This window comes from Eimeria maxima, genomic scaffold (genome assembly GCF_000499605.1).
Source record: "Eimeria maxima Weybridge genomic scaffold, Emw_scaff124, whole genome shotgun sequence".
Lineage (NCBI taxonomy): Eukaryota > Apicomplexa > Conoidasida > Eucoccidiorida > Eimeriidae > Eimeria > Eimeria maxima.
In genome coordinates, this window is record NW_013564243.1 from 1 (window position 1) to 56878 (window position 56878).

The window sequence follows — 56878 nt, forward strand, 5'->3', positions numbered from 1 at the left end:
ATATATATAATATATATATATATATATAAGCCTATTATCTCCTACCTTGAAGTTGCTGCTCTTTCTGCTCATCTCCCTCGCAACATAACTGACACCGGACAGGAGGAGGCTAACAGGGACCGAGGCAGGCAGCTGTTGCAGCAGCTGCAGCAGCTGTAGCTGACTGTCTAGAGGCAGCAAGCCTGTGCGGGGCCCCAGCAAAGCATCCACCTACAGGGTGCAGCGCAAACAAAATGCAAACACACAAGAAAACTTCTGCTAAAAAACAAAACAGATACAAAGGCAGACAAAGAACTCAGTAACATACTACTGACGGGCAGCAGACACAGACGGGCCGAGGCCGCCCAGTGGGTACTCCATGTTACACAGCTGCAGGAACTCATCCCTCTAGTGCATGAGCTGCCTCCATCAAGACTGGAAGGGGAACAAACGCAGCAAAATCAGCAGCAGTTTCCGCAACAGCAACAGCTCAAATGGAGCAGCAGCAACTGAACTGGAAGGGGAACAAACGCAGCAAAATCAGCAGCAGTTTCCGCAACAGCAACAGCTCAAATGGAGCAGCAGCAACTGAACCCAGGACAGCACATACACTGCTCTGCACGATGGCAGAGCAGCAGCTCTGCTCAAATGAGTTAATGCCGACAGGAGCAGCAGAAAATAAGTGGCAATGTCTGTTTTTGCCATTTTACCTGCACAGCCAATGACCGGAAGGCGAGTATGTAGACCCCGTTAACTGCTAGCAGCACCAGCTGCAGGGAGGCAAAGTGAGAAGGCCCCTTCTGGAGGAGCGAATAGCTGTTCCACAAGTGCATCAGCAATACCGAGTACGACACACTCAAGCACAACCACGAGGGGAGCCAATATCCGCTGCTGTTGCCCCGCCTGCTGCTGCCGCTGCTGTCGTCTGATGCTCTGTTGCTGCTGCTGGCGGGAACACCTTCAGGCGCACTCCCCCGTTGGGAAGCAGCACCAGTTCGGCGCAGCATTTTCTTCTGCCGCTGCTGCTTCTACCTGCTGCTCGTGCTGTCGGCTATTGCGGCTTCTATAGAATTCGTTCAAATGCAGCAGCAGCCGAGGTCCTTCAGGGGTCTCTGCGCAGCCAAAGCCTTTCGTCCTCGCCCGTGTACTAAACCCCTGCCCCCTGAAGGCGGCATTTCCCAGAGGGTGGCTGAGCTGCTGCTTTCTCGTGTCCTCCAGCAGCAGCAACAACACGAAAGAGGGGGGAAGTCTCTGGTCTCCTGTGTCTACGAACGCAACAACTGTTGATGTTGTCACTAAACAATTCCAAATGTAATAAACGTTTTCCCTGTCTTGCCAAAATGAAGGAGAAGAGGTCGCGAAAGAAATAGGACTGCATGCACAAGCAGCAGCGGCAGCGGAAGCAGCAGTGCTGTAGCCGCTGCCACTGCAGCACAGCGCGGTAGTGGGGCCAGTGCCTGCCATCCCCATATCCTTTAACGGAGTTTGTCTGTTTTATTGTTTTTCACTTATAGAGATTTGATTCCTTTATGTTAACATGCTGGATACAGCTGAGAGTGGCACCAGCTGCAGCAGTTGCAGCAACGGCAGCATTAGCAGCAGGACCCACCCCTCGAGGTCACTTTAGGGACTGACTGCTGCAAGGAATAGAACCCACTGTAAACGGAGAGAGTGTGACTTTTCCAACAAGCATATCGATTAGTATGTTATGACAACACAATTCTATTAGTAAACATCGCTATAAACAGCACATTGGGTCTACGAATGAACACATGTGACAGGCCCATTCACTCTGGCCTCGACGCCTCATCCCACTCCCCTAGTCCAGTGGGAGGTTGAGTTCCAGTGGAGCTCCGCTTTTACAAAGTACCAACAGCGCTGTTCTGCATTCTGCTGCTGAATATGTCCGTCTTCTGCTGCAGCAAGCGCAGCAGCCACCACACATTTCTAGAGCGGCAAATGCTTTATGCAATCCTCAAGGTGCGCATGGTTGAGCTGGAATTGAACAGCACTATATGATTGGCTTGGTAGCTCAGTTGGCAGTCGGCATGCAGCAGCACTGCAGCAGTGTTGCCCTTGCCCTTTAGGTGAGCACAGCTATATCCGGCGCAACACCGTCGGCTTGCTGCCCCGTGCTGCAGTGGCTTGCAGCAGCAGCAGCAGCAGCAGATTTTTGTTCAGCATCAGCTCGCTCCGGTGTAGCTACTGAATGCAACCTGCTGTCACAGGGACTGCCGCCCTACCACAACTTCGGCATGCAGGCTGTTTAGTAAACGCTATCCCTTGCCTCACTTCTCTCGAACTCAGCAGCAACCGTCTTCTGCGTGCAGTTCCCGCGTCACTCCAGCACCAGCTGGAGGCGTTTGTGTCCACCTTAACACACGTTCGAATTCTTCACCTGTTCCATCTCCCCCCACTTGCCATCAATAGTGTAGTTTAGATTGTTTATCAACAAAAACTGTTGTTGCCGCCTGTGTACGGTACGTTTGCGTGCATCCCAGATAGCATCTATTAGCATCCCAGATAGCGTCCATTAGAACGGCCTGAGCAGGCATGGGAAGCGGGACCTCTGCCAGCTCCGTCTTTGGTACGCTAATCTGTATCCACATACCACTATATAGGTGCTGCTGCATTTCTCTAGTCGTTTTTACGCCTGCCATGAAAGCCTGGGTTTGACCAACAATAATGCACCGCCTCTGTGTCATCACGCCGCTACCTCCCCTGGGAATCTGTCTAGCTGATCACATACATCTACGCTAAATACCAGTCTCTGCCTCAACATGACGCTTAATGTGTTCGTGTATATTTTTTCGTCTCCCTCTCTCCTCCTGTAAGACATTATGCAGCTTAGCAAGAACAGCAGCAGCACCTGCACCAGACGCCGCCGCTGCTGCTGTTGCTGCTGCCGTCGGAGGCACACTTGGCTACGGCTCCCGCAGCCACAAAACTTCCGTGTTAGGGAGACACCCTCCTCTCCTCAAGCGAAGAAGGCAGGGCCATAAAATGTATTGTGCACCAGCAGCATACTCTTGCTGTTGCGTTCTGCTGCTTTCTGCCAGTGGTGCTACAGCACCACTGGCACACGAGACTCACAAGAGGCCTCCTGGGGCCTTCTATGTACAGCCACCTTCTGGAACAGCTGCACCAGCACTGCTCTGCTGCGGTGCAGTCTCTGCTGGTACGGCTGCTGCTGCTGTTGGTGCTGTAGATATCCACCACAAATGGCAGCAGCAGCAGCCGCTGCAGCGGCTGCTGCTGCTGCTGCTGCTCGCATTGCTCCATCTTCGACGAATCCAGTACAATGGAGTGACCAAACGGACCAGTCGACCTGCTTCTCAACAGCAGCAAACTCCTGCGCTTGCTGCTGAAAAAGCCGCAAAAAACATATCGGTGCGCGGCCGCTAGTCGCGGTGTATGTACACCTGAAACTTGCTGTTGCTGCTGCTGCAACTGCTGCTGCTGCGGGGTGTTGCAGTCTACGCAACAACACGAGAACAAACTGTCTACAGCTGATGCATGACGACGAAAGACACATTTGTGACCAACCAATTCAAACCGGGTTGCTGGCGCTGCTGCTGCTGCTGCTGCTGCGGGGGATGAGGAGGAAGCTCAGACCCGCGCTGCAGCGGGAACGCGGTGTCTGTACACCTGCACGGCTACCACTGCTGCAACACCGCAGCGAACACATTTGTTGCTCTTCAGTGGAGAGCATGCGACGCGAAGTGGAGCTTTGTCTCAGCTGCTGCTGCTGCTGCTGCGGCTGCTCCAGTTTCAGATGAAGCCAATGCGTCTTCCCCTGTGGCTGCTGTTTCTGCTGCCTGGGGGGATCCTGAAGCTGCCTGAATGCCTGCATTGTTGCTGCAGGTACTCGCATTTAAGGGGCTGTTTTCGCTTGCACCCAGGGAGAGGGAGTGGCAGGGGCTGCTGCTGCTGCTGCTGCTGCTGCGGCCGTTCCTGCTGCTGTTGCTACCCGTAAGGCCACACACTGTCGACGCCAGCGATGCTGGCAGCACCGGAGCCCTGAGCTGTCTAGCCTGGTGGGTGGGACTGTCGTTTGTGCTGCTGCTGCGTGATAAGGAAGCAAGCCCAAGCACTGCAGCAGCTACAGCTCTTTGCTGTTGCTGTTGCTGCTGCTGCTGTTGCTGCTGCTGCTGCTGCTGCTTCTTCTTGCCTCGGAGTCTCTTAAGCGGAGTGTCTCCGCCTCGACTCTCTGCTAGCAGCCTGAACGTGTTCAGGTGGTGTCTGTACACCTGCTTTGCGTACTCGGCAACTACGGCGTCGCCATCAGGCCCTCTGGGGGCACCACATTTGTTGCAGCGGAAGCGCCTGGGAAAGTTCACATTGCTGCAGCTCCTGCAGAGCCAGTTGCCGTTGCGGCCTCGAATGGGGTTTGCTGCTGCAGCGCTGTCGCCTGAAGAACCCCACGGGCCGCCACCCGCGCGGTGCGCTTGCTGCTCCAAGCAGCACATGGGGTCCCCGTAGATCTTGAGAAAGGAAGAGGGATTCCTAAACTCGTCTGGGTGTGCTAGCATCGTAGGAGCAGCAAAGTTGGGGCCGCCAACACCTGCAGAAGAACCAAATGTAGGAATGTCAATACACTGCAACAGCAGAATATAATCTCCACAGCCACAAAAATCGGGAGAAACAACAGCAACATCGCCGCGCCGGAAGCGGCAGCCAACGCACACGAAGGCAGGCGCCTTAGGCAGCTACCTCTACTGTGCATGCGGGGAGGCTCTTGCAGTACATGCCACCAGCTGCAGCACCGCTGCTGGTGCTGCAGCCCTTACCCTGTAACCAAGAAAGAAAGTTCTTTCCTGCCTCTGGCTTTGTCGTTGAGCACCGCGTGAGCGCGAGAGCAGCACTGAAAATGTCTGCTGCTCGGCTCGCTGCAGCCTCCGCCGACAGCCCATGCTGCTGCAGTTCCCCCAGCAGAGCGTCACGCAGCTCCCTCGCCTTCAGCGCCAGCTGCAGCGCAACAGCAGTAACAGCACAGTGGGCAGCTAATGCAGCACAGTGGGCAGCCAATGCAGGAGCAACAACTGCACAGAGGGTTGCTCCAGGGTCTGCTGCTGAGCAAGACTCACAGCAACGGCAGTGGTCCCCTGTAGGGATCCTGTTGTCGACTGCCCCATATCGTCTAGCTGCTGCTGCTGTTGCTGCTGTTGCTGCTGTTGCTGTTGCTGCAACGTAGCAGCAACCCCTGGGGACTCTATGGAAAAGGCTGTGCCCTGGGGGGTGCGACATTCGCTGCTGCTGGCGGGTGTAACATCTCCTGAAGTGTAGTGGCCGAATCTACTGCTGCTGATGCCGCCTACTAGCTGCTGTTGCGGCTGCTGCTGCTGCTGCTGCTGCCATTCCTGCTGTTGAGGTGAACTATCGCCTGAAGTCGGTCCCAAGCCTCCAAGGGCGTTACGCACAAGAGCGTCAAGCTGTTTTTGCAAGGTGAGCGCATCTCCGAAATCAATCCACTGCTGCTGTTGCTGCTGCTCCACGGGGCCCCGTCCGAGGCCCGACATGCGACGGCCTGTTGCGGTGACTTGCTGCTGGCCGCTACTCTGCTGCTGCAGCTGCTGCTTTTCGGGCACCTGCTGCTGTTGCCTGTGTTGTCTCTTATGTAGGGTCCTGCCTGCAGCAGCTTGCTGCTGCTGCTGCCTGCTACCGCTGCACCGGCTGCAACCTCGGCCCCCCCCTACGCCCTGTGTTTGGCAGAGACAAGAGAGAGGATAGTCAGGTGCATTTTTTCCTGAACCTCCACCTCCAGCGACGTCCGCCTCCTGCAACAGCAGCAGCTGCTGCTGCTGTGCTTCCTCTGGCTGCTGCTGCTGCTGCGGAGCAATTAGAACAGGAGACTCAGCAAGCTGCTTGAGAACCCGCAGCAGATCAGCCTCCGTAACCAGCCCCACCTGTCGCTGCATGCTGTCGAGGTCCTGCTGCTTCTGTTGTTGCTGCTGCTGCTGCGGCTGTTCATTGCCGGTTGTCAAGCATGGTTGCTGTTGCCGCTGCTGCTGCTGCTGTGGGGGAAGCAACAGAGCCCGATGTATGTCCTTGAGAGGAAGATGGGGTAAGGCTGGCTTCGGCATCCTTCCCCGCTCTGACTGCCGCAGTTGCTCGTGCTGCTGGTGGAGCTCCTGCTGGTGCGTCGGTTGCTGCTCTTTCAGCGCAAAGACAAGGCCAAATGACCCGCAAAAGGCATGTGTCTCTACACCTGCAGGGAATAAACAACACCAAAAACGTCGATATTGCGGCAGCTGCTGCAGCCGCTGCTGCAGCCGCTGCAGCTGCTGCGCCCGTCGCCGCCTCTGCTAATTCTGGAAGAGGAAACACCGACAACCAAAGGAAAAAACTACAAAATACAGCAAAAAACGAGCAGAGGAGACGCAGACAGCGCCAGAGGCAGCAGGAGCTGCGGCAGCACGGAAGCTGGGGGGCGGGGCAAGGCACGCCCACGGAACTGCGAGACTATTTGAGAAGTTTTGATCGTTGCAGCAACAACTTTTTAATACTGTGTTAGTGCTGAAAAGTGTATCGGCAGAAGAATCCAAGTGCTGATGCTCCAGCTGCTCTTGCTGCTGCCGTTGCCGGGAGCTTGTCTTTGCGCTGCTGCTGATGCCGCTGCTGCTGGCGGTGCTCCTGCTGGTGTGATGGCTGGCGTCCCTCGCCCGTCCCCCAAGAAAAAGACACATGCACAGACAGAAGACAACTCGTGCTTGCCCGCAGTGCACTCTGTTTTCATTTACAGGTACACAGCCTACCTACCGAAGGGCCTGCAGGAGCCGCTGCTGCGGCTGCTGCTGGGGGCGCGAGCTGGGGGGAGGCGACTCCTTAGCCTGTAGAAGTTGTTGCTACCGCCGAGTCTGAGGCCGAAATAAAGAGACAGAAGGAGACAGAAAGGTGACTGATAGCTACTGTATCTGCTTGCCAGGCAAAGGGACAGTCGAGGTACATTCGCAGCAGCAGCAGCACGCAATCTGACACACGCTGCTGCTGCTGCTGCTGTCGATGGCTGCTGTTGCCACGGTGTTGGCCTAGAGAAGCAGCCTTACGGGGACACACACAAAGAATTAAAAACCTAGGAAAAACAAACTAAAAATAGGATAAATGTGAGTGTTTAAGTGGCGGACGAGGGTTCCTGCTGCGCCAAAAGAGGGGTGTGCCGTGCTGCTGCTGCGGAGGGAGACAGAGGGGCTGCTGCAGGTGGTGCTGCTGCTGCTGTTGCTGCTCACCCTTGTTTCCTATCTTTTCTAGAAAGACATGTGTTAATGTACAATATCCTTTGTCTTCCGCGGTTGCTTATGATCACCAAGTCCGCGGCCCCACAAACCCTAAACGGTAAACCTAATACCCCGTCGGTTTCGCAGAGGTGCTCGCCGAGTTGCTGCTCCGGCGCCGGTCAGCGAACTAGTGGCGCCGTCTCCCTGTGATCTTCGATTGTGTTGACTTCCTTTCGTTTGCACACTTCTCAAAATCTGTTTGTTGCCTTGTACGGACAGCTTGTTCTCAATAGAGATTCCAGAACGCAGCACCGTGTCCGGCCTTCCGCTGCATCCGTCTCGATAGGCAAGACTATAGAAGAATATAACCAATGCAGCGCACTGTCCAGCTTTGAGGTAACTGCAACACACAAATGTATATTCAAGACGAAGGTATGTCGAGCTTTGTTGCATTCTCTATATGACTTTGAAACAGGTACATGCGGTAATCCGGCCCTGGGTATTAGGTACTACATTGGGAACTACCTACATCTTGAAACATGCCAGGTGGACTGAAGCTGGCACGCCAACCATTAGCCGGCCCTATTAAAGAAACGGTACGCAAGCAACTGTTCTCTCACCAACCATCTACCTTGTTTGTATAGCCAGTCACGAAGGCTTGTGTGTGCTTTTGTGCTGTCCCAGTTTGAACCGGAAATTGCTGCAGTGTGTGTTGCAACTGACGATACGGTGCCTTCTTTCCCGAACCTACAAGCGTTTGATTGGCTGAGCTCAGGACTCCCGGAGACTGGGAAGGAAGGTCAGCTCACAGTAGTCTTCAAATGAGTTCTTGGACCCGCTTTACAGTTTTCTGTGCCGCCTGGTAGGGACAGAATACGGGTGTGGAGAACAATCCTTGCCCTCGCCGGGGAGGAGGCCCGTTTCATAGACGTTAGCAGTGCAGATGCTCTGCATATTTTGTACCCTTTTGAAGTCCGTAACCAATTTCATCGGCCTATAACTCCTGCAGAAAGGCGATTGCCAAACTGCCCGCCATCCCAATGGCAGACGCAAGAGTGCGTTCAACACTAGTACTCGCAAGTTTGTTCATTGCTAAAACAGAAAGCCAGTCCCAGGCATGCCTGACGAAAAATTTTTCAAGACTGCAACAGTGAAAGCCTTCCTTGATGGCTGAAGGCGTTTGTGCAGTACGCGTTTTACGTTGAGGTACGTCCACTGCTCCTTTAATCTCCACTGAGACGCTCCCCCAATGCCCTACCGGCCGCGCACTCTGTCCACATGTGTGTGCTGGCCCACTCTTCGATTCAAATTTGAATTTTTTCTACTCCTTAGATAATTACCCGGCTGCAGGTATGGCTAACCTCGAAAATGGGGGCTGGTAACGCATTACAACGCCATGGAAGAATTCCTATGGTACAAAACTGGACGTGGACTTAGCCATCCTCTTCGCAAACGGATCATGCTGCAGCTCTCAATGAATAACGCTGTGGGATTATCATCGCTCAGAAGTTACGAAGCATCTACGCTGCAGTGGATGCTGCAGTGGATAGGATAAGCAAGCAGACTCCCTTCTTCCCCTATTTCAGTTCGGTTTCAACAGAAACAGTGGCACAACAATTCATTATGATGTCTGGGAGCCTCGTATCTTCCCGAAAATTGTCATCAGTGAGAGGGTTTCATGGTTCCTCCTCCATTGGCTCACCGCCTCCTGCCAAGACATCATGAATTCGCTTAACAGACACAGTAACATGACCACGGCAAACCATCATCGACCAGACGGCCAGACAGATCGCACCATCCGCACGCTGGGTCGGCTGGTTGAGTGCTTGGAACTCTACAGCCAGAATCATTCGACGGAGTGGCCTCATTCTCCCCTTTTGCGGAATGCGTGTCTGATACAATAGTGCTGATGTCCACGAGCTGCTCTCCTGCATCGTGTATCTACATCCAGAGACCCTTTTGCAGACCTGGCCATAGACATGGCAGGCGGTAGCCAGCACCGTTTATCGCCAGCCTCAGAATTCCCCACACCGCTTGCAGCACTACAACAAATCATGAAAGAAGAACAGGAAGTCCAGGCAAGAAATTGCAAGAAACGACATTCAGCAGTTGCACTCACCAGTTGCCGCTGAGTTTCAATTGATTTGCACCCCCTCCGGAGAGCACAGGAGGGCTACAAGCCAAAAGAATTACATCACAGAGGACCTATTGCTGTTCGCTCTCGGGTTAGTGAATTAAGGTACCCAGTCGACATATCGTAAGCTTGAAGGCATCATCCTAAAAGTAACTTTGATTTTTTAAAACGGTTCAGCGATTCACCGAACTCCTTTCGGCCTTCACCTGTAGAGGGTTAACAGCAGCGTGGTGGCATCTCACAAGCAGACGGATCTGAGATCTCCACAACACTTCCACATGCCGAAAAGAGGACCGATGGCCAGGTTAACGACATTCTGGAAGGGATTATGACGAGCGTTGCACGAAAAAGTTGTTAATGAACGCCTACGTGCACTCCTTGACACATCAGCAACTACAGGAGTCATGAGACTGCACAGAACAGCTTAGGGTCTAGGAAGTATTTAAGTATCTGTTAATAGTTCCTGTTTTACAACTAAGTGGGCCCCAAAATATCGCACACTATCTGCACAGGTGCGCCAACTATTCTTTTGCTATGCTATAGGCGCCCTACTATGCCACCAGCGAGCTCTTCCACCATACAAAGGCAACAGAATAAACGACCAAATCTCGGCAGGACCCAACGACTTTTTCATATTCGTAAGCGGTATTCTTCTCGGCCCCCTCAACACCAAGTCTTCGGAAGCCTAGGGGAGCACCTCGTTTCCCAGATGCTGTAGGCAATGCTCGACGGACACGCGGTGAGTGGAGCAACACAAGCAGTCTAACTTCGCCTAAGCTTCACAGCTACATCAGAAATTTGCATGTCAATGCAGTCCTGCAGGTTTAGAGTGGCTCAAGAGGAAGTACGCTGCTTCTCCGGCTGTGCGGCACACGTACAATGGACTGTTAGGTGGAGACAAGGCTGTCTGCAGTGGGCAGATGAACCCTTACCCGGCCCTACTAGAGAAGGTGTACACACGCAATAACTCTCAACAATCCTCTACAGTGCCTATACATCAATTCACGAGAGTTGGTGCGTGCGTTTATGCTGGCCCATCTTGCGCCCCAAATTGCAGTAAAAGGCGTTGCAACTCATGTCACTCTGCTTCCTCTCCCGCAGCTCAACGAGTTTGGCCTCCTGGGCTCAGGACTCCTGGAAACAGGAAATGGAAGTCAGCCGCCTTCCACCCGCGCTCACAAGCATTTTGGCCTCCATGTGTCTCAAAATAGTCCTCGGATAGGATCCAAGACGCGCGGTAGAAAATGAATTACAACGTACCTCACTGCAACTAGCGGTGCATGACGGCCCCACATTTGAACACAAACAAACCTCAGCTGCGTATACAAAGACTATAGGCCGATGAAATGCCATTCAGCTTTCGGACCGTTAATAGGGAGCGTTAAGCGCCCACTTCAGAGATACTTGCGAACGCCACACAGACTGCCAGAGAACAGGGGACAAGGGGAAAAATTAGCATCAGAATGGAACCATGCAGTTATTGACCGGCTATGTGCCAAAAAACAGTGCCGCGCTGCGGGGAAGAGCACATCTAGGCTCTGGTGGCACCAGGAGAATGCGGTGGCGTCCACCGTTTGCTGGAATCTTTCATCTTTGGTGAGCGAGGACCAATTGATTTTTCAGAAACGTGCGAGAAACTTAACTCACATACCGCTAAACTGTCGAACGTTTTTGCGGTCCGTGCATCAGCAAATGCCGGGAGCAGCCTGCCAGGCTGCCTGAGTCGAACCACCGTAGGGACCAGAAAAATGGCCACCTGAAGCACTGATAACACTAGAAGATATAGTTGATCTAAATGTTTAAAGTGTAGGGAAAGCAAGGCATTTTCCCTGCAGACATGGCCGGAAATACTTGTGATGGGAGCTGGTGGGCTCGTGCTCTGCTGTAGTGCACGCGCACTACAATAGAGCGCATGTGGTAACCTTAAATGTCCAGCTAATTTCACCAAAGGGAACAATGAGAAATATAAATACTTATATATTGGAACTCTTTAGATAGAAAAGCGGTCAAATTAGTTGAGAGTGCACATCCGAGTACACGAGACGCAGGGCTGACCGTGAGGTTAACGCAGGAGTTGCCTTGGCTCAGGCCCTCTCCGCTGGGGCAGCCGGTCAGTTCTATTATTCTGGGGCTTTCCTGGATAATATGGACTCGAATAAGAGTGATAATTTCCTTATTCAAGTGGTATTAGCAGGGAATAGCTGAGTCTAGCTTATAGGTGCTGAGTGTGCACCATGCTGAAGTACTAGAGAGTTATACGTTGTAACAGGTGGGCACGCTGTTCATTACATTTGGGGGCTGTTGCGGGAAGTATAACCCTAGATCCCTTGCATTGGATGTTGGATCCTAACCTACAGACGTTATTGAGTAGATTTGGTACAATACCTACACGATCAGAGATAGGTTCACCTGTGCAACAGCACGCTCGTAGGTGCAAAACTGAGACAGAACATCGAGAAGAGAGCGTCAGGACATGCGCCGGAAAGTGAAATAGGCCCAGCCAAAGAAGGTACATATGTCATATCCGTCGAGCATGGACCTCACCACAGTCCAGCAAACCTTTGCCCGACGCACACGATGAGTCACTCCATCCAAATTACGATGTCTGATAACGCCATCGGATCCGAGAAAGGGCTTCGTGGTACATGCTCAGCAGGTAGTCCTACTAGACGTGAAATCAAGCTACCTCATTAAAATGGGGATACCATGAGAGCGTTCTTTCAGTGGATATTGAGCACGACGATGCAGGCATATCACGTGAAAGGTGGAGGAAACGAGATACCCCGACACTTAGTGGGGAAGGCAATAAATTATTGGTTCTACCTAATGGCCTTCGGACTAGGTCTCAGTAATTGGGAAGAGGTTAAAGGGGAGATGCTGGGAAGATTCTTCGGTGAATCGGGGGAAATGATGATGATCTGACTAGCAAATATACGGTGGAAGGATAATCTGGTACGATATGCAGTGGAACTTGTGCTTGTAGCGATCCAGGGAGAAGGTCTAACATCAGCAGACTCGCTAAAGGTATTCAAAGGCAATATACCTGACGGTCTCCTACTAGCGTTAACAGATAGTGCAACCCAAACCTTCCAGAACTGGCGGAAGGCCGCCAGGGCGTTGAAGGAATTCGTGGGAACTAGAGAGGGCGTATTGGATGAAGCCAGGCAATCCAGAATAATGATGCAACAAATACGAGGGCGAAACAGAACATACCGCGATGAGAAACGAGGCTAAATATGGGCAACACCCTCATTACGGCGTGACCTGCGTGACAATGCTTGCTGCGAATTCAAGGGTAGGAAACACTCGCTACGACAGTCCCCGTCGCTTAACGAGGCCCTAAATCGCAAAAGAAAATTATGCAAGAAGTGTGGGAGCGTAGGACACTACGCTACAGACTGCCCAACATCGGCACGAAGAGTTGTAGATAATAGGGATAGCCAGCCGATCACACGTGCTAGTAATGAGATAGCTAGCCGTTTAAACGAGGAGCCACCGAACAGGTTTAACACAAGGATAATATCTGCAGATGAGAGGCTGAACAGAAGGCAGCAGAGGCGGCGTGGGCTGCCACACGCGAAACGGAGAGTGGAGAAGGTATCGGAGGGGAATTCCGTAGTAGGCAGTACGACAGTTAAGAGACCCGATGTACGTTATGTATATGATCGTACACGGGCCTTGTGCGAGGTAGCAACAAAACCTAATGCCATTCCAGTCACCGTGGGATGCGGAACGAGACACAACAAGTAGAGAAGATAATACGTGAGACCAGATCCTTAATGGAAGAGGTTTCAGACTCTGAGGAGGCCCCACAGAAGACAGGGGTGCACCCTGATGTAGAGTCCACTAGGGACGAAGTCAAAGAGACGCAGCAAGCAGAACACGAGCTCTTGGAAAGAGGCACAGAAGGGGCGGGAGCGCCCGCTAACCCGTTTGGCGAGGGTGTAAAGCGGCTATGGTGGCGAGAGGCTGGTGAGGCCGCAGAGTTTGATAGGTTCGGAGCATGCCGCATTGTGGGAACCACCGCACTTCTGAGCGTGTAAGTGGCTAGGGGCTAATGCGAGGCGTCCTTGGACACGCAGGCCTCTAAGAGCTTCATTATTCAGGAGAAAGTTGATCGTTTACAACTGAAGGAGCCCCGACCTTCAGAAGCATGTATGTTTATGGAGGTCACTAGCGAGCAGATGCGCAAGGATCGGGTCGTCATGAGATCGACGACGTGGGGTGGACGAGAGCGTTCCACGGGAGAATTCTTGAAAGGGCCTGCACTTTGTGAAGTTGCGTTCAGACTTGTTTCGTCGATCGCTCAAAGAATGGAGTGGTATCTTCAGTAAGATCAGTTACCGACCCACGTGAAGTAGAGGTGGGGTAAGCTCACGGTAGGTCTGTTATATGCAGAAACGAAAAAGGGGGGCCACACTAAGGGACTGCGCCAGAACACCCCAGCAGTGCCCCTACGAGTCATACAGTTCTTGTGCCCGTTTAGATTCGTGCTTACGCACTGTCTGGCGTGTTGTAAGTATTTCGTGTTGTGAAGGGTGGAGGAGTGCTAGAGCACCAGTTCTGCGCTAGTGTGTCATCCAAATATTTATTAGTTTAGCGTAGGACCACAGAGACACTCGCGCAGTGATACCACACTATAGGCATGCGTACTAGGTAGCTGGGCACAAATAAATACAGCCACCGCGTTAGGGAAGCTAGTCATTAGGTCTACTAATACAAGCTACTAGAAGGGAGACACTTATACAGGGAGGCGGTTTCAGTTCGGACAAGGGGGGAAGTTGTAGTGCGCGCGCACTACAATAGAGCGCATGTGGTAACCTTAAATGTCCAGCTAATTTCACCAAGGGGAACAATGAGAAATATAAATACTTATATATTGGAACTCTTTAGATAGAAAAGTGGTCAAATTAGTTAAGAGTGCACATCCGCGTACCCGAGACCCAAGGCTGACCGTGAGGCTAACGCTGTTGTCTTGGCTCAGACCCTCTCAGGGGGGCCAGCCGGTCAGTTCTATTATTCTAGGTTTTTCCTGGATAATATGGACTCGAATATGTTTTATGAGTGATTATTTCCTTATTCAAGTGGTATTAGCAGAGATTAGCTGAGTCTAGCTTATAGGTGCTGAGTGTGCACCATGTTGAACTACTTAAGAGTTATACGTAGTAACAGCTGGGCACGCTGTTCACTGCATGCTCAGTCCAACCGCCTGGGTGTAGGTTGCGCCCGTGCGTGAATAGAGGGTGTCAGGTTTCTTGGATTATGTTAAGACTTTTCTGCTTAATTCTGAAAAGCAACAAGAATTAAGCAGATAGTTGCCTTTCCGTTTCCTTTACTTGGTTTAGGCCTCTTCCCCGCGTGCCATGAGCCTGACTGAGCAAGACCCACGGGGTTGCTAGGGTGTCTTCGTGTCATTTTGCGGGTTTTCCCCCGTACAGCACTTGACAAACTTCTCCTGTTTTTGAATACCCACCTTGACGTTGGCATCGAGTTCGGGGGGTTCGCACTCCCTCAGCTAAGTCCGCGGACCGTAGGCGGTTCGCCGTTGCTGCGCCCAGGCCTTCTCTCTCTAACTTACTCTTTCTGCCTCGTGTCCCGTGCCGCGTAGCCTTTTGAGATGGAACATCTCAATGGGCCCCAAATGACGTCAGAGACCGCCAGCACTGCCAGCGGCGATGGTGGCAAACTGGAGTCTCAGATGTACCACCAACTTCGGAAGCTGATTAATGTTGTGGTGAGGAATGAGTACACGCGCCCTTCAGCCGTCCACAATAATTTGTCTTTAAGTATTCGAATACTCGTGCGGCGGCACGTGATGCTACGCACTGATCCGGCAATATCTCAACAGTTGCTTTTTAACGCCGCCAATATCATTTTTTGACCGTTTGGCGCCTTCTTTGGCATTTCCCTAGTGTATATTTTTGTTCTACTTGTCTGAGGGGAGCGCGCAAATGTGCACGTTAAGTGGTTGTGGCGTGTGGACTACTGGGCATTCACTCTGGATACGTTGCTGAGGCTTGCTGAGGCGGTGCATCTGCTGCTTCTGGAGGCGCACCAAGCTGTGTATGCTAGATACCAAACCAGTGTATGCCCCTGGTTGTATCCATGAGACGGTTGCCCGAAAATTAGTTGGTGTTAGTGGATTAAGCTGTGCGTCTTTGTGCTTACATGTTTCAGGACGAACTCCGGGACTGTGGCGTGCAGCAGTGGATTCAGTTGCCTCGCATTTGCGTTTTAGGAACGCAGTCAGCAGGTGTGTGGACGAGGCATATGCCTGTACCTCACTCTTATATTCTTGTCTGTGGTTACTGCCCAGCTCTGGGTGGAGAGACACAGGGTACGCATGCTTGGGCAAAGGGACGAAGCACCTTCTTTGAATGCCTCCTTTGCATTTTTCAGGAAAAAGTTCAGTTCTTGAAGCTATTGTCGGCGTCGATTTTCTTCCTAGGGGAGATGGAGTTGTTACGAGAAGGCCGCTGGAGCTGCGGCTTGTTCATTTACCGGAGTGTACGCACACAGCCTGATAGTCTAGGCCGTGACCGGTCTAATGTGTGTCTCTACGCCTTTGAGCTCTTGTTATATCTGAGCATGTTCGAGCTGTGTATATCGAGCGCAGGCTTTTTGTGTTGTTGCCATGGGCAGAAGGGGCAGGAAGAATATGTTGAAACTTGTGTCTGTGTTCATGGCGTGTGTCAGCTGAACACGGGCCTGAAGAGGCCTTCGCTGTCTTCGACAACTGCAAGGACAGGAAATTCAAGAATTTTGACGAAGTCCGCTCGGAGATTGAGCGGCTAACTGATGAAGTCGCTGGTGGGGCTTGACTTTATTCTAGTGCATGATCATCCTCGTATGCTAGGGTACTGCATGCAACCACTTGTCGTCAAGTCGGTGCAGATTCCGTCTCTATGGAGGCCAACGCATCTGTTGTTCTTCTCAGCCCGGAAGTTTGAGTTTGTTCAATGCACGCGGACAGGGTAGCGTATTTCTTTAGGGGTAGATGATGCAAGCAGGGCTATGCTGCAAACAGAGGGGATGACGTAGTACACTACCACTAGAGGCGGGGAAAAATAATGACGAAGCTAAAAGCGTACTTGTATATTGGGCCTGCATCTCTTTGAAAGGTGTTGTCCCTCCTGTTGCCCGTCAGCTTCTCGTCTTTGTTCGTTTGAGTGTTATTGTCAGGCAAGAATAAAGGGATCGTCGATTCCCCAATAGTATTGACTGTATACGCCACACGCTGTCCTGACCTGTCTTTAATTGACCTTCCCGGCATTACCCGCGTGCCACTGAAGGGCAGTGACCAGTCAGACGACATCGAAGCACTGACTCGGCAGATGGCTCTCAGGCAAGCAATTCTATTTGGGTTCCACATGATGATGCAGGCCCCCGCCTGGACATGCAGTTGCGAGCATGCATATCTTACTAGTGCAATGCATTGAAGCTTGCACGCATGCATGCACACTGTATTGTGCGGCACTCATTTTGTGATGATGCGACTGGTGCTCTTCGTGTCTTTGCTGACAAGTGAACGGCGGAACTAATGTTGTGTGTATGCGTGTATCGGTTCACTTTGGGATGTCACGAGAATTTAGGCTTGCAAAGGCTACTTGATGCTTGATCATGCTCATCTACTCTCCCCTGCCGCTCTGGGTACAAGCGTCGTTCATGTGTCAGCACGAGCGTGTACGTGCTCGTGTAATGTTGGTCTCTTGCCACGTATATTCGACTAATTGATAAAATTTTGCTTGCATCTGTTGTTTAAGTTGTGGCCGTTCCAATGTGGTGGCCATTTCGTGTATGCGTGTCTGTTATTGCTTTTGTGTCAATCATTGTCTGCCGATTATTCCTGCAGATACGCAGCAGACCCTCGCACTATAATTTTGGCGGTTTTACCAGCCAATGCGGGTGGGTCAATGGCATACACTTGACGTATTTGGACAGCTGTGTCATAGTACTTGGTCTCGTGCACACCTCCTCGTCGCCCGCACATTTTTCCTCTCTTTTGCTCAGACATGTCGACTTCCGACGCACTGCAGTTGGCCCGGCGAGTTGACCCACGCGGTGTGCGTACAATTGGTGTCATCACAAAGGTTGATCTTATGGACAATGGAACGGACGCATGCAAGATGCTTTTGGGCGAGGAAATTCCTCTTCGACTCGGTTACACAGGCATGCCAGTTCCCAGTACTTTTACGCGAAGTTGCCTTTAATTGAGCTATGTAGCTATGATACTGTTGATGGATAGGCGAGTGGGTTGCTCCATGTTCAGCCAAATATTAGAGTGTGCGGGTATGCCCTGAGTGTGGGGCGCACGACGGAAACGGCTATTAGAGCCTACTTTCCTGCTGCAACAGTAATAAATGCCTTCTTAAACTCTCTTTACGCAGATGATGCATATGCGCTCAGGAGTCAAGAACCGATCTCAAGCAGACATCAAGGCAGGGAAGAGTGTGCAGAGTTGCCTGGAAGATGAGCGACAGTACTTTAAGACTCATCCAGTGTATGGGCACATGGGTTCCCAGTACTGGGGCATCCCTTCTTTGGTGGAGAAGCTGACCCGTGTACTGTTTTTGCACATAAAGCACGTGCTGCCTGAAATAAGAAAGGAAATACAACTCAAGGCTCGGGGAGTGCAATCGCGGATCCAAGAACTGGGAGAGGTATAGCTCGCATTATTGCCCTGCAGGACCGTGCGCTGGATTCGCGTGTTTCTATTCTTATAGTCTATGGAGGCTTTATTCTGTTGTGCCTTTCTGTTTCGCGTCTGCATCCAAAGAAAATGGCTTTGGTTCCGCTGAGTCGCTTCTGCAGGTTACATCCGTTTTGGTCCGGTGGTTTGCGCTCATGCGCTGATCGTTATGCGCCTTCGTTGTGCATAAATATGTTAAAGCGTATCTGTACTCTGCCCGTGTGCATGCGTTTCTTACAAGTGTGTCACACATGTAATTGCATAGACGCGTTTCCATTTCGTGTTGCTCATGTGTGTGCGACTACTAACACGCACTTGGTGCTACACATGCTGTCCCTTGTTGAAGTTTACATCTGAGCTTACGCATCTCTTTGCAATTCGGGCTTGTTCGTGCATCGTGATCCAAGCCTCGAAGTTCGTTGTGTTTCATGTTTGTGTTGCGTAGGGTGTCCCCTCTGAGTCGAGGGACAGGGCCCAGCTGCTCTGGACAGCCATCACCGACTACGTCGAGGTGATAAAGAGCGCTATAAGGGGGAAGTATGACAAGCGCCTGCAGAAGTACTTTGACCAGGTAATCTAAAAAGCGCTCCACATGGATTCTGGAGGAAGCCCACTTCCCGAGAGTCTCGTTCTATCACAACAGTGTCTTTCCTAGGTGGTCCCTTGCTATCGTGCTCCGTTTTTTGTTCTACCAGGGCTAAGGCCCGTTTAAGACGTGCTCATAATTCGCCTCCCTTCCACCGTTATGTAGGAATTCCGTTGTCCCCTTATGCTGTGGTTGCTGACCGGAATCTTCTCTGGTGTGCATATAGGGCTGACACCCAGACAGAGATTTACTCTGCCTGTATGCGCTTGCCCGTATGCCCGGGTGATACTGTACTGAATGCTTGTGTTCGTAAGGGACTCTTCAAGTCTTAAGTGCTCGTGGATTTGTGTTTGTTTCAGGATCAGTGCCTGACCATTGGATCGTGCATTCGACACGAGTACACAAGTCTCCTTGATGAATACTGCGACAGGAACATCTCGGACGACATAACGGATAGCCAGGTGGAAACGGCGATACGACTTCACGAAGGAGAGTCTCTCCCGGGGTTTCCATCTCCGGATACTTTTGAGCACCTCATTCTTCCTTACCTGAAGAAGCTCTCTCCCCCGGTCATGGATTGCCTAGGTGAGTCAGCTCTGCCACCTGGTGTTTCTGCTTCCCTGCTGCTACTGCAACACTTGTTGTAGCTGTCTGTTCTTTCGTTAAGGAGCAGCGAGATGGGTACATCGGGCGCAGCCTGTGCACTTAATGTTTGTGTGACTCCGGGTGTTCGTGCATCACAGATCGCGTGGCGCAGACGTTGGAGAGTCTGGCGCAGCGTGTGGCGGAGAGGGTCTTTTGTCGCTTCCCAGCCCTAGCAGAGCGCGTCCTAGAAATATCTCAGGAGATATTGATAAGAGAGAAAGAAGCAACGCGGGAAATCCTGCAGCACGATGTTGACGCAGAAATGGGCTACTTGTTTACGAACGATGAACGGTCAGTATCCCGCATGCGCATATGTTATTGTTGTTGGTTTGCTACTGCCGATACGTCTTATCGCTGCACGCTTTTTTCGCTTCTCTGGAGTCGTTATACAGCTGCATTAGCGTCCTCTTTCCGCTACCGATTTTCCCCCTATTGATTGTGACATGCTGCTGTTGCTCGTGATTCCCGTCTTCCTCAGATACCTTCAAGACCACGGCACGATGATTACGCAGCAGCAGCTGACTCTGGAGCAGCTGCAGCAGCAGCAGCAGCTGCTGCAGCAGCACCAGCAGATGGGCATAGGGCCGGACGGGCGTCCTTTGCAACAGCCTTCTCATGCTGAGCGGGCACAGCAGATGCTGCAGCAAGTGCAGAACCAGATGTCGACCCTATGGGCATCGAAGGACAAGAAAAAACCCGTCTACAGTGGTTCGCCATGACGTTGCTGCTGTTTCGCTCTTCAGCTGTTGCAACCGCTAGCAGGGCTAATATTTTGGGGTTCCTTTGCAGGTTTCCGTTGTTTTCTGGTAGGGGAGGGTTCGATGATATTGGGGTGGCTGTCAGTGCTGCTGATGCTGTGATTTAGAGCAGTTTATTCAAGAAATCCGGCGTCGGCTGGATGCCTACTTCGGTTTGGTGCTGCACAATGTTCGAGACACAGTAAGGCTTACCAACAAAGTTTTTTCACTAACTCCGACTGTGGCGATGACAGACGATGATCTGGATACAGATGAAACATTCAAACCCTCCCAACTCGAGCAGAATTCTGCAGTATGAGAAAGAAACTCACAGGGGTTGTCTCTGTCCTTTTCCGCCCAAGTGCAAGTGTTGCTGCAACTGCTGCAGTTGAGGATCCTTCGTGTTTTTGCGGTTGCCGCGACTGCAGGTCCCGAAGAAAATCGGTTTCTTCTTGGTTCGGCAGCTGCAGGACAAGTTGCAGTTTGAGTTGTACAATAAACTCAATGACGAGCAGTTGTTTTCTTCTCTTTTGGGAGAGGTGCGACACCCGAATGCCACCAAAAACTTCGACTGGCCTCTACGGTTCCTTGTATTCACCGAGTTGCTTTTGTTGTGTTTGATGGATTGTGCTTCGTTTCTCTGCGGTCGGGCACCTTTTTTGACGGCCATTGCCCTGCCCTCTGTCCGCCTGTGTCTCCGCAAACATGCCAGACCGTGTTTCCGCCTTTTGCATGCATTCGCTGGTTCGGGCTCTAGTGTTCATTGTAAGAAGGGCGGTGCCTTCAGTGTAACGATACTTCATCTGCGGCTGCCGGTGCTGCTGCAGCCTTCACACATCGTGGAAGAGCGGCGGTCTCTTATGGCCCAATTGAGCACTCTGAAGAAGGCTGCGGCTGTGCTACAGCGTGATCCCCAAATTGCAGGCAAGCAAAACACCGATATCTGCTTTGATGTTTTGCTGCTGCTTTACTTCCCCCTACTCCGTGGTGCTCATGCGTGTTTGTCGCTATCAGTGGCCCCGTCACCTTGGTGCGGTAAGCCATTCAGTGTGTAAAACAAGAGGAACAGAACGGCGTGACAGACTAAGTTGACGGCTCTGTTGCTGTTTCCCTTTCTGCTGCTCTTGTGGCTGCTGCTGCCTGCAGCCTTGAACTTCGACACGATCGACGCCATGTTCGACTCGGACCTTCGTGAGCTGCAGCGCGGAGCTACAGCGCAGCAGCAGCTTGGAAGCTCGCCACCCTCGTCTGGGCCGCAGCAAAGAGCTTCCCTCCAGCAGCCACAGCAGCAGCAAATGAGACAGCAACAGCAACCGTTGAGGCAGCAACAGGGAACGGGTCGCGTCTCAAACGGGCCACCACCTCCCTGTAAGCTATACTGCAGGCATTAGCATCACGGCTCTAAAGTTAAGGGGTGTGGGTGTCCGTGAAGCAGTTGTGCCGTTTGAGGCGAGTCTTCACTGCTGCCGCTGCTGCTTTTTCTGTTGCTGCTGCAGCGACGCAAACCGGAGGTCCGACTGGGATGCCGGCAACAGGAAACAATCTGCTGCTTCCCTCACAGCAGCCTCCCGCCCCTGCAGCTGCCACTCAAGGTATGTAATTGGGTAAACGCCAACGTCAAGGGCTGAAACCCAACCAGCCGTAGACCTACCGTGAGTGTACAGGCTTTGTATACTCCATCGGTTGGTTTATGCTGTTGCACGGAAAGCTATACGCAGAGGCTTGACAGATCACCTCTAGTGGTCGAACTGTGCGTGCAGATGGCAGGGCCGCACCCAACGCTCGCCACCTCTTTGAACGTCCAGTGATGTTTCAGGTACGTTAGCATGTATTTTTTAGTGGCTCTGCTAGAACGCACTTTGTTTCCTGGACTACATTGCTCCTCTCCAGCCGTTCATGCTTACTCCGGCTAGCTAACGGCCCCTTCGCAACCATCCATAAGGTGTAGGATTTTGAGTCAATTCTTTCTCACGATAACTTTATAGGGCTCGCCGTGTGTGTACGCTCAGACCGCTTCAAATCCTCTGTTTAATGACTGATTGCTTTACACAGCACCTGCTCTTCAAGAGGAAATGTGTGCTTGTGGTTTGCAATTTGGGCTTTGCTCTAGCGCGCGTCGTTGCTTGTGCAACGCAACAACAGCAGGTGGAAGTAAAGCTCATGCGGTTTCGTGTGATGTACAGTTGTGGTGTTTTCTTGTAGAGATAGTCGGTGCTATGGGAACGCTTGAGCTACTTCTTATTAATGACTGTTTGGTGCTTCGACACCTGCAGGACTTCCATGTGCCCCGATGGTGAAACCCGACAAAGGTAGGCAACAAGAGACGTAGAGCGGCAGACGGTAGGAGACAGACATCCACACACGAACTCAGTGGCAGGCGCAGGCTAGTAGGCACAGACATCCACGCACGCGTGGGTACACATGCCAGTGACGGAGGCAGACCAAAGTGCTTCGGAACAGCACGGCAGCAGGCCTTCTGCGTTCTGAGGGAACAGCCAAACAGATATTAAGAGGGCGCACGCATTTGCTTGCGCCGCTGTAGCTGTAGTCGACTCAGGCGCAGATGAACGAGCCGCATTATTGTCAGGTTACGGGGAGGCCCAGGGCAGCGTCAACCGGGTACACAGCACAGCTAGAGAAGTAGTTGGACACAGAAGTTGTTCATACACGCACGAATTTCCCAGCTGTAGGTGGACGAGGCGCAATACAGATGTGATGACAGTCGGGAGCAAAGTAGGTAGAGGACAACATGAATAGCCAAGGAGTTCATAAACAATTTCGTATGTAGTTTACGGACCATGCGCATCGCATTGGATATGCGATGGGACGCGAGCGGTTATAGACGATTGGGAGCAGCCTAGCGGGTGAACGAGCCGGAGGGACAAGTAGAACAGATATGCTAAGTGTAGCTGGACGATGTACATTAGGGATATGAGGGAGGGAACGATGTGGCATAATCTGCATGGGTCGCTGCGTCTCCCCATGCCGCTCGTCCTATTTATTGCTGCAGTTGCTGCTGACCAACATAGGTAGTGATTACACTCAGAATTTTATCACAACTTCCCGACGTTCCCAGCTGAGCCCCCAGCGATGGGATTCATACTGCAGAGGTGAGAAAAGTTGAATGGATTTCGGCATCGGTGCATGCTGAGCTGTCGGTCGAGGAGGGGACGTGGCCTACAGCAGAAAGTCGATTCGCGCTAGAGACCACTTAGAGAGGAGGGATCTTCCTCTACACAAGTAACAATGCAGTTATAAAAGGGACGTCTCGTTCGCCATAGGGTTGCCCAACTTTTGGCGATAAGACGGCACGCAATGTGGGCAGTAGTGGTCGCTCTCAACGGCTCCAATGAACAATGCGGTGCTACCGAGTGCAAGAAGGTTACTGGATTGTAGCTTGGAAGCGTCGTGAGCTGCAGTAGAGTCACACATGATAGGAGTTCCCTAAGGAAGCCAATATACACTCAATGTACAGGCAACCTGCGCACAGCGGTCTAGAGGTCTGTGGCTGACGCTAGAGGGGCGGTTTGACAGCGCAGTGCTGCAACTACTACTACGAAAAGGCACCGAGTACACGCATAACCAAGTCGTCTGTGGTGCATGGACTAACAGTGCAGGTAACTGTGTACTGCCTTGACCCTTATTAACCAGCCTACACGCCAGTAGTGATACATGTACTACATCTATACACACGCGTGCTTCGCTATGCAGATCTTTGACCTCCAGAAAGGTAGAAAATCTGAAAGGATCTTCTCAAGTTGTCTCATCAGTGCCCAACCCTAAACTACGACTTAGCTTACTGAAGCTGCACGGGAGCGGAACCCGCGGTGGCGGTGCCTGTGGCGCACCTGTGCCCAATCGTTTACTGCAGAAGCAGGGAAACGCGATTGAGAGCCGGTGCAACGCCATTGCGTATTAAGGTCTACCGGAGAGTCAACCATTTGGGGTTGGCACGAAATAGAGATTAGTTAGTAGTGGGATCCCTACGCGAGGCATTGATACGCTGCTGCAATGCGTCCGACTTACGTATGTATTCTCATCTCAGGGCCCGTAATTGAATGCATGCGGGCAGGCAGTAGGCTACAACATAGGCTTTATTTCAGCATATTTCAATGAAAATATGCTAAGCGCGTCGCATCACTGTTTCTGCGTGCTGCAGCGAAAGCAAAATTGCTGGGTTGTGGTGAATTTATGGGAAAGCCCACGTGCACTTTCTTAGGCATGTCAAGCCATTAGTCTCTTCCTGCCTCCACCTGCAAATGTTTAGAGCAGCAGCAACTGCTGCTGCTCTATTTGCCACAAGTAAGCTGGCTTGCCGCCATCACTGCGCTAATACAAAAGAGACAGAAAGGAGATAGCTGCTGCATTTGGCGCAGCAGCGACACCAGCAGCAGCAGCAGCAGCAGTGCGCCACTCTCAGGTAGTTCACTGAACAACTCCCAACGCATCCACGAAACCTATAATGCAGGAAGAGAGCAGCCTCCTGCGACTGCTGCATTCACTGCGTCTGCTCTCGCTGATCTAAAAAACCCGCCTGCTGCTGCAACAAATCGCCGCCTCCCACGAGGTCAGCTGCAGGAGCCAAATCAACGGCTGTACATTCTGTATTGTGTGGAAGGTTGACATACACCTCATTGCCCCGTCTCCGGAGCTGCTCGCGTTCTTGCAGCTGCTCCTTATCCTCTGTTGCGATGTGCTGCAGCTCAACCTCCTCATTGCGATCTCTTGTCTGCCTGCGAGACCGGCAGGGACTCGCGAAGAAGGGCGTCAAGTACCTGCGGATACAGCGGCACGGCACCAAGAACGCAAACAGAGGCGAAGAGGTGAAATGAACAATGATAAATGACGCTGATGAATGGACGAACGAACAATGAAGAATAGGATACTGCAGTGTACTACAGTAACAAACTGCAGTGGGACCTGTGGGAAACGGGAAACGCGCTAAGGGCATACTTCGAATCAAGCAACCGCAGTGACCACCGGAGAAGCGAGCAGCAGTTGTTTCTGCACCAAGCTCTGCTCGTAATATCATTCTGCTGCTGTTGCTGCGTCATCACATCAGTTCCAGCGTTGCCTATCAGGTTGGTGTTGTTCAACGGAAGCTCCCTAGCTGGCGACTCCTCGATCGACCCATCCGATTCGTCCAAAAATATCCCCAAAGGCCGCAAGGCGAACAACAGCGCCGGCGCTGCACTCAGAAGCACAAAGCCTAAACCATAAACCCTAAAATCCTAAACTATGACACTACAACTTACTTCTGCTGCAACAGCCTCAACAGACTGAACACTGACAACCTCGGGCCAAAAGTCCTATACCCTACACTCTAAGTTTTTGAGTATTAAGCGGGAGGCACTGGTAAAGGTGGTAGCCCCTGTACCCTTAACTACAACCCCCAAGTGTATTATCACAGGTGGGGCGCACTGATTAGTAGCACAGACACCAACGCCACGACCAACGTGAAGGTAAGGATGGCCTTCCCCTCACGCCCACCAAAGTCATGATGAGCCCTTTCCGCCAGCGCAAAGGCTGCACACAACCACGCACAGCCACAATCACTAAACCCCAAATCAATAACCCTAACAAGCAACAAACCCTAAGCGCGTGTCATGACTCCTGCAGTCCACAAGGCCCCCTCAACGGCGGTAACCGTAATGCTGTGAGGTTTTGTGTGTATATACGCTGTAGTTATTTACATAAAGACACTTAAGTTTGCGTATGTGCGCATACGTATGTCTACTGTTTGCACGCACCGACAGTTCCCCGAAGACCACACAGTGCAATGGCGTGCTGCTCTTTTATCGACAGGCGCTTGTGGCCTCTAAAGAAGTTCATAAGAAAGCAGGTCAAGTATACACTAAGGGCCCTGAATACACAAACTCTTGACCTGACCCTAAGCCCTTCAACCGTAAGCCCTAAACTTTCAGACCCTAAGAAACAACCACTGACCCCCGGCACGCCTCCGCTACATCCCCGAAAAACGTGCAGCGATAGCAACGTGATGTAGATGCAGTGGAGCTGATGGTTGTTGCTTCTGAAGCTGAGCCTATAGATACGCGGCGGCTGCAGAGGCAGAAGCGGGGCTGTGTGAGCAGAGTGTCGGGTGTAGGCTCACCGCGCAGCAACAACAGCAGCGAGGCCTCCAGCAAGAAAGAGGCCGGCTTCTTCAAAGGGCAGCAAGTCAAAGGAGAAGGGGGCCAGCCCCAGAAAGACGAATGCAAGACACTCGGTTAAGAGAGCAAAGGCTCCAAAGACAGCTGAGCTCACCCACCACAACCTACACCAAATCCTGCTGAAGCCCGTCCCCCAAACGAAGCAGCCACAGTATGAAGGTGAGATGCTCAGGGCCCCGGAGGTTCTGGGGGCACCTCTGGGCCTCCCTTATATGCACCCCTCAAGACGCACCCCGTGATGCTGTTTGAGCTTTTTCTGACAGATTCGCAAATGCATACTTTCCCATGGAGATGCCGCAAAAGCAGATGGAGACGATCCCGCTCCCCCCACAGCCCTGCGAGGCACCCAATGCAAGCAAACCCGACAGACCATGCCGTAAAACCCCAAACCAAACCCCAAAGGGTAATTTAACGCAGTATAGATCAGTGATGATGGAGGCAGCAGAAGACAACAGGCCAAAAACAAGAGGAGGGAAATTAAACACTGAGCATCAGCAGGCTTTCCGTAATGTTTATGGTTTAGCGTTCTTTGTTAAGCCTTAGGGTTCGGTGTCTAGAGTTTGGATTACATCTGCAATGAGGTATGACAGCCACGGAAAGAGCAGCAGCAGCGCCACCTCCAGCGCGACACCCTCTTCGTCCCAGTCGATGTGTTTGTAGACCTGTGCAAAACCCAGATCAAAAACCCTATATCCAAGATCCTAAAACCTACTCATGCAACAACACGGACACTTCCCAGCCGCCATGCTGCAAAACTGCAACAGTTGCGAGAGCGACGACGCGCGCAGCACCGCAGCCGCACACTACCATTCGGCACAGCACCGACACATGCACTAGCAGCCGCAGCACCACCAGCAACAACAGCGGCATACCAGGGCAGCAACAGCTCCCGTAAGGAATCCGAGAACGGTGGATGCTAAGAAGGTAAAGATGAAGGAGGCCACCGCCGCAGCAAACCCTCGATCCGCCTCTTCATCTGCAATAGCCCGATACAAGACGAGCGTTACTGCGTCGTTAAGGAGACTCTCCCCAAACACCTGACAAAAGAGAGATGCACAGAAACAGCTAGACAAAAGCATCTACTTCTACTACTTCCCAATGCAGTAGTTGCCATGTCGTCGACTGCAGACGCAGTGCCTCAGCTCCCAGCAGCAGCACCAGTATCCGAGGGCTCCATATTAGCTGCCCAGCAACTAAGGTGACAGGCGTAACAGCTGTAACAGCAGAACCAGCAGCAGGAACAGCAGTTGCAACAGCAGCAAAAGCAGGAAGTGGGAGGCCGGCTGTGTTTAATCCAGTCACGCACAGAGGTCCCGCCAGCTCCTGCGTGTTAAGAGCTCCCTGCAAAGGGTTTAGGGCCTAGGGTTTACCAGCACGTGTATCAGCAGCTTCGCATGCAAATCTCTAAAGGCACTCAGCACAGCCACCGGATCAGTAGACGATATTAAAGCGCCTACAGCAAATGCGCGGCGTGGAGTGAGAGAGACCCCAGGAAGCAGCAGACCTGCAGCACCACCACCACCAACAGCAGCAAGAATGACAAAACCAAAGAAAGCAAGGGCAACGAATCAAACACCAACCCAAAGAGCTGCTTCAGGAGTGAGCTTGGCAGCAGCAGTAACTGCTGCAACAATGTGCAGAAACACTCCACCCCTCTCCCCTTCCATCGCCCGCGCATGAGTAGCAGCAGAATCAACAGGAGCAGGGAGCAGGCAGCTTGGCGACAGCAACAGCACCCAACCACAGAAGCGTAGAGATTCGAAACTCGCAGCACGGGCTAGCACAAAATCCTTTAGCAGCAGCAGCACCAGCAGGAGCAACAAAAGCAGAAACGAGGACGAAAAATGCAGCACCAGCAGCAAGAGCAGCAGCAGTACCTGCCCCAAGCATGTGGGTTCCTATAAGCAGACAGCTGCAGGCAGTCGCCCCCACAGCCAACCACAAAACGCTGCCGAAGTTTTCTGCGAAGACAAAACCAAAAGGATTTTGCGCCAACTCCAAGCCCCTAAACACAACAATCAGACACAAGCCCTAAACCCTAAACCCTAACGACGACCACACGAACAACCAACCCAGCTGCTTAGGCTTGAAACCCGGGCACAACACACCGCGCAAAAGAAAACAGACGCAGCCATGGCACGGCAGAAGAAGTTGCGGTGGGAATCATCGCCAGCAGACCAGAAACTACGAAGTCCAGACCCTAAACCCTAAACTCGGCATGACAAAATCATAAAGATAGCTAAATGGATGGGGAATTAGGGCTTGTGTACCCCTGGAAGACAATCGGAGGGAGCAGCAACACAAAAAACACTTCTTCCTTTAGAGCTAAAATACTTCGGAGGCTGCTGCTGCTGTTGCGTTGCTGCTGCAATTGGTGGTGCTGCTGCAGAAGCGCGCCCAGCAGCAAGCCAAGCAAGGTTGCAACCAGCGGTACTTGAAGCACCAGCTGCTTCATGCGTTTGGCGGCAAGAGAAATAAACAGGCATGCAGCAACAATTAGGAGTAGCAACAACAGCCCCACAGACATCACCACCTCCTTTTCGCTGCTGCTGAGATCATCACCTGCCTCGCTTGCCCAGCTGCTGCTGTTGCTGCTGCTGGCCCTGCTCTTGTTTGTGTTGCTGCTTCCCCTGTTGTTGTTGCTGCTGCTTCCGCCGCTGTTATTGTTGTTGCTGCTTCTACTGGTGTCGATGTCTCTACTGCTTCCACTGCTGCTGTTTCTGCTGCTACCTGCACTGCTGTCGCCGCCTTCTTGAGTGCTGGTGTTCTTCTCATCCGAACTGTTGCTATTGACGGCGGTGCTAGTGCTGCGGCCCGTGCTGGTTGCAATGATGCTGGTCGTATTGACGTTGCTTCTGCTACTTAGTTGTTCCAGTTTTTCCTCTAAGCGTCGCGATACGGGGGGCAGCAGTACCAGGTGCAGCAGCTGCTGCTTAATGCCGTCGGCTGCTGCACCATTTGCAGCAGCATAAGCTGCTGCTGCCGGCTGGCTACATTTAGTTCGTGAGTACGGGGAATCTTGGGGCTCTGCAGCACCGGCAGGTGCGGCGGCAGACAGGGACGTTCGGTCTGCTGCTAGAGCTGCAGGGGGTGCTGCAGCAACAGTTGCTGCTTCTCCCTGTACCACTGGTGCGGAGATGTTTTTATATGTCCCCGCTGTAGACGTAGTTGCTGTTGTACCAGGTGGTTGTGCTGCTGACGCTGCTGGAGTAACTGCGCGGGCTGGGCGGTTCGCTGCAGCAACTGCACCGGAAGCAGCAACACCTGCTGTTGTTGCTCCTTCGTCAACTCCAGACAATGGTGCAGCGGTCGTTTGCACGGGAAATAATGGATGAATCTCTGCCTCAAGGAGCAACAGCGGCAGCACCAGCAACAGGTTTACCATCATCCAGCTCCAGCTAACGCTGGCAGCAGCAGCAGCAGTTGCTGCTGCTGCTGCTGCAGACGTTAGCACAGTTTCGAGTAAGTGTGCAATATAGGTTTTGTATTTGATATTTGATGTAGTTAACACAAATAGAAAGAACAGAGATACGAGGAGATATGCAGAAGACTCCCCGACACCCTGTCGGCAGTGCAATATGACAGCGGACAGAGTTGGTGCTGCTGCTGCCGTTGCTGCTGTTGCCTTTAAGTGCTTCTGCAGCAGCAGATATGTCGCTAATTCCTCAAATAAAGAAGCCGCTTCAGAAGCTTTAGCAGCAGCAGCATCGGAGGCTCCATGTTGAAGCGCGAGTTGCTGGTGGGGCCCCCAGCAGCTGCAGCTACAGCAGCAGCAGCAAGACTTGGGACTCGTTGTGGGGCTGATAGGATGAGGCGTTGTCTGATCTTAAGACCTTCTTTTAAGCATCATTAAGAGTCTGCTACAGCCAGCAGGATATCAACTTCTACTCTGGCTGTTGCCGTCTTTCTTTGGTGGTGCTGCCTCTGCTGCTGCTGCCGCTGCTGTTGCTGCTGCGCTGCTGCTGCTGCTGCTGCCGCCGACGGGGACGTGGGGTGGCTTCAAGCCTCGTGTTGCGTCTAGGCTTTAGGGTTTTGGTATTTAATTTATTCGGCGGTATTTGCTCCCAGCATTTACTGCTTACAGACAAGCTGGGGCCCTGTCTGAGGGTTTAGGTTTTAGGGGTTGGGGTTTAGGGCTTGAGGCACTAACGATGCATTCTCGCCAATGTAAGCTGCTGCTGCTGCTGGTAGCAGCAGCAGCAGCAGCGCAGCAAGCAGAAGCATTTGCAATCAGTCAGACAACACAGCTCTTGCGAGTGAGGAGTTCTTGTGCTGCTGTCGTCGTTGCCAGTTTTGCTCCTGTTGCTGCCGCTGGTGCTGCTACCGTTGCTGCCTTTGCTGCTGTTCCGGGTGCCGCAGCAACGCTAGTGTTGTACCGCTGCGATTGTGGTTCTCCGCTTTCGTTGCTGTTGCTGATGCTTCCGCTGTAGGCTGGCCCAGCATCAATTTCCGTGTCGGATGCCTCTCGGCCACGTGCCGCCACAGCAGCCACATCCGCAGGTGAGCAGCAGCAGCAGGAGCACAAGAAGGAGCACAGCAGCACGAGCAGCATCAACAGCAGAACAGGAGGCCAGGTGGGTGATTTGCGGTGTAGCGTTCTCGTTTCTCTCTTTGTTTGTAGCGAACACGGCACTGGGCAGCAGCAGCAACAGCAATCACTCTCTTGACGGAGAGTCTATATCGGGCCCGCTGCAGCCTCTTAGGGGGATGGTGCTGCTGCAGAAGCTTGGGGCCGAAGAAATGACGAAGGGAGGGCTGCTGCTGCCGTCAGAGGTGAGTCGTGGTGGTGGTGCTGCTGCTGTTGCGTCTCTGTCGCTGGAGTGTGTTGTTAATGCTGTTGTTTCTGTTGCTGCTGGTACTCTTGCACGCATTTCCCTGCTACTATTACCCCATTCCGAGCCCCAGTATGCGGCGCTGCTGCTGCAGGCTGCTGCGTTTTCCTGTTCTTTTGGCAGGTGCTGCTGCTGTGGTGAGGTTTGCTGCTGCTGCAAGCAGGTTTGCTGCTTCTGTTGTTGTTGCCTCAGGCCCGCCAGGAGAAAGCCCTTGGCCGCGTCATCGCTACGGGGCCTGGAAGCGTGGATCCAGAAACTGGGTTTGCTGCTGTTGCTGCTGCTGCTGGTTTGGTGGTGGTGCTGCTGGTTTGCTGCTGCTGCTGCTGCTGTAATTGTTGCTTTTCCAGCAGTTGCTGTTTCTGCTATCCGCCACGGCTGAGCGTGATGTCATTGAGGTGGACATCGCTGGTATGGTATTGGGCGGGATATAAAGTGCCCCATGCTTCCTGCTGCAGCAGCAGCTCTGCAGCTGCTGCAGCGCATGATTCCTCTTTCTTTATGAGACGGGGCAACAAAGCACGCAGCAGCAGCTGCATTGCGGGTGTCGTTGTTGTTGCTGCTGCTGGTTGTTCTCTCTGCTGCCGTTGTGTGCACCTTTGCGTGTTCCCCGTGGCCCTTCGGGCTTCGCTTCTTCTGCTGCTGAGCTGTTGTCGCTGCCGCTGAAGTAGCGGGGACAAGAAACCACAAGACAGAAGTGGTACATGCTTGCTGCTGCCATTGCTGCTGCAGCAAACGCACTGCCTGTGAAGTCAAGGCAGGAGACGTCGTGGTATACGGGAGGCATACGGGAGAGACGGTTAGCCTGTCTGCAACAGCTGCTGCTCCTGCTGTTGTTGTTGCTGGTGCTGCCGTGGCTGTCTCGCACATGTGTTGTTCGCCGTCGCAGTGCCTGCTGTTGCTTCGGTAGCTACTTCTGTAGCCGTGGTTAGTGCAAGTATGCCTTTACAGCTGTGCAACACCGTGGGAGACCAAATCTCTTTACATGTCTGTAGCGGCTGCTGCTGCTGCTGCTGCTGCTTCTCAGCTGAAATATGATGGGGCAGAATGCGTGCTCATGTCTAGCCAAGAACTGTTGGCAAAAGTGACGGACCCAGACAAGATGAATCCAGCGGATGTTAAGCCTCTAGGAGACACGTCAGTGTGCTAGTGCTGCTGCCCGTGCTACTGCTGACTCTACTGCGGGAGCAGCAGCTGCAGTTGTTGATGTACACTACTTCAGCATATGCCTTTTCAGTGGCATAGGTGTAATTGGACGATGTTGCGTTTGCTGTTTCGTTGGGCCAAGTCGTACCCTCCGGTGCTCTCGTGAAGGAGCAACAGCAACAGCTGCTGCTGTTGCTGCTGCTCCTGCGGCGTAGCTTGGAGAGGTGCCCGAAGTTGTAGCTTTTGTACTTGTGCTTGTGTGTCGTGGTGCTGCTTCTGCAGAGTGTTTGTCCGTATTCTGAAGCCTTCGGACACGAGCGCCGGGGGTTTGCTGCTGGTGCCGCAGCAACAGCAGCGGCCGATGCAGCAGGCTGAGGTTGTGGCTGTGGGTAGTGGCAAGACGTCTGCGCAGCAGGAGAGGTTGCCTGTTGAGGTGAGCTGCTCCCCCGTCCCCTAGAGGCTACTGTTGCTGCTACTGCTGCCGCAGGTTGGGCCATTTCCCCTGTAACAGTGTCTCCTAAGTGGGAACTGCTACAACAGCAGACCATGCATGCTTGCTGCTACAACTGCTACTGCGGCTTTAGGTGGCTGTCGGAGATAAAGTTGTCTACTCGAGCTACATGGAAGAATCGGCCCAGCTAAAGATGGCCGATCAAGTTTATGCCTTCGTTAGGGCATCGGACATTGCTGCAAAATGGTAGTGTGCAGCAGCAAGATCCCTAGCTAGCTGCACCAGCTGCTGCTGTTGGGTGCTGGGTCCACGTGCTGCACAGTTTGCAGCAGCAGTTCCCGCTCACCGCAGCAGCCACAGCACCGGGGAAGGTCTTACGAAGGCAAAGCCCTATCCAGCGGCAACAGCAAAGGCCTATCACAGCGGGTCTCAGTTGTTGTTGCTGCTGTTTGTCGAGGCTGTGGCCCTTTAAACTCGTAATCTCGACATTATGCTCGTGTGTCTCTAGGGCAGGGCTTGCAGCAACGGACGCATGGCAGACGCTAGGGAGTCAATTTAATTGCTTTCATGCTGTTAGTAGTCCGTATCTCCTCCATTCATTTGGAAGACACTTGCTGCTGCCGTTGCCGCTGCTGCTGCTGCTGTTGCTGCGCTGCATCGCCATTAAGCTGTGTGCGCTGGTGGTAACTGGGAGGCAAAACAGCTAGTCGGGAGTTGGCGCAGCACCCTACCTGCATGTACGCTGAATTGAGGCTGCTAGATGTGCAGAAGTGAGCACTTGAAGCAAAAACAGGGATTCGTGGCTACTGCTGCTGGAGGTGGTGTTGCTGCGACGACACCCCGGTAGCAGGCGGCAGCTGCGCAGCAGAGGGCAGCGTATTGGGGTGTACACTGCGGCTATCGACGAATATTAATTAAGCTATAATGTGCTGCTGGTATATAGAAGTAAATAAACATCATTAACCTAAAATTCAGAAAGACAGAGGGAGCTATTACCTGCAGCAGCTGCTGCAGTAATTGGGAGCTGCGTGCGGTTGTCGAGCGCAATCGAGATAGGAGGTTTCGAGTGTATAGGCAGCTCATTAGATGACATAAAAAATTTTCCTCCATACTCACTTTAATCATATTATTTTTATTCATTTCAAGTTTAAAAATAGGCGCCGATCCTGAAGGGGAGGGATGCGGCGTGGCTAGTTGGGGCTACAATAAATCGTAGCAACAGCAGCAGCAGCAGCAGCAGCAGCAGCAGGAACTGCAGCAATAGCAGCAGGCACTGCATTTGCATGATGGTTTTATAATTCCCTTCTTTCCCTAAGTCCTATTCCTGTTTAATTATTTCCTCTCTCAGTCGTCAATCCATCTGAAGAAGCACCCGCTACTGCTCAATTTTCCATTGCTCCGTTTGTGCTGCTGCTGCTGCTGCTGGTCTGGCTCGGCACGTCGATTGATCTCTTCTTCCGCGGCTTTCTTGTCGCTTCTTTTACTCTTCCTGGTGTAGTCACAATATTCTCATGCATACACCCGCAGCATATGCTTTAGAAAGGAGCAACGGCGACGCATAGCGCAGCCGATGCAGCAGCGCCAAGGGCCGCAGCAGCAGCAGGAACAGCAGCAACAGAAGTAGCAGCAGCAACAGCAGAGATAGCACCGGCAGCATCAGTAACATTATGAGCTGGGGTCACTGAGATCGTCTTCTCTTCAATCGTTTTCTCCCTTTTCATCTCACAGGGGCGCCTACCCGTCCTTGCACTTCTCCCTAGCATCCGCTGCAGCAACCACAATATCAACAGCATATGCCAACGGGACTAGTAGCTACAGAGGTACCAGCTTCAGTAACGTCAATAGTCAGAAGTACGGGTTCTCAGCAGCACCACTGATGTCCAGTTGTCTTCAGTGGTCTTCGGTGCAAGGTCATCTGTGTCGATTTCCTCCTCATTTTCTCCATCTTCCTTCTCTTCCTTCTTCTCGGCAGCGGTAGCAGCACCACCAGCAGCACCAACAGCAGAAGCATCGTGTGCAGCAGGTGCGCGGCCCTGTACCACCTTCCTTACTCTTTTTAAATTTAAAAAATTTTCTCGTTTTAGTGGCTTCCTTGCAAACACCGGGGGATCCGGCTGTCATACCTTCTCCGCCCCCAACAGCAGCAGCAGCATCAGCATCAGCAGGACGACTAGCTGTAGAAGATGCAGCCCTCAGCGTCATCTACTTCCCGTGTCCCTCCTGGGTTTGCACGGCCTTTAACAGTGGGGGAAGTGCCTTTAATGGCACACAGCAGCCACAATAAACCCTCAAATGCTCCTCCGCATGCAAAGAATAAATATACAATGTTGCTGCCATCAAAGACAGACACGCAAGGGGTGAGGGGATACCATGGCCTGCGGTTCGTGAGGCTGCGGCGTCTTTACAGTAGACAGCAGCTGCAGCGGCTCGGCCTGCTGCTGTCTCTGGCAGTCGTAGGTCTGCTGCTGCTGCTATGGCAGCAGGTCACCCTGCCGCTGCTGGAGCGGCTGCAGCAGCTGCGAGCCCTTGCCCCCTTTATTCCTTCTGCTGCAGACTTGCAGCGCTGCGATGAGCTACACCGCTCCCCCCGGGCGTACGCACAGGGGGAGTTGCTGGGGCTGAGCAGCGCAGGCCGACGGGAGCTGCTGCAAGAGGTATGGGGAGCGGAAGGCAGAAAGGCAGAGCGCATGCGGGGCTCTGCCGGTGCTCCTTTGAATCTGCTGTCTGCAGCGCAGCACGACGGAATATTTGCTTTCTTCGAGATGATTACAAGGGCACTTGACCTTAAAGGCGTCTCCTGGGCCCTTGCTGGGAACAGTCTTGTAGGGTCTCTAGCAGAGCATGACATGCTAAGAGGAGACAGATATATTGCCATTACTGTCTCTAAGGAAGACAAGGGCCGAGTCAGAGAAAGCTGTAACCTCTTTAACCCCTCTAACGAGCTCCTTCAACCCAAACTATACCAACCCCACAGCCTCCTCTCGTGGCTCGTCAAAACCAATAAAAAGCCCAAGGTATATATATAGCTGCGTAAGCAGCAGTTTGAACTCCATACTTCTGCCCCAGTGTTTCAGTTTGAACTCCTTTCTTCTGCCCCCTTGCGCGCATCAGTCGAAGCTCAGCGGCACGGTTTGGGGTTAGGGGTTTAGGATGTACAGACTAGGTTCGGAGATGCGCAGTGTTATTATTTATTTAATGCTAATTGTGTACAGCTAATCGGTTAGTGCTAATTGTGTGCTTTGCTGCTTTGTTTCTGGTGTGCATGCAGTTTGAGGAGCAAGCGTTAAACTCCCCTTTTGGTTTGATCTCCCTAGACACCTCAACAGCAGCAGACGGCTTGCGTTTCCCTCCCTTGGCTATTCGGGTATATTGGTATAAGGAGGTAAGGGATAGGTCTCCAGACGACCCCGAAGACTGGGAACCATACGTAGAGATAGGGAGCGGCATGCCTGCTGCTGCAGCTAATCAGAAGCTACCGCTAGAGGAAATGCTGCCCTTCCAGGAGAGACCTTTTGGTCTTCTCTCTGTCCCTACGCCTAGGAATCCTCTCTTCTACCTCAACAGATTCTACAACACAGCAGACCCGCTTTGTGCGGCGCTGCAGCAGCAGGAAAAGGCTGCTGCAGTAGCAGCAACTGCTGCAGGAGAGATGGCAGCCGCGGCGGAGAGCAGCGCAGCGAGCGGGCAGCTGTCGTTCTTGGCCTTTTCTTTGGGGCGGTGCGGCAGCACCACCAACATCAGGCCCCCAGTGCGTTGCACCCCTATTAACGCGGGGTGTCTGAAGGAATCGTTTGTCGTCAATGGAGAAGAAGTACTCGAGGTTTATACGAGCTCCAGATACTCTCCAGCACCCGAGTTCAGCTCGTGGTTGCCACCTACTTGGAGGTAACCGTGCTGCAGCACTGCACCAGCGCCTTTCCGTGGCTGTGGCCCCCGCCGCCGCAGCAACAACAGCAGCACCTCTGCAGCCTTTTCAGCGTTTAGATGCTCAGGAGGCAAGGAGGTGCAGCGACGCATGGACCAGTCTAGACACTGGTTCTTTTTTCAACTGTTTGCTGGTGCTGCTGCTGCAATGAGGGTGGCAGAGCAGCTGCACGGCAGCTTACCAAAAACCTGCACCGTAGGCTCCACAGGCAAACTGGAGCAGCAGTACCAGAAGCAGCAGCAGCAGCAGTAAATGCAGCAACGGCACTCTCATCGTCTTTCCCCATAGAAGCAGCGGAACACCAGCAGAGTTAGGATCAGCGACGTTCTTCGCTGTTTTGCCTCCTGTTGTGTTAGCCGCTGATGCTGTGGAGATAGGAAAGAGACGCCGTTTGTTATTTATTGTATTTCTGCGTCGTAGCGGGGTGTTTAGCGAGACGGTGGTGTATAAGGTGTATGTACACCTGATGTATATACACCCTAACGCAATCCTCGTGCAGACGTTGAAAACGGTATTTTGGGGTGTATGCGCACCTCATCGTTTTAGGGCATATGTATCAGAAACACTTTTATGGAGTTACTCCTCCACGCTGTTCAGATGCTGGGCTTTAGGGTTTGGGGTTTAGGCCGTAGCTGTTTGCTTCTGATGTACGTAGAGTATGTATTGTATACAATAGCATTAGTATATGTTAGCAGCGTGTTAACTGGTGGCAAAGCAGCTTCCCCGGGAGGCAAAAATAAGCTGCAGCACATGCGGTGGCGCAGACAGTTGAAGCAGCAGGCGCTACAGGAGCAGCGGGTGAGAGTACCTGTAAGATGAAGCAACAGAACCATCAGCAGCGGCAACGGCAACACCATTTGTGGTGGCAGGCCGTACAGCATAGCAACAGTGTGCCTTCATCAACCAAGAAGGAACAAAAGTACTACCAACTCATGGGGAGATTTGTAGTTGCTGCAGTTGTGCCTGCACTCGCTGAGCACCCTGTCTGGGAGTGTGGGGCCCCAGTTCTGCAGCGGCAGTGGTCTGTCGAGTGTGTACGTACACTTCGCAATTTGGTCTTATGCTTCTGGGCGTTCCATTAGCATCTGTCAGGCTGCTGCAGCTGCCTGTATAGTCTGGGCTTTTGTTGCAGCAAGCTGTACACCCCGTACGCCTGGTGTTGCAGTATCGAGGATAGTGACACCAGTCGTGCGCTCGGGGGTGGCGGGCGTGGAGGTTTAGAGGCAGGTGGACGGCGTTAACATTATTAATTATAATTAATCGAATTACATTAATTTATTCAAAAATAGACAGTGCCAGGGACATGACCAAAAACGCGGTGTACGGAGAGCGCGACCGTGACCTCCCGCGCAGAAGCCACCGCCGGCCTTCCTGTGGGTGTCTGTTGTGTTATTCGTCCTCTTTTGTCTGCATATGTTTGTTTTTTTACTGAAATAGTCAACTCCTGTATAAGCGGATTTACTTTAGCATCTTGTTTCAGCCTCCTCTGCAGCTCTAGCCTTCAACAACAGCCAGCAACAGGGAGTCACCTGCAGCAACCTACTGCAGCACCAGTTTAGGGTTTAGGATTTAGCGTAGAGGGTTCGGCTTGTGGGGTGTCAGGATTCCTACCAAGAGAAGGAATTATTTATAATTACTAAGGGAATTTCTTCTCTCTGAGCTAACGAAAGACTCACACCACCGCCAGTCGACTGCAAGGCCATCTGGCAGCAGCGGCAAACGGAGCTGCTGCTCCTGCTGCAGCTGTGGCAGCAGCAGCAGCAGCAGGCAGACTGCATCCTTTCCTATGGCCTTTGTTGAGTTTCTAGATAAGAGTGAGGATGAAGAGGGGCCCCCAGGGGGTCCCCCTCCCTCCCCTTTGATGGGCTTGCCTCCTGGGAAGGAGGCTGCAGTGTTGCAGCTGCTGCAGGAGTTGCAAGCTGAACTCAATACTCGAGTGTTGGGGGGCCTCTCGGTGTCCCCTGAAGGAGCGACGGGTACCCCCGACAATGGGAGTCCTCGTTGCTCGAAGAGAGCAGTTCACAACAAAAGTAAGGAAGGCAAAGCAAGCAGAAGGGGCAGTGAAGTCACGAGGTAGAAAGGGAGACAGAGATACCATGGGAGGGGGAAAGAGAGACCTGCAGCAATGATTAGAGACACAAAATGCACGCACGTAACTATACCTAGACAGGCAGTTAACGCAGAGTTTGCAGTAGTAGCAGCAGCACAAGCAGCAACGGCAGCAATAACAGTAGCAGAAATGTGTTGTGCTTGTTACTGAGGCAGGCGAGGATGTCTGTTTCTGCAGCACAAAAGAGGAGGCCCTGCCGCTGCTCTCTCTTGAGCTGTCTTTACAGTCTGTTAGTGTAAATGCTGATGCTGCTGCTTGCTTCTCATCAGCAGCAGTCCTCAGAGCTGCTGTTGGGGCAAACGACTGGTGCAGCAATAGCTGCTGCACTAATAGAAAAAGCAACGGCAGCAACAACAACAACTGCTTTTGCTCCTGCAACAGCTGTGTAGCTGACAGCAGCAACTTCACCCCAGCGACCCCTCCTGCTGCCCCTGACGAAAATAGGTATGTTGCCCAGTGCGTCACTAAAGCAGAAGCAGAAGCAACTGCAGTAGCAACAGTAGAAGAGGCTGCAACTGTAGCAGAAAAGCAAGAAACCGCACAAGCAGCAAGAACGGAACAGGCAATTCCTTCGACAGCAGCAGCGACGCCCAATGCAACAGCAGCCACATTTCCAGCAGCGGCAGCAGCAGCAGGAAGAGCAGCGGCAGCAGCAACAGGAATAACAGCACCAAAAGCAGTAAACAAACCACCATCTGCAGAGCCTGCTTCAGCAGCAAAGGCAGCAGCAAAATCGCCTTATGAGGGAACAGCTACAGCAGAAGCGGCAGCCCCTGCGAAGGAAGCAGCAGTAGTGACACAACTCATGGCAGAGTCAGCTGCAACAGCAACCACTGCACCAGGAGAAGGAACTGCAGCAAGAACAACTGAAGCAGACGCAGCTGCAGAAGAACGTGTTGTGGCAGGAGATGCTGCAACGGCAGGGGCAGCGGCAAAAACAGGCTCTGCGGCAGCTGCTGAACGTGCAGCAGAAGCAGCTGCAGAGTGTTGGGAGTACGCATGCAGCGCAGAAGAAGAGGGGGCAATTGTCTGGCCGTATGTGCCCAGTGGTCAGCAGCGGGTGTGGGGAGCCTCCAGGCAACGGTTTGCTGCTGCAGCCGAACACTAGATACTGCTGCACCTACAATGCAGCAGCTGGGAGATGGGGATTCTGCTGCTACGGCCCTGCCACGTGTGTACTGCTGTTGCTGTGCTGCCGGCCCAATGCTGCTACTGATGTGCTGCTCCAGCTTCACTGCTGTTGCTGCGGTGGTGCCGCTGCGGCCCTGCTGCAGCGGTGCTGCTGCGGCAACGCAGTGTAATTAAAGAGAGCCAACAGCAGCCTTACCTGTACAGCAACAAATCAGCAGCAGGTTAAGCACCGGTTGCTGCATGCCTTCAGATGTACATCTTTTGCTACTGCTGTTGCTGCGTAGGATATGGTCACTGTTCTCACTACTCCTGCAGTTGAACGCAGTGGCTTCTGCTCTTTCAGCTCGTTGCTGCCCCCTAACATAGGCCTGCCATTGCTTTGCAGTTTTGCACCAGCAATGGCAGCAGTGGCAACAACACTAGCCGCAGCCTCAGCAGCATGAGATAACTGTAGGAATTATGTTTACTTTTTTTTCAAATTTGGTCGGCGATCCAAAGGACCGTAATTTGGGGGGAACAGCCGGAAAAGGTCTGGGCTACTATGGGGGTGGCTAGTTAGTTACTTCGCAGGTTGCTAGCTAGCTAGCTAGCTAATCGAAACGTGGCCTGCTTCTCTCCCGGGACAGCTCGCGGAGCTGCCTGCACGTGTTGGCTAGCTGGCGCTGTGTTGGCTGACTGCACTAGGTGTGTGGCTAGCTGTGGCCACCCGCGTGCAAGCACGACCAAGTTGAGTCTTCTGGGTAGTCTTGGCTAGCTGTCGTATCTAGATGACAGCTAGCAAACCAGCACCTAGCTGACCCTCAGCTAGCTGGCATGCTGCCGGAGTCATCGAGAAGAAGAGGGGGCAGCTGCTTCCCTGTGGACTGAAATGCATGCAGCCTGAAGAACACAACAGTTCCATACACAAACAGCAACAAAAACGTAAAGGTAGCCTGCTGCTTCTGGTGGTGCTGTTGCTTCTGGTGCTCCTACTGCTACTGCAGCTGCTGCTGTTGCTGCGGCAGTAGCTAGCTGGGTAGCTAACAGGCGCGGTGCCGAACTCGGTGTGTGGGTGAGCTAGATTGCTAGCTATTTGGCTAGTTAGCTACCTGGTAGTTTGGCTCTCCATCTGAGGCTGGGTGGCTCTTCTTTCGATTAGCTAGTTGAGAAGTAGCTGGTAAACTGCTTGTTTAGTTGGCTAACTGGTTAGCTAGTCAGACAGCTAGCTGGTTAGCTAGTTAATCAGTTAGTTAGCTAGTTAGCTAGCAAGCTGCAGGGGTGGCCTTGCCCGTCTCTCAAAGCCCGAATGTCGTCAAGGAGGCAGTGAGACAAAATTTGGGAGAGGCATCGGCCTACAGCCTCTTCACTGGCAGTCTGCGCACGCACACACTGCTTCTGCTGCTGCTGCTTCTGCCGCTGCTGCTTCTGGTGCAGTTATCGCTGCTGCTGCTGTTTCAGATGTTTCTGCTAATGCTGCTACTGCTGCTGCTCACTCTGGCATCGATGTCGTGGACAGACAGAGCAAGCTGGAAGAAGGCCAACTGAAAGGCGTCGAAGTCCATTTGGCTCCCCGCCACTGCAGAAACAACAGCAGCATAAATAGAAACAGCAGCAACGACGGCAGCAACTGCTTGGGGATAGCGGTGGCGTTTGCAGGAAGGAAGCAGCAACAGCACAGCAGCTTGTGAGACAAGCTGACTGCACAAGCAGTGGATACATTATGGATATGCCGTTGCTTCTGCACTTTTCAGCAACAGCAAAAGCAGCAGCAGCAGCAGCAAGACACCTTGTTTGAAGAAGCACATCATCTGGGGAGAAGGGGCAATGTTGAGGAAGAGGGAAAGCCTGCCCCACGCCTTCTGACTTAAAGCAGCTACTGGCAGAGGGCAGCCAGCAGAAAAGGCATCGAACAGCTTCTGCATGCATTTAGAAGATTGCTGAAACAGTTGCTGAACCGTTGGACTCTGCAGCAAGTGCTGCTGCGCCCGACGGATCTCTTCCCGCTCGCTCTTTGTCGCAGGGGACCGGCTGCTGCTGTGCAGCCGCCGCCGTGCAGCTGCGCAGGCGCTGCTGCTGGCGGTGTAGCTACTGTTGTGATGCTGCTGATAAGGGGTGGGGCTGGCGGCGTCCCTCTGTGGTCGGACGGAGAAACTCTGCAACAGGGTGCAGCACAAGGAGCATGCGCTGGGTTGCTGTTGTGCTGCTTGTGCTGCTGCTCAGGAGAAGGGATGGTGGCTAGCTGGACAGCTACCGGCGCTATGCTACCAAACAAAAGCTACCAAACAAGCAACTTGACTATCTGCTGCTGCTGCTACTGCTGCTGAGAACAAACTGACTCCAAGATGCAGCTGCTGTAGCACCGGAATGAGGTTCTGCGGCGCTGCTGCTGCTGCAGGGCTGCTGCTGAAGTGCATCAAATGGACATCTAGACGGCTAGAGATAAAAGGAGACGACGGACCAAAAGACACGGACAAAGAACAACTCACGAAAGTATACCATAGGAGAGGAAAATGGTACAATAAACACCAGCAAGAGCCAAAGACAGAGGCAGCAAATATAATCAACCATTTGAAATAGGTGGAAAAAGGAGAGAGGCAGTAGATAAATACCCGTTGTTGAGAGGAGACACTCCCCGTCCCCGTGCACACTGCTGGCTGCTGCAGCCTCATTCCCTGATGGAAGGCAGCAAAACACAATATCGTCATCAGCAGAAACAACAGAAACAGCAGCGGCAGCAGCAAAGCCAGCAGCAAAATCCGCTGCATCAGCACTAATCGCAGCAGCCGGAGCAGCAGCACAGCCTACCGCCCTGTCCGAAGCTGAAAGGACGCACTGCACCTGCGCGTCGCAGTGAAGGGACTGCAGCAGCAACAGCACCACCAGCAGCACTAAGGGCATTTACGCCTCTAGCTGAGGGCTTAGGGTCGCAGCACTCCATAAGCCCTAACTAGACCCTAAACCCTAAATCCCACAAGCAGCAGCCTGGGGCAAGCACTGGGATGCACACGACTCAGGGAGTAATATAGCAAAGGAGATTTAGGCAGCGGCATTAGGAGCTACAGCAGCAGCATCATGAGCTACAGCAGCACCTGGATCAGCTGCAGCAGCAGCAACAGCTCTAGGGGTGCTGTTACCTGCTCCACCAGCCGCATCTGCTGCATTCTAATCTCCTTTAGTGACCTCGGGGCTCTGTTTTCTTGACTTGCCTGAGAGAAAGACAAGCTAGACCTCTGGAGGTTTGTATGTAGGGTGTAGGGTTTAGGGCTTGAGATGCAGGCATGAGTATGTGGGGTTCGTCTGTTTCGGCGGAGGACTATCGAAAAGCTTTTGAACTCTTCCGTCCACTAGAGTCTACATTTTAGGGTTTTGGGACTCGTCTTTAGGGATGAGGGTTTATGGTTTACTCTCTTCCACTCCTCCGCCCTGCAGAAGGCTTCTGTCTGTATTTCTTGGAGTTGTTTTGAGCAGACGTTTGCCATTGCAGTGCAAACCCTGGAGGCATTCTGGTCTTCACTAACGAATGGGACTCCACCAGGGCTCTGCAAACCCTAAACCATAGTCCTAAACCCTCAACCTTAAGGCATGGAATTGTGGAACCATCTAAGCGCGAGGGTCAGCGGGTGCAGGACGGAATTTGGGTTTTGGTTTTAGGGTTTAGGCTTGTGGGTGGCAGAAACGAAGTAGAGGGGCAATAAGGTCACGCAAAACGATGAAAGTTATACAAGCGCAACACTAAACTCTAAACGTTAGACCTTAAGAACCAAACCCTTTACCCAAAGAACTAAAACGCTAAATCCTAAACGGCATCAATGCCCTCATTAAGTCTGCGTACCGCCCCAGGAAGCATCGATCCAGCCACAGCCCACTGCTGCACTGCCTCAGGAGAAGCGCTCCCTAACACTGAGTCTTCGAAAGGCATTTCTGAAGGGCGTGTTGCTGCTGCTGCTGCTGCTGCCGCTCCAGCTGCTGCTGGATCTCCGCCTTGACGCAGAATCACTTGTCTGCAGGCCGAAAAAATTACAGCATCTCTACGCTAAACCGTGAATCCTAAACACTGAGCCCTAAACCCTAAGCAGTAAACCCTAAACCCTAAGATATGTCATTTCGTTCAGCATTGCACGCTCACTTAAAGGTCTTCCCGTCTTGCGTCCTTTGCTCGACAAGGCCGAGACCTGCGCACTTGCAGCCCCACTAAACCCTAAATCCTAAACCGTGGCCAGCTACAACCACGGTAGAGCTGTTAGTTCTGCTGTCCCTGAGTTGGAGGTTTTCGCCATCATTGTAATTTCTGCCATAGTCTCGCCTTCAGAAGAAGGTGAGACTTTGGTTTCGGGTTTAGGGCTACGGTTTAGGGCTAGGGTTTAGGGCTAGGGTTTAGTGCTAGAGTATAAGACTACGCTTAGGGTTAGGGTTTAGGACTAGGTGTTAGGGCTAGGGTCTATGTGGACCTGGAGGAAGTCTATGGATGGGGACACCTGCACTGAGGAGACAGTTGATGCTCTCCACCAGTAGATATGCATGGCGTGAGGCAAGTCGGCCTTCACAGGCTTTTATTAGGGGCGGGAGACACGAAGTTCGCGACCCAGGCACCTCTGCAGCAACCCCTATACCATAACCCTAAAAATTAAACCCTAAACCCGAAACCCTAAACTCTAAATCCTAAAGCCAAGACACAGCACTAAACCCAAGGACTAAACGCGCGCGAAGGACGCCTGCCGGCTATAACGTGCTGCATTAGTTGCAGCTGCTGCCCCTGCCGTTGTTGCTTGACCTGCCGCAGTTGCCGAGGGTTCTGGTGCTGCTGGTGCTGGTGCGGCTGCTGCGGTCTGTGTTGTAGCCACTAGAGGGAAAGAAGACGGCTTTCGGTGGGTTGTGTCAGGGGCAAAAGCAGCGCGAACAGCTGCTAATGCAGCAACAGGAACAGCAACAACAGCAGAAACAGCAGCAGCAACAGCAGCATTGGTTGCTGCCGCTTAAGCAAACCTCCTTCACGCTTGATGCGATAAAGAAGAGAAAATATCTGAGCTCCTCTTTCTGTTTTCGGACTCAGAGCAACGCCGCGGTAGATCATAGCGGGGGGCGAGACGCTCTGCACTGCAGCAGGAAATACGAAAACCTAAAATCTAAACCCTAAACCCTAAACCTCCAACCCTGTGCCAAGCTTGCATCTCCTACGGTCGCAAGTACCAAGTCGGCAGGGTCACCCATTGCCTGCTAGCGGACACTATGGACTCTGGAGGGGCAAGGCTTTACAGTGGCAGCTGCTTTCTTGGGTTTAAAGCTTAGGGTTTAGTGGTTGGCGCACTTGAGAATGCAAGTTGACAGAGGAAGATCTCGAACTCCGCTAGGCTGAGTTCATTGAGATGCTGCGAGGGCGATCCGGGTTCCAACCTTGAGCCGTCAAATACCAAATCCTAGACCCGATACCCTAAACCCTAAACCCTAAACCCTAAACCAGAAAGCTGGTGCCCCTCATTCTTTAGCTGTAAACCCCAATCTCAATCACTAGTTTTGCAAACCCTAATCAGTAGACATCATTACTAAAATGTTAAAATGTGTTGCTAATAAATCCTAGTTAATAGGGCTACTGCCTAATCACTAGACCCTAGTTACCACAACCAAAACCCTATACCCCTACTGGAAGAGCCCAGTTAGTAAAACCTAATTGTTAGACTGCTGCTACCAAGCCATGCTTGCTAAGTCCTATTCACAAAATCCTAATTGCTAAAACCCCTAATTACCTGGCGATTTGCTGTTTCATTGCCCTGCAGAGGTTTGTACAAAACACGCGACTTCTGCTGCTACAGGGGGCCCCCACGGCTTGCAAAATCAGCGGTAGAGCAGTCAAAGACAGCAGGTCATCTTCGCACTGCAGCAGGAGCCACGGAGAGACTAGAGGCTAGAGTTTAACGTCTGGGGAATTAGGGTTTGAGGTAAAAACGAGTGAAAGAAAAACGTGTTGCCCACATAATCTTTCGGCAGACCTACACAGATTCTCCTGCCAGGGTTTAGGGTTTACGGGTTAGGTTTTACGGAGCTGGAGGGCCTTACAGGATCTGCAAAGGCATCTCCACCCGAGGGTTTTGGTGCTGTTTTCTGTTTGAAAACAGCAGAAGGACAGCAGCAGGAGAAGAAAAACGGTTGAGACATTTTATCTTATTTTATCTTCAGTTTGGTCTGTTTTTTATACAATGCAGAGAAAGAATTCCCCCAAGGGCTCCCTAACCCCTCAGGGGCCCCTCAGTACCCGCTCTTGGGGCCCTTCAAAAAGGACGAGCTGGAACAAAAGGGCAGCAGAAGCAGCAGCAGAAGCAGATGAGGCAGTTTGCATGCAGGGCAGCTGACCTGCAGGAGATCGAATAGTTTAACAAAGACGGGGCGGAAGCAGTGCAGCAGCAACTTGCACTCAACCTCCTCGAGGGGTTCGGTGTTCTCTGCTCCCGTTGCTACTGCTGGCGCTGTTGCTGTTGCTGCTGTCCGGTGGGGTTGTTGCTGGGGTGGTGAGAAGCTGCAGTGAAGGAAATGGGCCCCCTGAGAAGTTCTTCCGGGGGCTCCGTGGGAACTATGCTAAAAGATAGACAAGGCAAACAGAGACAAGCAACAGCAGCAGCAACTGCAACTACCAGACAAAGAAAAGCAGCATCCGCACCTACAGCAGGAGCTAGACAGAGACAAGCCACAGCATCAGAAGCAGATAGATAGAGACGAACAGCAGAAATTTAACAGCCCCGAAAACGAGCAGCTATGCAGACGCACACAAGGTAACAAGCAGACAATCCCGCAAGTGTACATGCAGGTGGCCAGTGGACTTCTCGCATGTACACGTGAAGGCAACAGCAATCCTTTTGATGTGCTGTCGCATCTTTATTCAGTGAAGAACTATCTTAAACACTTTGCAGAGACAGAAGGATACCTGCGCTGAATGCTGCGACTCCCCGTGTCCTGCTGCTGCTGCTGCTGCTGCTGCTGTTTCTGCCGGCTGGTGCGGCTGATGGGGAGACGGGCTTTGCTGCTGACTCGAGCTGCTTCGAGTAAAAGAGACAGAAGCACCAGCTCCTTCTGGATCCTCCAGCCAATGGGCGCTGCTGCATGCCTCAAGATCTGTCTCTCCTGCCTGCTGCTGCGCTTGCGCCTCTGCTGCTGCTGCAGCAGCAGCAGCAGCTGATGCCGGGTGTTGTTGCAGCTCTTGCAGCAGACAGTCTGCTGCCGACAGGGATAGTTGAGGCCCTGGGGGCCCCTCACCTCGAGCGAGACTATTGAAACGAGATATTGTCTCCTGGAGGTCTTCGCTGAGTAAAGAAGAGACAAAACGAAACAAAAGGAGACAAAACGGACATTAAAGGGGACAGACAAGGCACTTGAGAGGCCAAGAGGCAAATAAAGAAGACAAAGGAAAAAAGGGGGACAAATAACAGGCAAACATTAATGGACAGAGACACAAAGAGACAGTAGAAAACATTAAGAGGCAACAGAAGAAAACGTAACTACTAACTATAAACTAGAGCTGCACCAATTATTATATGTATATATATGCAAAGAGAGAAAGAGAAAGGGAGAGATAGAATGAGAAAAGGGGAGCAAAGGAAAGAAGAAGATAAAATAAGTGTTTTGGGATTGGCCCTCCGAGGATTTAGGGTTGAGGGTTTAGGGCCAGCAGCGAAATATAAGGGCTACCTTCTTTCCTCAAGAGCCCTAAACCAGAAACGCTGAACCATAAACTCTTAACCATTAACCCTAAAACCTAAACCCAAAACCCATAGCCGCATAAACCCTTCTTGGCAAAGTACCGCAAGCATTCCTCGCAGAGAGCAAGAAGTGTTTCTTTTGTCTCTTCCTCGATTTTTTTGTCTTGCAATTGGTTCCTCAAGAAGTTGCTTAACACTTCGGCTAGGCACTTACGCTCCCCTGTAACACCCGCTGGTGGTGCTGCTGCTGCTACACGGTCCAGCAGCAGCAGCTTCTTTGTGATCTGCTGCAGCAGAGGAGAAGACCCTCGCCCTCTCCAGCAGTCTAAGAGCATCTCGCTAAGACAGAGAGCATCTATTGGGGTCCTCCTTGTGTGCAGCTGCAAGAGGTGGCAGCAGCACACCACAACGAGCAGCACCAGCAGCAGATTACACCTAAGCAGCACAGTCAGGTCTGTCTCCTGCACCTGCTGCTGGAATTGCTGCTCCTGCTGCTGCTCCTGCTGCAGCTCCTGCTGCTCACGTTTGCTTCAGCTCACCGAAGAAATTGCAGAGAGCAGGTCCCCTGCCATGTCAGTGGACGTGCTGCAAAAGGAAACACCAGCTCTCTTACAGCAGCTGTTCCAGCTGCAGCAGCTGCTGGAGGGAAATCCACCACGTAGCCCAGGCACCCTCGTAAGGAGACAGTAGTGCGGCAGTTGCCGATGCAGTAGTATTAGTAGCAATAGTTGTAGTAGTGGTAGTAGTAGTTGCAGTAGTAGGGGTAGTAGTAGGAGTAGTGCTAGTAGTAGTACTACTAGTAGTAGTAAAAGTAGCAATCGTTTCACGCTGGTGTGCAACAGCAGAAAGAGCGGAAGCAGGAAAGGGAAAAGCAGCAAAAGAAGCAACAGGAAAAGAAGCAGTCTTACTGCGGGTGTATAAAGAAGGCAGCACAAATAGAAGAACTAGAAGGGCCAAAAGAAGGGACTGTGCTGAGGTATCTCTCCACAAAGGAAAAGAGACGGCCAGCTGCAGCAGCAGTAGCAGCAGCAGCGGTAGCAGGAGCGAATAAGGGTGCAGCACGCAATCCTTGCTGTCGTCGCAGCAGCTCAACCAGCATCAACAACAACAGCAGATGCTGCTGCCGCTGTTGTAGCTTTAGCAAAAACATTGGAGACGGCGGCAAAAGCGGTATAGCGAAGACAACGGAGAGGGAGACAGACTCTACTCAACAGCAGCAGCACAACCTGCTTACTGTAGCAGCAGCAGCAGGCGAAGGACACAAGCAACACACAGACTCACTGTCAAATGCTAATGCTCCGGCGCTTTTTGTTATAACAGCTGCTGCTGCACCAGCTGCTGCTGCAGCGGTTGTCACGAATACGCCTTTCTCTGCTGCTGCTGCGAGGGTAGCAGCAGGAAGAAGGGCCTCCAACACAAACCCCTCCCCTACCACTGTAGCAGCAAACTCGCTGGAGTTGCCTTCCGCAGCAGCAAAAACAATGTCAGCAGCAGCAGCTGCTGCTGCTGTTGCCCAGGGTTCCTCCCTAAGGCGCATGCAATTCAGCACAAGGCTTGCATGTTGGCGCATGTAGCTGCTGCTACGCTTCAGCAGCTACTGCTCGTGCTTCTGTCCCTGCTGCAGGAGCAGCAACAGGGGCTTACCGTTCCGCCAACGCTATGCGTAGACACCCGAGGATCTGTTTTTGAATGCGTGTGGGATCGTCGTCTCCAGGTTGCAGCAAACTGCTGCAGCAGCGACAGAGGGGCCCCAACACTAGCAGCGCAGTGGTGCGGGTGGCAAGGGGCTTCTGCTGCTGGAGCACCTGAGCATCACAATGCGGCGGCAGCAGAAACAGCAAAGCAAAAGGCGCTACAGCGGTAGCGGCAGAAGCAGCAGCAGTAGCAGCAACAAGAGGAGCTGAAGCATCAGCAGCACGGAGACGGTGCGAGGGGGCTTGAAGGCAACTGCTGCAGCGGCTGCAGCAGAATTAAGGAGCCAAACAACAGCAAGTCAGCAGGTGCTGCAACAGCACGAAGAAGACGCTAAGGGAGCAGCACAGTAGAAAAGAGACAAAAACGAGGAAACACCTACTGTGCTGCATGCCTCCACAGCCATAGCCTCAAGGACATCAATGGGTAATCCCTTTGCCTCTTTCTGGTGTTGCTGTTGCTGGTCCTGCTGCTTCTTCTGCTGCTGCTGGAGCATGATGTTTGCAAGGAGGAAATAGGAGGCTTCTTGCTCGATTACTCTCTTTAGGAGACCCCCCGCCCATACGACCTCAGGATTAAAGAGAGACAAATGCAGAAGCACGTCCCCTACTGCTGCCAAAAGATTTGTTGCTGCTGCGGAATGTACGTACACCGCTGCTTCCGTTGCTGCTGCAGCAAGCTGGGAGAAGCAGGCAACAGCTGAACAACGACGCAGGTGATCTACCAGCCGCTGCTGCAGCGCCCCACTCTCCTCAGGCAGCAGCAGCAGCTGTTGCAGCAGCTTGGCAAGACACTGAAGCAGAGAAGTTGCCTGTCCTACAAAACCCTTGGAGTTAAGCAATGCAGCACCTGCAGAAGCAGCAAATGCAGGAAAAGTAGGCAAATTCACAGCAGCAACCATATTAAAAGCAGCAGAAGCACCAACTGCAGCAGAAGCAGAACCAGCAAAAAAATGGCTGAGGAGCAGAATAAACAGCCCTAGAAGCAGCAGCAGCAGCATCTCTCCCCGGGCATCAGTAACATGCTTCAAAGCAGCAGCTGCAGTAGCAGCATCGACACGAGCAGCCGCAACTACACGAGCAGCAGCAGCAGCAGCAACAACACCAGCAACAACATGAGCAGCAGCAGCACGAGCAACAGCAACAGCACCAGCAACAACACGAGCAGCAGCAGCATGCTGCATCCATGCACCTGAGTAGAAGATTTGCACTACGATTGGGGCTTTTTTTGGTTCCTTTTGTAGCAATTGCGCTGCCTTTTCTATTTGTTGACTAAAACTTTCTGCCCAATTTGTAATTCCTTCCGCAACAACTTCCATGCCTTCTGCTGCTGCTAAAGCATGGAGCATTTGTCCCTTTTCCTTTACAATACTGATACTGCTGCTCCTGCTGCAGCCAAAGTGTCTCTTTAGAGACTGCAGCAACAACTCCTCTATGTTGTCGTTGCCACGCCAAGGTTGTCGCCTTTCCCCTTCGCCACTGCTGTTTCCGCGGGCCTCCTGCTGCTGCTGCTGCACATGCTGCTGCTGGTGCTGTGGTTTAGTTGGGTGGGCAAAGAAAGGGACATCTTGTGCCTGCCCCAAGTCGCCAAGAGGAGACACAAAAATGCTGCTAGTCCTTCTCCTCGATCCTCCATTCCATTCTATGTTTCCTGAAGACAGCCGACGGCCGGACAAATATCCTGAAGGAGCAGCATCTCCTGCAGCAGCCGCTGCTGCTGCTGCTGCTGCAGCTGCAGCTGCAGCTGCAGCTGCACGAGTTGCTGCTGCATCTGTGGTGGTCTCGTCTGGAGTTGTCGTGCCAGAAGAATCTTCCATTTCCTCCATACTCTGCTGCTGCTCCGCTTGCTGCTGCAGCAGATCCACCAGCTGCTGCTGTTGCTGCTGCTTCGTTTGCTGCTCGGGAGGGGAGATGGGGACATTTTCTTCTTCTGGTAAATCCAGCTCGTGGCCGAATTCCTCTGCTTCAGCGTCCTCCTGCTGTTGCTGCTCCTGCACCTGCTGCAGGTCTTGCTGTTCGTGCTGCTGTACCTGCGGCTGATCCTCTCCCACCTGCTGCCGCTGCTGCTCCTGTAGGGGCAGCTGGTCGTCTTTCACCTGCTCCTGTTCCTTCTGTAGTTGCAGCTCTTCTGCATTGGCCTGTTGCCGTTGCTGCTGCTCTTCTTGTTGCGGCTCCAGCATACCGCTACCCGCCCGTAGCGGCGCTTCGGTGCCTGTACAGCTCACAGGAGTAAACTGCAGTGGCCCAAGAGGGGCCCCTTCAGTGCTGCACACTGCAGGATCAGACAAGCGGAGGCTGCTGCTTTGCCTCAATGGCTGCAACACCGTCTCCGCCAGGTACCTACACAAAAGAGTGCTGCTGCTGCTGCTGCTGCTGCAGCAGCGGCTGCGGCTGCGGGGCTCCAGAGCAGCACCGTCCTCTGCGTCGGGCTCAAACAGTGAGGCGTCCGTGACATCCGCTGCAGCAGCAGCAGCAACAAAAACACCAACATCAGAACCACAGCAGATACAGGAGCAGCAGCGTCAGCCATGGGAAGTTCCAAATTAGGGAGCTGCAGGACCCCATCGAGTAGCAGTAACAGCAGTAGAAAGAGAAAAGCAGCAAAATAAAAGGGACTGAAGCTACAAGTGCTGCAAATAGGGAAAAGGGCATTAAAGACAACTGAGGGGCAGACTCAGCAGCAGCAGCCGGAAGAGGCAGACTCACATATGTCTGTGTGCTGCACAGAGAAGTCTCCCCTTGCTGCCTCTTGTGTATTACCCAAGTCAGCAGCACCAGGATTTGCTGCTGTTCGCATGCTTTCAGTTGCCCTTTGTGCTGGTGTTGCTGCTGGCGTTGCTGTTGCTATTGCTGCCGCTGTTGCTGCTGCTATTGCCGCTGCAGTTTCTGCTGGTGCTGGTGCTGTAGCAGCGCATAAAGAGGTGTCCATGGAGAATGAGCTCTTCCTGCTGACTCCGTCGACAACGGCCGGTTGCTGCAGTTGTTGCTTGTCTCCGCCTTGCTGCAGCAGTTGCTGCTGCAGTTGTTGTAGCAGTTGCTGCAGCTGCTGCTGCAATTGTTGCTGCAGTTGCTGCTGTTGCGGTTGCTGTTGAAGTTGCTGTTGCTGCTGGTGCTGTGGTTGTTGTTGCGTTTGCTGCTGCAGGTGCTGCTGCAGTTGCTGCTGCAGGTGCTGCTGCAGTTGCTGCTGCAGGTGCTGCAGCAACTGTTGCTGCGGTTGCTGCTGCAGTTGCTGCCGCGGTTGCTGCTGCGGTTGCTGCTGCGGTTGCTTCTCCTGCGGCAGTTGTTGCTGCAGTTGTTGCTGCTGCTGCTCCTGCAGTTGCTCCTGCAGTTTCTGTCCATGCTGCTGCTGCAGTTGCTGCTCCTGCTGCTGTTGCAGTTGCTGTTCCTGCTGCTGCTGCAGCTGCTCTTCTTGCTGCTGCAGCTGATGCTGCAGTCGTTGCTGCGGTTGCCGCTGAGGTTGATGCTGCACGGGTTGTTGCAGTTGCTGCTGCACGTGTCGCTGCAGTTGGTGCCCCGGTGGCTGCTGCAATTGCTGCTGCAGGAGCTGCTGCGGTTGCTGCATTGGTTTTTGTTGCCACTGTTGCTGCAGTTGTGGCTGCACGTGCTGCTGTTGTTGTTGCTGCATGTGTTTCTGCATTTGCTGCTGCACTTCAAGCGGCAGCTGGTGGTGTTGCTGCTGTGGCTGTTGCTGCTGTGGCTGTTGCTGCTGTGGCTGTTTCTGCGATTGAAGTTGCTGCAGTCCCTGCTGGGTGGTTTGGGTGCGCAATTGCTGCTCCTGTTGCTGCTGCAGCCCATTGGGGGCCTCGTAGGGATACGGCGTTGCCAAAGCAGGAGGCTGTATGCAGATGCCTGCTGGCTTCTGCTCTTCCCTTCCGCTGATGCAGTTAGTGGAACGACAAGCAGGAGCAGCAGCAGCTACAACAGCAGCAGGAGGGATACTGCCTTCGGCAGCTCTACGGGAGTGGGCTAGAGATAGCCTATTGCTGCTGTTGTCGCCGGTTGTAGTAGGAGGAAGAGGAGCAGCAGCCTCTGCATTTGTTACAGGTTGCGATCGTAAAACTCTCGTATGCGCAGAACTATCAGCACCAGCACCAGCAGGTGCTGCTGCAGCAGCTGTTGGTAGTGGCGTGTTGTCGTAGGCCATGACCATCTGCTCGTACTTAAGCTGCCGCTCTACGACGAGGTCTACAAGAGAGCCTACAGCTTCGGGGTCTCCTTTTTCTAGGGCTTTGCTCCAGGTGTCTCCTAACCAGATACCGAGGGCTTCGATGTGGGGTGTCAGGTTTTTCCAGTTGTTGGCGAAGGCTGTGGGGTGGGGAGCGTGGGAGACGATCCCAGGATCGGGAAGGCGCTCGATCCCACGGCGTCCCAAAGCAAATGACAACAACTCCAAAACCCCTACACCGCTGCGCAGGTGAAGGCTGCGGGGGGCACTGAGGACGGCTAAGCCGTGTGGCTGGAGGGGTCCCACAAGGAGAGGAGACAGAAGACCCCAAGAAACAAGAGCTGCTGCTGTCTCTGCCTTTAAAGAGACAGGCAGCGAGGAGGACACAGCAGCACCAGAACAGAATGACCTACGCAAAGGCTCTCTCCTGTTGGAAGAAACAGAAGCAGAAGCAGCAGCAGACGCAGAAGAAGAGGCAGAAGAGGAAAAGGAGTGAGGGGGGTCTGGGTTATTGCGTCGGCTTGACATTGGGCAAACAAAAAGAGCGATATCAACAAGAGGAAATAGAAAGGATGATATAGAAAGGAGAAGGTAAAGAGGAAACAGAGAGGTACAGTGGGAAACGAGACATCCGGATTAAGGAAAAAAAAGTAATAAAGCATTAGGAAGACAAGTGCTGCTGAAGAGACATTGCAGTGAAACCAAAGCTGCAACAACGACACAACTAATTAAATGATGCTGCAGCTGCTTCTGCAGAAGCCGTTGCTAATTCTGCAGGCGTTGTTGCTGCTGTTGCCGCTGCTCCAGCAGTTAATGTTGCGCTTGCCGTTGCAGCCGTTGGCGGTGTTGCTGCTGCTATTGCTACAGTCGCTGCACAGCTGCTACACCTGTTAAAGCTATCTGAAGAAGCAAAAGAATATTAGGGTGTAATTTAGGGGAGGGAAGGAAGCTAGGGCGGAGGCGTGGAAGCTGGATGAAGCAGAGCTTAGGGCGACGCCCGGTAGAAGGTGTCTACAACAGGAGGAGTAACAGCAACAAAAAGAAGAAATGAGAGGTACAAATAATCGAATAGTTTTCAAGGAGTTGCAGATACGCCCCCAAATCCACGCAGAAGCAGCCCGAACAAGGGGGGCCCGGCGATGTTATACAGCCGGATGAAGTGACCCTGAGTTGCCTTGAGCAAAAGGTATTGAAAAAACGGGCACAAATAGATATATATATTTATACGTATACGATGAAAGGCTTATTGTGACGGTTTATACAAACAAATCAATCAAAAAATTTGCAAAAAATTACAGGAAGATGACAGACAGCCCTCAAGCCCTCATCGGGGCCTCCTCACAAACCAAGGGCAACAGTGGCGCTAGAGGGTAACGAAGAACAAAAATTTATTTAAATCATTTACATATTGTTTTGATATAGTTGTATATCAAATAAAGATTGTTCAGATTCAGGTTCTGTCCATTTTATCCGTGTTGAACCTCAGTGTGACTGAGTCCAAACGATGAGTTACAGGTTAAATTTACATAACCCCTGCTTACCTACAGATTCAAATAATTTGATATCCTTTTAGCCACAGTTTTAATTTATATAAACTTTTTAGCAACGCTTCGCTGTGTATGCAGAGACGGCAAAATAGACAAAACAGCTAAAATATGCAGAGTGACTGTGGGGTCACTTCTTGCGCTTAGTGGCTTTTATGCAACACCAGAAAAATAGGAGAGGGAGAAAGGTCACTGAAAAGCGTAGAGCAAGAAGAAACTAAACTAGAGGGGAAAGAATTGATGGAGGGCAGCGTAGCATCTGTTTGCTTGGGAGGAAGAGGGCTTGCCCTGAGGCTCCTCCTCGCCAACGCTGAAGAGGAATATTCCTTTACGGACAAAGTACATCTTTCGTGTCATTTAATCTTCATTTATTTCATTAACAAGTCGAATTCTACTTAATACCCTTTTACCGTTCAAAGGGAAGAGCTGTATGTGCCTGCTGCGTACCTCCTCCCCCCCAGGAGGAATTGCTTCAGCAGCACCTGTGCAGCGAGTATGAAATCCATTAAATGGCGAACATGAGCCCATAAAAATTTTTCCATCGTTTTTCATTTATAAAATAAAGAATTTTAAGCATAAAATCCATTTGAAAATAGACAAAACAACCCCACCACTGCACGCACCCCTTCCGCTGCATACGGCACTGTTACCATTGCCCAGGGTCACCTGTGCCAATGATGGGCGTTTGCCTACAGCCAGTTGCACCTCTTACTGTTGAGGAGTCCGACCGGCGGGGGCAGCGCCCCGCTGTTATCTAAGCAGAGGTCGGGAAGGTGGAGAGCTGTAACTGCCGGATCGAGTGGGATGCGCCAGAAACATGGGGAGGTGATCCGCCCCGGCGACCCCGCAGCCGGCAGAGGCGATCCCACGGAGGTGGGGACGTCTCAGCTGATAATGAGGCGCGGAACGCCTAAGGCTGGAAACAGAGCAGGGAAAAGCGCTCGCTGTGGTGCAGTGACGGGATCACGGAACTGCCCCTCTGGTGGCAGCTCCCCGAGATGGCCACTCCACACCTTCCTTTTGTACCTTTGCACACTACACTACTACACTATGTTGTTCATACAGAATATGAATAGCGCTTGAGCGCTTGTCTACTATTGTAATTTCTTGTTATGCATGCGTCTGCCATGCCTCTAATGTTTTTTTCCCTCGTTTTCTCATGTCTTCACTCGGCGGCTCTGCTCGTGCTACAAAACCAGCAGGTGTAAGAGCACACAACGAATGTATTTAAAACTGATTTGTCCGATCATTTTTTCTTGATTGTTTTATCATTGTAATCATGTTTATTCTTTTTTTTTTGTTTTTTGCCAAGCGCGTTGGATACTGTGCTGATGGTAGGCGCCTACACATAAGCTACGTTTATGTTTCCAAGTTCTTTACTAATTTAATTAACCTTTTCCCTCCTTTGTAAGAACATGTGTAAAAAATTACAGAAATATTTGATTTAGCGGTTTATTTTCATTTCCTTCCACTTCATATTTTGGGAAGGCACCAACTAACGAACTGGATTTGCAACTAATTAGTCAAACACTTATTTTATCATATTATTAACACGAATACCAATATTTCAATCTTTCTGCATTATGGCTGCATATATACAGCAATAGTAGCAGCAACAACCATATTTCCAACATCATTTATCATAGCTACTTATATATATACACGCATATATACGTTATTGGTATTCCTGCTGATAAAAACCAATAACACTATTATTATTGTTAGGATTCGTGTTCTGTTTTAGAGTGGTAGTCTGCAGAACGCCTGACTACTATTATTACGATTCCTGTTCTTGCTTTTGGGCCTTCGTTTCTTTGCTTGCATGCATCTAAATTACACGTTTAAATCCTTTAACGGCATGCATATATATGTATATATGGGAGGTATGTATTGCTAAATTGCTCATGAGAACAACATTGATGGGCAGCGCTTGGTATTCTAGGTGGCTACACTCTTATTAACGTTTGCATAATATGGTTTATTTGGATCTATACTTTATTTCAACACCTTAAAAATGCATATATAGTAGGCCCCGTAATAATTATATATATATATATATATATATATA

At 52.2% G+C, this 56878-nt stretch overlaps 7 protein-coding genes across 7 annotated transcripts; 4 read left to right on the top strand and 3 right to left on the bottom strand.

Moving 5' to 3' along the window:
- Positions 1-3677: 3677 nt before the first annotated feature.
- EMWEY_00015610 (zinc-finger-Ran binding domain-containing protein, putative) lies at positions 3678-7820 on the bottom strand (the record flags this gene model as incomplete). Its single annotated transcript, XM_013479605.1, has 7 exons — positions 3678-4543; positions 4770-4947; positions 5067-6187; positions 6739-6836; positions 7206-7304; positions 7506-7593; positions 7814-7820. 7 exons carry the CDS (start codon positions 7818-7820, stop codon positions 3678-3680), a joined length of 2457 nt encoding a protein of 818 aa, XP_013335059.1.
- Positions 7821-13106: 5286 nt separating this feature from the next.
- EMWEY_00015620 (hypothetical protein) lies at positions 13107-13661 on the top strand (the record flags this gene model as incomplete). The annotated part of the gene is made up of 2 exons (XM_013479606.1): positions 13107-13321; positions 13616-13661. 2 exons carry the CDS (start codon positions 13107-13109, stop codon positions 13659-13661), a joined length of 261 nt encoding a protein of 86 aa, XP_013335060.1.
- A 1283-nt stretch (positions 13662-14944) lies between these two features.
- Positions 14945-22023, top strand: EMWEY_00015630 (dynamin-like protein, putative; the record flags this gene model as incomplete). Its single annotated transcript, XM_013479607.1, has 19 exons — positions 14945-15061; positions 15505-15580; positions 15727-15834; positions 16024-16137; positions 16510-16672; positions 17180-17232; positions 17338-17496; positions 17734-17987; positions 18462-18587; positions 18962-19187; positions 19346-19538; positions 19726-19955; positions 20113-20186; positions 20413-20523; positions 20812-21019; positions 21131-21352; positions 21481-21576; positions 21745-21800; positions 21994-22023. 19 exons carry the CDS (start codon positions 14945-14947, stop codon positions 22021-22023), a joined length of 2616 nt encoding a protein of 871 aa, XP_013335061.1.
- A 2459-nt stretch (positions 22024-24482) lies between these two features.
- EMWEY_00015640 (sodium/hydrogen exchanger, putative) lies at positions 24483-29539 on the bottom strand (the record flags this gene model as incomplete). The annotated part of the gene is made up of 11 exons (XM_013479608.1): positions 24483-24759; positions 24995-25172; positions 25406-25510; positions 25735-25847; positions 26097-26238; positions 26387-26489; positions 26724-26816; positions 27027-27191; positions 27525-27658; positions 28032-28159; positions 28425-29539. 11 exons carry the CDS (start codon positions 29537-29539, stop codon positions 24483-24485), a joined length of 2553 nt encoding a protein of 850 aa, XP_013335062.1.
- Positions 29540-30305: 766 nt separating this feature from the next.
- Positions 30306-33139, top strand: EMWEY_00015650 (10 kDa chaperonin, putative; the record flags this gene model as incomplete). Its single annotated transcript, XM_013479609.1, has 8 exons — positions 30306-30410; positions 30585-30654; positions 30776-30927; positions 31179-31246; positions 31935-32120; positions 32412-32562; positions 32714-32826; positions 33094-33139. The coding sequence occupies 8 exons, from the start codon at positions 30306-30308 to the stop codon at positions 33137-33139; spliced, it is 891 nt and encodes a 296-aa protein (XP_013335063.1).
- Positions 33140-34763: 1624 nt separating this feature from the next.
- Positions 34764-39723, top strand: EMWEY_00015660 (hypothetical protein, conserved; the record flags this gene model as incomplete). The annotated part of the gene is made up of 6 exons (XM_013479610.1): positions 34764-35483; positions 35849-36297; positions 36666-36814; positions 37161-37303; positions 38307-38535; positions 38771-39723. 6 exons carry the CDS (start codon positions 34764-34766, stop codon positions 39721-39723), a joined length of 2643 nt encoding a protein of 880 aa, XP_013335064.1.
- Positions 39724-41179: 1456 nt separating this feature from the next.
- Positions 41180-53794, bottom strand: EMWEY_00015670 (hypothetical protein, conserved; the record flags this gene model as incomplete). The annotated part of the gene is made up of 20 exons (XM_013479611.1): positions 41180-41301; positions 41590-41878; positions 42222-42563; positions 43130-43264; positions 43558-43726; positions 43852-43897; positions 44174-44329; positions 44709-44819; positions 45031-45139; positions 45777-45821; positions 46071-46292; positions 46639-47014; positions 47513-47790; positions 47950-47995; positions 48319-48418; positions 48692-48936; positions 49055-49215; positions 49485-49951; positions 50294-51559; positions 51808-53794. 20 exons carry the CDS (start codon positions 53792-53794, stop codon positions 41180-41182), a joined length of 6672 nt encoding a protein of 2223 aa, XP_013335065.1.
- Positions 53795-56878: the final 3084 nt, after the last annotated feature.